Source organism: Lycorma delicatula, chromosome 12 (assembly GCF_047948215.1).
Source record: "Lycorma delicatula isolate Av1 chromosome 12, ASM4794821v1, whole genome shotgun sequence".
NCBI classification, from domain to species: Eukaryota; Metazoa; Arthropoda; class Insecta; order Hemiptera; family Fulgoridae; genus Lycorma; species Lycorma delicatula.
The window spans coordinates 47,876,656-47,933,329 of NC_134466.1; the positions used below are offsets into that span (position 1 = coordinate 47,876,656).

The window sequence follows — 56,674 nt, forward strand, 5'->3', positions numbered from 1 at the left end:
TTAGTAATTTTTAAAACTATATTTAAATGAAACAACAAAAAATGAATAAATAAAAAATATATATATAACAGGAAATAAAACTATTGTAAGAAATATATAAAGATTTATAAATATTATTCGTGGAGAATTTTTATTGTTTTATTAAATAGAATAAATTGAAAAACAATTTTAAAATCCTTGATGATATTTCTGTAAGGCGTAATTTTTTTTTCTTTTCATAAAAATTTCGATAAAATTAATTGTAATCTTTTCGGAAGTAAAACATTGTTACGATGTTTTTCCATCTCTATTATTATTATTTTTTATACAGCAGTTAACATTAGAAGAAAAAAAAAAAAACAATTCCAGTTCTGTTTTTTATATAACCACGATCAATGGTGATTAACACTACATCCTATATACATACACATTCGTATATATATAAAAAACACACACACACATGGGTGGGGGTAAAAATCTTGTTATTTACAGTCTGTTGGTACCTATATATAAATGCATTTCTTACTAGACAACTGAATGAAATACAGTTATAACTTAACTTTACTTGTTCTGCAATTCAAGGGTGATTAGTGCACTAATTTACATATACTTTTTAAAATATATGTATAAATATATATATATATATATATCCATAACAAAGTTGATATACTTTAGTTTTCAATAACAGTGTAAACTTAACATACGAAATTCGTGTATTTATAAATTTATTAATAAAAACTTATTTTTTAAAAAATAATAAACATGTCGTTATTTTGGGAAAGATTACCAGAACCGGTGATTTTATTAACAATTATTTTTATTATTGGAATATGTCAACAAAATGTATCAACAAAGGAATTACGTAAGTAAAAATTTTGTAATTTTTTAAAAAAAAATATAATTATGTACAATTTTTTCGTAATTTTTAAATTTTATCACATTAATTTAAAAAAAAAATGTATCAATCAATCTGTTTATTAATTTTTAAAGAAATTAAGAACCGCTGAACCAATTTAAGTAGAATATTATTATTACAAATTTATTATCAGAAATAAATTATAAAATAATTTTTTTTTAAATATATTTGTGAATGACATCCTTTTTTTACTCACAAAAATGGGGGTGAAATGGATTTTCTTTACGTTTTGATATATGAGAAGTATGAAAAAACCATTCAATTAAAATATATATGTAGGCCTATGTATAAAATATTTTGGCTCAATAATCTCTAAAACTACTACTCGATCAATTTTCTTGAAATTTAGATATAAAATAGTAGTGTATATGAAATTATAAATGTGAAAGTTTGAGGAAGATCGATTCTTGAGTTACGCTTATTTTATGATCGAAAAAATTTGATCGAAGTTAGAGAAGCATGATTCGTTATGATGCTGCAAGTTGGAGCGTTGAGGTTTCTTTAACTGCGGTTTATATTATTAGAAATATTAAACTAAATTAAAATTTTCTTAACCCATCGAGTTGGTGTATTGATAAACTTATCGTCGTAAATCAGCTGTTTCAAAGCCGAGAGTTCTCAAATTAAAATCCTAATAAATGTAGTTGCTTTTATTCGGATTTGAATACTAGATCGTGGATACCGTTATTCTTTTGTTGGTTGGGTTTCAATTAACCACGCGTCTCAGAAATGGTCGGCCTGAGTTTATTCAAGACTACACGTTTACCGGTACAATTATATTAAATTCATAAGTCAGTAATGACTTAAATTTTTAATGCGACTATAAAAAAAAATTTTTAATAAAATTAAATTAACGAAAAGTCTGTCTTCTTGTGCAGAACTGCGCAAGAGTTTTTTCTTATTTCAAAATAAATTATAAAAAAATTTAGTCAAATATAATATCTGAATAAATATACAAAAATTAATTTCATTATTATGTAAAAAAGAGATGTTTGTTCTTGATAACCACAAAAATTACTGAACCAATCATTACGAAATTTTAACTGGACCTTTCTTATAACCCCGTAATCTTTACCACAGTTAAAACTTCACCAATATATAAATATAAATCATTAAAAAATATATATATACCATAAATAAATAACGTTTTTACTAAATTTAATATCGCTGTCTACATAGATTGTCATTGTCTATATCAATATCAACTTCTTCAGATAGTTATGCGGTTTATTAAATTTAATGTCATTATCTATAAAATATTTATTTGTATTATTACGTAAAAAAAAATTAGTTTAATAATAAAATTAAAGGGAATGACGACTATTTACAGATTTAACAACTGAATTAATTCATCGAAATTAATCTATTTTTTTTTGGTAAGTTGTGAACACGTAAAATTCAGAAATCAATAGCCAATACATAATTATTAAAAATCTATTTCCAATTTGTGAATTTCTAAACGCATATAGGGCGGGCGAAGCTGTGACGGAGGATGGTAGTTATATTAGATTATAAACGTATCTTAAAAAATAAAATAAAAGAATTCTTCTGCAGTTCTTTCGCAGATTTTCGCTGTTTTATTTTGTTTGAAGAGGTATTAAGTCATTTTAATCTAAAATTTATAAAAAAAAAGAAATATTTTCTGTTGCGATAACAAAATAAAAATATTATAACCTTAATTTAATGAAATAATTTAAAAAATAATTTTATTTTATTTTATAATATTAAGTCAGTACGAAATTTAACATGATTTATTCAAATATTTAGGATAAAATTTTGTTTTAGAAAATTAACGATCTTGTGCTGCTATCTATTGGTAAATACTTTAAACATTTGTAAAAGGAACGTCAGCATTCAAACTATGCACTAGCGTAACGAACCACGCTTTTAATTTGCACCGCTCAAATTTTTTCGACCTTAAACTGAAACTTAAGAATGACTCGACCAATCTTCATAAAATTTTCACATGCACAACCAATTTCAATGAAACTGGTCTGGTAGTTTTTGGAGATTTTCGAGCCACGTAATTGTACACCTATATATATCAAACAATATAAAAAAATTGTAAATTTTATTGAAATTTCCTTGGTATGCGCTTAAATTTATCATTAATTTTCATTAATTTATCTTCAGTAGTTTTTACTGGGCTTGGATAATGAATGTCACATGTTTTATATACAAACTGTGTCCCACGGAGAGATATAAGTTTTTGATTTAGTATCACTCGCCCTTCCCCCACCGATTCTTCTGAAACTTTACAAACCTATCAACGAAGGTTCTAAAAATGTTTCGTAAAAATTTCAATCTTCTAGGGTTTATAGAAAGAAAATAGCGACTTTCAAACAAAACTAACAATTTAAGATAAACACCACATTTTTATTCTGGTACAGTTATTAAAAACTGATGACGTATTGTTAAACAGCTGTTCAAATTAAATAAAACAATAATAGTCGTAACCATGATTAATTATCTAACTGTTTTAATTAGTCTAATTATAATTATCATTTGTTTTCAATCATTTTTATCGGCTATTTTATAAATAATAAAAAATGTGGTTTACCTGAAATTGATATTTTTATTTGAAAACCGCCATTTTCTCTCAATAAATCATAGAAGATTGAAATATTCACAGAATATTTTTAGAACCTTCATTAAAAGATCTGTAACGTTTCAATAAAATCAGTGGGGAATCGGCGAGTGGTAATATAACAAAAGCGTGGGACATATATATATTTGGGTATATATATATATATATATATATATATCTTCTTTTTTTTCCCCCAGTTTAAGAGAACTGTATTTTCGTACAAACCTCATACCTCAAAACGTAAAGAAAATTCATTTTCACCCACTTCCACCACGCGACTAAAAGTAATACTATACTTTTCTTCGAAAAGCCGGTAAAAATGGAAATCTATTTTTATAATTTTCATCTCTTACATATACGAGGTGCGATAATAAAGTAATGAGACTAATTTTTCTTTGCAAGAAACCCTGCAGCTTGCGTAGGCACACCATCTTTGTATAAGCTACTTTTAGTCCAAGCGGCACATTGATGCAACTGCTCAGTCGTGAGTTGCGCTGTAATAAGTGAACACGTGTTTGTGTCTCTTGTCACAGAAATGAAACCGCAAAATATTGCGCAACGGTATGCCATTTCTTTTTGCGTTAAAAGGGTGAAAACGCGACGACAACTTACGGTAAGCTTCAGAAGGCTTTTGGAGAGGAGGTTATGCCAAGAGCTCAAGTTTTTCGGTGGCATAAAACTTTTAGTGAAGGCAGAACGAATGTTGAAGATGAAGACCGCAGTGGACGACCGTCAACCTCACGGACAGATGTCAACTTGACCAGGGTGCGTGAAATCGTACGATCTGATCGAAGATTATCCGTGAAAATGATCGCAGAAAAACTCAACATCGATCGAGAAACGGTTCGTCTAATATTAACTGAAGATCTTGGTACGAGAAAGATTTGTGCAAAAATGGTCCCCCAAAAATTTCACACAACAGCGAGAAACACGGAAAAATTTGGCAGCCGATCTGTTAGAGTAAACGGAAATCAATCCAAATTTGTTGAGCCGCGTTATAACTGGTGATGAAGGTTGGTTTTTTCAATACGATCCAGAGACAAAACGCCAAAGTTCGCAATGGTGCTCAAAGGAATCATCCAGACCAAAAAAAGCTCGCATGTCAAAGTCAAAAGTGAAACGGGTGCTTGTGTGCTTCTTCGATTCCAAGGGAATTGTTCATAAAAAGCGGGTGCCTCCTGGACAAACAGTTAACCGATATTTCTACAAAGAAATTTTAGAAAGACTTCGTAAACGAGTTCTTCGTGTCCGTGCCAACATTGCTGATAATTGGATTCTGCATCACGATAATGCGCCATCCTATACTGCTCTGTCAGTACAGCAATTTTTAACCTCAAAACAAATTTTAGTACTACCACAGCCACCTTATTCACCAGATATCGCTCCGTGCGACTTTTTTATATTTCAAAAGGTCAAAATGACGGTCAAGGGATACCATTTTCAAACAACACAAGATGTCCAAAAAGCTGTGACGAGGGACACAAACACGTGTTCACTTATTACAGTACAACTCTCACGACTGAGCAGTTGCATCAATGTGCCGCTTGGACTAGAAGTAGCTTATAGACCAAGCTCAAAGATGGTGTGCCTACGCAAGCTGTAGGGTTGCCACATCATGCAAAGAAAAATCAGTCTCATTACTTTATTGTCGCACCTCGTATATAAATAAAATCGATTTTATTTATATTTAAATTTTCCAAGTTATTTTAAGTGAAAAAAAAAGAAAGTACCTGACAATTATTTTTTATAAATAATTATGTTCTGCTGCTATGATTCAATTTACGAAAATATTAATATAAAAATTTTATATAAAACATTTTTTTGAAAATGGTGGTAGTCTACCACTTTTACTACATTTTTTCAATAATTTTATTAAAATATAAAACAAAATCTACTAGAAAAGACGTAGGCTAATACAAATTTAGAAAATTAATTATTTTTCTATACTTAAATATCGGTTTTTCTTAAATCAAATTCAGATAATTGTTTTTATTTTATACTATTTAATACATAAAAGTTTTTATTTTTATTTTTTTGTTTAACCTCCGGGTCCGCAGTTAAGCATTTTTTTCCGCAAATGAGGAGATGAATGCTTTGTTGCTTATGAAAAAAAAAAATGCCTGACCGGGGCTCGAACCCAGGACCCTCGAAGTGAAGGGCCGAAACACTAGCACTCGCGCTACGGAGACGCCAACATGAATAAGGATATACTAACTAAACTTAAACGACTAATTTAGGGTATCTTTCATATCCAGATTGTTTCATATTTTGAAAAATTATTTTCCAGTAAATTTTAAATGTCTCTTTCCAGTCATAAATCGTTAATCGTTAATACTTTTTAATTAATTTTCCTTCCGTAGCTCTTTGCTGCTGCAGTAGCATAATTATAAAGGGAAAAGATACAATTTTGAGTATCAGTGTTTTGGAAATGTTGACTTACGAAAACCTTTTATAGTCTAAAAAACACAAAAAGAAATTATAAAAATTTCATATGATGTATGTATACATACATACGTGTGTGTGTGTGTGTGTGTGTGTGTTGGACTGTATTTTGATTAATATTCCGCATATGACTCAAAATGAATTCTTTGAAAATATTTTTAAAACTTTATATATACCGTGAATATTTATGATATTAAATTTTGTACAAAATTAAAAAAACAGGGAATGATAATAGTAGTTTTCATCATTTGGAATCTTTGGTTTTTACTTTGTAGTACAAGGAAGTATTATAATCGGAATACAATTGGGTTTTCAGATTTTAACGGAAATATTCATTTTGACCATCCCTGAATACATTTTGGCTAGTTTCAGCGTGACATTTGTACGTACGTACGTATGTACCTTGCGTAACTCAAAAACGATTAGCCGTAGAATCTTAAAATTTTGAATTTAGGACTGTTGTAACATCTAGTTGTGCACCTCTCCTTTTTACTGAAATCGACTGGACCAAAAAAGCTCAAAATCCAAAACATTTGGATTTTGAACTTTTTCTTAACTGCAGTAATAAGCCCTCATTAAGAGCTTTTCAACTATATATAATAAGTGGTTTATATTTTCATGGGTTCCAGAGTTATAGCCAAATAAAAGTTTAATTAATGAAATATTTGAATCTTAAAACGGGAAGGCGCATCGATTCGAATCAGACTCCATTTCCTTTTTTGTAAATTAAATGTATTGATTTATTAATAATTCTTAATCTTTGTTTGTAAAAAAATTTTTACAATAAATAATAATTCATTAATAACAATAAAAATTAAAAAAATATCAGAATTTATTAATGAAATAGAATTTTATGTACTTTTCATTTAAAAAAATGTATATATTTAATGTAATAGGAGTACAAGGAATTTCCACATCAGATTTTTTTTCAGTGAACGTAGAAAATTAAGTTTTAACACGTTCACACCATACGTTCACCTGTAATGGTTGATGGAAATTTGATTCGATTACAGCATATGGGTTTTCTTCAGACCACTGATGTGAATTCCATGTGTTGTTTATGCGATTACAAGTAAAAATAGCTACCGGGTTGGTCTAGTGGTGAACGCGTCTTTCCAAAACAGCTGATTTGGAAGTCGAGAGTGCCAGCATTATAGTCCTACTAAAGTCAGTTATTTTTACGCGGATATGAATATTAGATCGTGGATACCGGTGTTCTTTGGTGGTTGGGTTTTAATTAACCACACATCTCAGAAATGGTCGAACTGAGATTGTACAAGACTACACTTCATTTACACTCATACATATCATCCTCTGAAGTATTATCTAAAAGGTAATTACCGGAGGCAAAAAAGAAAAGGTAAAATTAGGTACGTCCGAAAGTAGTACGAATGGGATTAATTGGTAATTATATCTACAATACTATGATATCCACAATTTTACGTGTAGTATTCGAATTAATTTCGAAGCATAGAATTAATGTTTCAATCTAATTTTTCTTCAAATTTACTGTGCTAAAAATATCTATCTTAATTTTTAAACATTCGTAACATTTTTGTATTATATTTTTATAATCAAATTAATTTTTTTCTCTGTTTCGTAAACTTTATTACATCAATTTTCTCAGAATTAAATTCTCTACAAGTTTTGATAATAAATTTTAAGCATTTATTAGTTATTTAACAAAATATTTCAAACCTAAAAAAAAATGTTTTTCATCGCCGAATATTTCTGTTTTACGTTAAATATCACGAAAACTACGGAAGATACAATTCTGAAATATGTTTTATTCGATTTTTCAGGTCAAAAAACATAACTAAACATTAAGTTTACTCCATATATTACGCTTTAAAAATTTTAACATGACCTCATTTCACCGGGGGAACTAAAATTCGAGCGAAATTTTTCGCTACCCGTAACTTGGTAACAAAGAATTTTCGAATATATGCCTTTCTTCCAGATTTCATGCTCTAGAATCAGTTTCCAAATTATTTCCCTTTCCTCTTGAATCGTTCTTTATAAATCCTACGTTTTAAGTTATCGGATTTAAGAATAGGAGTTCTTTTCAACATTATTTCTTAACAGTTTTTGCTTGTATAACTTAAAGGTCAGTTAACAAAAAATAAAAATTTGACGTGGACACCAAATGACTTCCTTGTTACGCTTCTTAAATTACATATATATATATTTTTTTCTTTTATTACATTTTTCATATTATTTTTTTGTTATTATTGAATTATTATTTATTGTAAATTTTTTTTTTACAATCGGAGGTTAATAATTATTAATAAATCAATACATTTAAATTTAAAAAAAAGAAAAATAGTTAAAAAAAATATAATTTAAAGGATGAATGAAGCCTGAGTCTTAACAAGTTGTAAGAAACACGGTACGCACAAGTGAAAATAAATTTTCAACACTCACTTTAAATTGAATACAATTCAAAAATATAAAGTTAGTACCAAGATAACATTATATTTTATTATTAAATAATTAAATAAAATAACTTTTTGAAAAATAAATATACAATTTTAGACTTTTAAATATACATTTTTTTTTGTTAAGAAGATTAAAAAGTAATACGATTCTAAATAAAAATGTTCAATTAATATTAAATAATCAGATGTTTCACCAGACCTAATGTGGACACTACCTGACTTCCTTGTACGCTTATTAAATTACATATACACATTTTTTTTTTTTAAATAAAAAGTACATAAAATTTTATTTCATTAATAAATTCTGATATTTTTCATATTTTTTTTTTTATTGTTTTTATTGAATTATTATTTATTGTAATTTTTTTATAATTAGAGGTTAATAATAATTAATAAATCAATATATTTAAATTAAAAAATATATATACATATATATGAAGTCGCATTCGAACCGATGTGCCTTTCCCTTGTAAGATCCAAATATTTCATTAATTAAAATTTCATTTAGCTATAACTGGAACCGATGAAAATAAGTATCACTTATGATACACCGTTGAAAAGTTCTAAATGAGGATATTACTGCAGTTAAGAAAAAGTCCAATTTTGATTTTGAGCTTTTTTGGACAGTTTTGGTCCAGTCAATTAAAATCAAAACTAGTTATGACAGCAGTTCTAAATTAAAAATTTCAACATTCTACGGCTAATCGTTTTTGAGTTAGATAAGATACATAGAGACGTCACGCCGAAACTAATCAAAATGGAAATTTCCGTTGAAATCTGAAAACCGAGATTTTTTACGATCTCAATAATTCCTTTACTTTGTGAAAGAAAGTAAAAAAGGGGGTGCCATAGGATCCGATCAAAGAATTTTAAAAAATTGTTATAATTTCTGTAACTATGTTTTTTCAAGTCGTAGCTGTTATTGAAAAATATCATTTTATAAGAACAAAGTATGTCGTTTGCAATATGCTTTCAGCGCATCTTCGGCTTTTTCAATCATATTGTCCGTAGGTCCGGCAAAAATCTTTAGAAGCTAATCGTACCGGAAAAATTCGAGGGCAAAAGATCACGCGGAAAACCGCCGAAAAGATGGCTGGAACAAATTGAAGAGGAGACTTGAAAAACGCTAGATACGTTAATTCGAATTTCAGAGGACCGTGAGCTGTGACGGGAAACTGTCAGCGGTTTATGAATCGGGTCATCCGTTCTCAGATGTAAGAGGAAGGTTCACGATGAAAATAATAAAATAAAACAGTATTTGAAGAGGGGAATAATGGAACCAAAAACTTAACATTTTAATATTTTTTGCAATTGTACCTTAAATATTCCAGTATTGTAATAGGTTTTTCCAGCATATGCGGTTTTCACCGGGGATCTTGACGTTTTGACACCTAAGGAACCCAAAAAACCGGATGGAAATTTTCCGGATGTTATCGTTCCCATGTATGTGCGCCACGCGTCCGGTGTTGCTTATAAATCACCTTATAACTCCAGAACTACTGAACCGATTTTCAGCAAACTTGATCAGATTACTTCTATATGTGAGGCATTGATACTATTAAAATTTCAACTTAAAAGTGAAGGTGGTGAGGCTGTAGAGCAAGGTCACCCACTGTATCTCAAGATTTCGCCTAATTAAGGTCATATTTTCCTTAGGCACATTTATTAACGATTTAAAAAAAAAAAAAATTTTGTAAAAATGTTGTAAAAAAATTTTGTAAAAAAATTTTTTGAAATTTTGTAAAATCGCAAACGCATCCCAAAAAATGCTGTTGTCCTCCGCTATGTTGTGACGTCATAGCGGTAGAATTAAATAAATGAATAATATTTAAAGTGTAAAAAAATAAATCGGTTCGGCCGGGTCTTGAACTCGATCACCCGGCTGACTCGGTGTACCTGGCGTATTAGGCCTCACGGCTACACCTCTGCCGAACGTACAAACGAAATAAATACGCACGAATTAAATACGGTATGCGTACGCGCTTTAATTAGAATCATTGAATTAAATAAACGAAAAAAAATTACATTTAAATAAAATTATAATTATTTTAAATTAATTTGGATGTGTACGTGTGTGTAAGCCGTGCATCAGAAAAAACTCACAGTTGTTAGCTTTTTTTGCTATTTATAAAGAAATTTTTTTTTAATTACTACTCAACAGAAATATGAGAAACATTATACTGATTTTGTTTTAATTTAATGTTAAAAAATGTAATTACTGACGTGAGTGTTTGCATTTTGATGTTTCATCCTGACGTCCCGGGTTCAAATCCCGGTCAAGCATGAGATTTTCCATACGCTACTAATTTTTTTTTTTATTCCCACGTATTCTGTAATAAATTATTCATCATTCAAAAAAATTAAAATTAATTAAAATACGTATTTTTTTTATAATTACATAAATTTTTAAAGTTAATATCAGTAAAATCCTTTTTAATATTTATTTTTTCTTACATGCGCAATATTTATTAGTAATTAAAATTAATTATTAAACTGAATCGTAAGAAAATTTTGTCATTTTACGTTAGATAAATTTAAATGTATTAATTTTCATCGTTTTTTTTCGGAAAATTAATCAATAATACTTTTCTCTTTGACCGTTCTAAACCGATCTCTACAATTATTGTCATACATTTTTACTGCTTAGTTGAATCGTACAGAATTGCCAGTGGCGTAAATAATAAAAATAAACAACATATTTATAAGTTAGGCTGAAATTTATTTAAATTGAGAAAAAAGGTTATTTTAATATTTTAGAAAGGAACTTATTATGTCTTCATTACCACTTTTAAGAGATTACTGAACCATTTTAAAAAATCTTTCAATCTATTTATTTGAAACACTTACGGTTAGCGAGCGCGGGTAAAGTTTGGTTATATTACGTTTATAATTTCATTTATTTATTTCAATATAACGTTTCAGTGGCGCTATCTAAGAACTTACTAACTAACTACAGCAGTTCTCTTTCTCCGGAAACACCGTTAGGTATTACTTCAGATGATGATAGGTATGAAAGTAAATGAAGTGCAGTCTTGTACATTTTCAGGTCGACCATTCCTGATACATGTGGTTAATTTAAACCCAACCACCAAAGAACAACCGGTATCCACGATCTAGTATTCAAATTCGTATATAGCGGTAGATAGCGTACTAGCACTAATATTAATTGAAAAATAAACCCTTAATTTTCCGTTTTTAATTAACATGTATGTAAATATGGCCTCAAATAATTTCCATTAACATTTATTGAACTGTAATTTATTTTGTAGTAATTTTTTATATTTGATATATTCATGTATTTACACTCATAAAGAAACTTGAAAATGAAATCTCACAAAGAAGTGTAAATACGAAAATGGAAATTTTAACTTATGAAAAATGTCATGCCTGTCCGGTGTTCAAACCCAGAACCTCCATATGAAAGTTCGAAATGCTACCACTCCACCACAGATATTTCAATCATATTTATTTTTTACTTTATAATTAATTATAATTGTGCTATTTTCAGTGTTTTACCATGGTCTCCCTTAATCCATCCATGCAAATGCTAAGGCAGTTCTTATTTTTCATTCATCAAATAGTTTATTTACCCATTTCTGATGTAATTTACATAATGTACTCGTATTATAATGTACAGATCAAAATAAAGGATTTATTTGTTAATTATTAAATTCATAATGTTTTTTCAAAATTACTGAAATAATATGGTCAGTTCTTCACCACAGCTCCACTGGATGTAACCTTTAGAGAAAATAAGCAAAACTATGGATAATTGTAGATCATGATGGCGGAGACAAATTAACCAAAAAATAAGTGCTAAGAAACAAAAACTACTTCAAAATTCCCTTTAAGTAATGGCCAGTATTCTTGTTGAATCTACTAAGGAAATCATCTGGTACTAAGGTATCAAAAATCAGATATTTTGTGGTGTTGAAAATACCACATTAAAAAAAAAATCATATATTTTTAACAGTTCATATATAGGACAATAGGATTTTTACATATTTGAATAATAATCTGAAAAATATTTATGTTACCTTAAGGAACCCACCAGGTTGGTCTAGTGGTGAACGCGTCTTCCTAAATCAGCTGATTTGAAAGTTGAGAGTTCCAGCGTTCAAGTCCTAGTAAAGTCAGTTATTTTTACACAGATTTGAATACTCGATCATGGATACCGGTGTTCTTTGGTGGTTGGGTTTCAATTAACCACACATCGAATGGTCAAACTGAGACTGTACAAGACTACACTTTATTTACACTCATATATATCATCCTCTGAAGTATTATCTGAAAGGTAATTACTGGAGGCTAAACAGGAAAAAGAAAGAAGTTTACCTTAAGAAAAACACTCATTCATCCCTGGAATTGTGTGACATGTGGAAATTAATTAAAAATAAATCATTCAGCCAAACACTTACTGGAGCATATTTTACATTATTAAATAAAAAATTCATTGAAAATGAATTTTCAATGTGTTTTTTATTTTTTTTTTTTAGTTAATCAACTGTTAATGTCAGATTATGTACAACTAATATGGTGATGATTCTTAATATTTTCAAATTTTAATTTTGTTTTTTTCTTGGTTCATTTGTTACAGCTACTTATGTACCGATATGCAAAAGAACAGATCGTAATTTAAATGAATGCTTCAAAAAAGCTACTATGATAATCAGACCGTACATAACTAAAGGTAAATATGTTTATTTATTAATTTAACTCTCTTCTCAGCTTTTCCTATGAAATAGAAGTTAAAATTAAGCAATTTTATCAAATGTATTAATATAAGGTTGGGGAAAAATTTTCTTCAAATTCTCCCAGTAAATATTTTTAGGATTGCATAATTCTGGTAATATTAATTAAATCTGTCAATATTTTTTTACTTTTGAAAGGTTACATATCACAGAGTATTTTTAGAAAACGATTATGATTATTGAATTAGTTTAGTTATTTAAAACTTATTGCATCCTAAAAATTAATGAAAATATATAAGAAATTTGATATATTTTTAAATTTCATTACAAAAATGGGAAAAATGTAACTCAGACTGTTAAAAATTTTTGTGATGTTTATGGACATGATGCGGTATCAATACATATGGCACAGACCTGGTTAAAGCATTTTCAGACTGGAAATTTAAATGGCAATGATGCACATTGTTCTGATTGATCAATGACTGAAAAATGTGATGAAATCATAGAAAAAATTAAACAAGATCAGCAGATTAGCAGTCAATATGTCAATAATGAAAAAAATTATTAATTTTACCATTAGGCTAAACACAAAAAACTTAATGTTTGGGTGCCATATAATTTAACAATGAAAAAGATAACGAATCTCCATTTATGAATCATTTCTAAAATGGAATGAAATCGAAACATTTTTGAAATGTTCATTACGTGTGATGAAAAATGGATTAGCCTACGACAATAATGTATGGAAAAGATCAAGGTCGATATGCAAGGTAAACTTAAACAAACAGTAGCAAAGCCAAGGTTGACGAAGAAAAGTGATGCTGTGTTTATGATAGGAACAAAAAGGAATTGTTCATTAACAGCTGAAATTGTCTGGTCAAATGATTGATTCTAACCTCTACCAATAACTGGAAAGATAACACCAAGCAATTGAGATAAGGCAACCAGATTTGATCAATAGAAAATGTGTTATCTTCCATCATGACAATGACAGATCCTACGCATTTTTGATGATCCATTGAAAAATAAAATTACTTGGCTGACAAGTTTTATACAACCATTGCATAGTTCTGATCTTGCATCATCAGCGTACCATTTGTTTCATTCTCTACAGAACTTTCTCAACAATACAAAACTGGTTTTTAAACAGCCCTGTGAAAATCACTCCTTGTAGATTTTTGTTTAGAAAACACAGTTCTGCAGTGTTGGGATGAAGATTTTATAAAAATACCTTGTTCCATTTTTAAATTAAAATTCAAAAAAACTTTTCAACCCTTTATTTTATTTTTGAAAGAAAAAATCAAATTACTGTATGTCTATATATATATTTATTTATTTATATAAACTCACTGCTGTTTGAATGAACTTACATTTTTAAACATTGAAAATAAAGTTTAATTATATTAAACTTACAATATATTGAAATAAATTTAATTAAGTTACAACTAAATACAATCAACTCCTCAATTTGTGGTAAATTAAGAAGCTTGATAAAATAACAGTAAACTGATAAAATATACGTAAACTGATCATTTTTTGTAAAATTTTGAAAGATCTCCATCTTTTAGAGGAAAAAATAATTATTTCAGTTACTCTTTACATTAGAAAAAGAACATATCTTCTTACTAATCAGATGTAATATGAGCTTTTTCCATAGATTCTTTGAATTATGTAATTGGTAACTGTAGTGTAAGTTGTTTAATGGATATATATATATATATACAAAACTACGTACATGTTAGGTTTTTAAAACTCTTTAAATATAAAAATTCAAAATAAATAGATATCCTGTCACTAAATTATTTGGTTGGTCTTAAGAATTTTTAAAATTCTATATTTAAAATATAGAAGAAGAATAAAAATATAGAACATAATATTTGTAAGGAACTCACTTGAGCCTAAACTATCATAGTTTTCAGTGAATCAAATGAAGATATTTAAATAAATAGATTGAAGGCATGTCCAGGAAAGAAGGATGATTACCAATAAAATTTATAAACAACATTATTTGGATGAGCAGAAATTAATGTTAAAAAAACTTGTTAACATCTTACTAGTCTCCAGAAAGCACTGACCAACTGATGTTCGAAACAAGATACAGTCATATTACAGAAATGCTTTAAAAAAAGAATAACGTGTACTCTAAAAGTGATATAAAGTATTCAGGGTTATTTATTTACAAGAGCTCTCAAATTCATGAAAATGGAACAAGAAGGTTTGTCAAATTCGAAATATAATTTTTTTTATACAGCAATAGGCTGATGCCCAATAGTTACAGATGAATGATCATGGTTTTGTAGCAAGTAAAAAATGCCATGCCTCACAGGATTTGAATCCAGAACATCTAGGCAGTTAATGAATTTCAGATGCCCTTACCGATTCACTGCCCTTCAAAATGATGAGCGTGGTGCTCCATTTTACTGTAAAATGACAGTTAATTCCATATCGATCAATCAAAGCTGAGGAATAAAATCATTATAACTTTTCTTTCAAAAATAAAATATGGTCCTGTGCATTTCAGATGATGCTGTCCACACCATTATATACAACGGTTGGTCTGTGATTTCCTCATAAAAATGGAGGGTTTTCTTTACACCAAAAATATGTGTTCTGAGATCTATTACTCAGGTACACTTGTTGGAGAAGAAAGCTGTTTTACATAATTGAACATTGGGAAATGATGACATACAGTGTTACCAACCTGTATGTTTTATCATACCAACTTGTATGTTATATCATGAAAACAGACTTTGTGACCAATCTGCAGGTAATGAAAACAGGTTGAAATTGGCTCAATAATTGCATAATATATGTTTTTTTGTTAATAAATCAACCCGTTAATGAATTGCGATATTATTTCTGATTGGTATTTTGTACACTAGAGGAAAAAAGATTTTTATACAGTTGAATTAATGTCAAAGAATTTCATTTTTGTACAAACATTCATTTATATCATGAATATATCCATGTAAAAAAAATCATGTAAAAGCATAAAAGTACCAAAGAAAAATAACATAAAAACAAAAGTGTTTAATGTAAATAGTGATAATTGTTTTATTATTTATAGGTATTCCTGAATTACAAATACCAGCAATTGATCCACTTATGATACCAATGGTTATGTTGGAACAAGGAACACAAGCTGTCAATTACAAAGCTAAATTACGTAATTTAAAAGTTTACGGATTAAGAAACTATCAGTTTAATGATGTCAAGTAAGTAAAATTTTAATATTTCCTATTATTAAAATAATGAAATATGTTTATGTTATAAAATTTCAATATTGTTTGCTTTATTGTTTCAATATTGTATATATATTGTCTGCTTTATTTCAGTCCATTAATGAGGCTTTTTTTAATGTAATTTAAGTTTAACACTGACTTGCTACTAACCTAATCACATAAATCCTAACTAAAAGAGCCAGGTTATCTTTAATTAGAATATTTTTCCTTTAGCCTATAAAGAAAACAATTTGAGACTGGCAAACAGTAGCTCCCAGTTTTTATTTGCCTTACATATTTCATTTCTCTAATACCCATAATATCACAAATTATAACACTGAAAAAATATCTGTAAAAATCTTCATTTCGGTCTAAAATTAGATGAAGAAATCGATAATAAAAATAAAAAAATCAACAACTATCAAAATAATATCCATGAAACAATTAAAACTTTATAGAAGTAAGCATCATGAATAACTCTATTAAATCTGTGTACAGAGCAACACTGCTGTTGTGTAAGAATTAAATACAGATTACAAATAAAAATTAGGAAGAGAAACTAAGACCTTAATATGCTTGAGCTATGAAAGGAAGTGTGGGATTAGATATTTTTAGAAATGGAGAATTAATTTATAATGAACAGAAAATCTGTAATTATAAAAGAAATTCTTGCTTTGTATGACAACAATCAATTGGATCACTTAAAGAGAATGGACTTAAAGTGACTCCAAAAAAATAAAAATAAAATTAAATCTTAATTAAAATAAAACTAAAAAATAATTTTATCAACTGTGTTCAACATATATTTTGTAATATAATGTAGAATAAAATAACTGAAAAATTTTTTTAAAATTATTCTTAAATTGAAATGTTAAAAATATATAAAGTTGAAAATGAATTAAAAATAACTACCAACAAATAATTTACCTTTAATTTAATCCCTTTTAAAAATACTAACATTAAAGAATTGAAAAAGTATTCATTTTTATTTTATTTTACATCGCTTTTAATTTTATTTTCATAAGTGCTACCCTTTTCTTTTTTTTTAAACCATTGGAATAAATTTGAACTCAAGAAATGTCTGTCTTAATAAAAATAAAAAAAATTCATTGAAATAATGCAATAAGATTACTACTGATAAAAACTGCTCTTTTTGTGAAACATACAACTTAACATAACCTATAAACAAACATTTTTATACTCTAGTCGGTGGATTGTCCAAATGAAAAACCCATCCCTCCAATAAGGGGGATGAGTTCAATTACCATCATAATTGATAAAACCATCATTCTATATTAATGATAATTTACTTCCATATTATGAATATTACAATATTATCTTCTAAATTAACTGATTTGTATACTTTTCTATATTTGTTAACATTAGTGTGATTGAGATTGTTTCCCTTGTTTACATAAGTCTGAAATGTAACACAAAGAGAATTTATGAATTCATAATATCAACGTATAAAAAAGATTTCCCTTAGCAGTTTATTACATTGTGCTCCAAATCTCAAACAAGTGGTTTTATGTAAGAACATTTACATGCAATCTACCAGATTGTAAATACTAAATTTTTTTTAAATTAATATTTTTATTTCTTTTTACAGACTGGATTTAAATAAGTTGACAATCCAAGGTAAAATTACAGTACCAATGATATCCTTAGAATCTGATTATGAAATTAAAGGTAGAGCACTTGTTGTACCGATTCAAGGAATGGGAATTTTCAAAGCTAATTTAAGTAAGTTTAAATTAAATAACACTATTTTATTTAATTATTAATAAACTTATTAATTTTTTCTAAGTAAAAAGTAAAATTTTATTTAGAAAAGTTAAAATAAATTTTCTTAATGTATAAAGTGAATCAATTATATTGATGATAATTGTAATGCTATGGATATTTGATGCAACTTTACTTAGTTGAAAAAAGAAGACAGTTGTATTCCTTTGTTTGTGATAAAATCCAACATCAAATAGTTGCTCAATAACATAATTAAGGAATCAACATTATTCAAATTTAATTGATACAACTATACCTTAATATGTAATTAGTAATAATTTATATTAAAAGGCAAGAACTTAATCATTTTGCTATCCAATTGATCTCTTTCTGTAAAGATAAATATTTTTTATATACTTCAACCAGTTTTTCCAGATTACTGCCAGATCTGGTTGTGTGTATCAAATGCAATTACTGCTACTGGCTTGCAGTAATTACTGGCTTACTGTAATTACTGGCAGTAGGTACTGGTTTACACAGCAAATGCAATTACTGCTGTTGGCTTGCCAGGCCTGTAGCTTTGTTTAAGTTTAAATGTACTGGTAAACATGTAGTCCTGAACAGACTAAGGTCAGCCATTCCTGAGACGTGTGGTTAATTGAAACCCACATATGCAGTAATCCACATTATTCTATAAATTTAAATAAATAATTAATTATTAATGGATAAAAAATACAAACGAGAAGACAACACTACCATTTTAAGAATTTTGTAGAAATTCTGTAAATATCAATTAGTGTTGGAATGATTGTTGTCTAAAAAATTTGGGGAGATTACTTTTTTTAAGTTAACTGTAATTATATTTAAATTTCTAAATATTTAAATAAATATAAAATCAACTTTAGATAAAGAAGTTAAACAGTATCATGTAATACAGTCTGTGCTGAAGTGAGAAGTCAACTTAAAAACTAATTTTCTAGTTTGGATTAGTAATTGTATCTGACACCTGCCTCTTCAATAAGGAATTGGATAAGATTTTAACTAAAGAATGGCAGAATTAATAAATTACCATTTAACCATACAGCAATACAGTATTTATTTTGTTAAAAAATAATAATAATATATTAAATGATCTTATGGTTTGACAAAAGCTTTTATCACAAATAGATTAAAAAAAAAAGTATATATTGGTCTTCTATCATTATACAGCAATACATTTTTGATATTACTATTAATAAAGTAAGTTTCCCAACTATCCAATTCCTGTTTTCGATAAAGATTAAAAAAAAAAAAATTAATTTCTAGTGAATTTAATGATAAGATTCTTGGCAAAGTTACACCACAGCTGATTTTCTCAAATCTTTATATTTGTAATAAGCTGTATGCTCCATTACTCTTGTTTCATTTGTAACTTTCACAAGAAAAATGTCACATTCTAAATAGCTGTTAATACATTTTTTTTCAAATTAATTTATAAATGCTTGTTCTTTCAGAGGTTTAATTTTATCTTTATTGCTTCTACAGATAGAGTCCATTTTCCACTTTTGTAATACTCGTATAAGAGATATTGTAAAGTTTTGTCGTATCTTATCTTATCATGCTTTATCTTATCTAACCAAACCATACATAAGGACCCTGTCTGTATCAGGGGGTAACTGCCATGTAACTTTATTAAAAATATATCAAATAAAATTTATGTTAAAATCCAAACAAATTTAAAAAGATAAAAATATTTACTACATTGTACATTTTAACCAAGTCAATGATTCACTGTGTTGGTCTAGCGGTAAAATCATTGTACAAATCAGCTGTTTAACAGCTGATCTTTAAAGTCAAATGTTCTAAGGTTCAAATCCTAATAAAGGTAAATTACTTTTGTACAGATTTGATTATTAGACAATAGATACTGGTATACTCTCAAGAATGATAAGAATGATTTCTTGGGTCTATACAAGACTATACCTCAAATACTTATCGTACATATCCTCTTTTCATTGGGCTATAAGGTTGCTTATTGTTCGTGAGTTGAACAGACTGCTACGTATATTAGAAATAGAAAATAAAAATTAAGAATTATTAAACAGCACTTAGAATTTAATGAACAATACCTTAAAATTTTTTGTACTTAATAATTAATACTTTGATAAAAACTATTATACTTAATAATTTTTCTAATATTTTACAGCTGATGTTAAATCAGATATTATGATAGAGGTTAAAGTTGTTAAGAAACGAGGAGATGAATATTTGGAACCAAAGAAGATTAATACAAAATTTACTATTGGTAATGCAATGGCTAACTTTGATAACCTTTTCAATGGCGATGAAAAATTAAGTAAGTAAATATGCAGTTATAAAATAAACTATTAAACCTATTTTATATTTTTTAATTGATATTATAAAAAGCTATATTTAGATTTTCTGCTTTAAATTTTTTAATTTGTAGAATAATTTGATATCTTGATGTGAAATATTAGAAGATATTAGCAAACGTTCTACTACACTTGGTGATATTAGTGTGGAGACGGTTTGATACTTCAATAGTGAGGGATACTAGAAGGTAGAAAAAATTGCAGATCTACATAATTACTATGTTATGGTATGCCAGTTGGGCCGCCATCTTGGATCTGCCACATTGAATCAAACATTTTTGGTGAACATGTAATACGTGATTTTAATTTTTGTAAACTTTTACAAGAAAAATGCTAGTGAAAACCATTTCATAAAAAGTTAATGGCTTTTGCCATCGTTCTCATAAAATTTTACATTAAAATCTTATATCTTCTTCTTAAAAAAAAAAACATTAATTCAAATGTCAGATACAAGATGGAGGAGAAAAATAATTTCTAACAGACCATAAAGTAGTAATTTTGAAATTATATAGGTCCTCAATTGTTTCTCCTTCCTTGTATCCTCCAGTTTTGAAATATGAGGGCATTTCCATACTTTAATAATATTTGTATACATATTATAATATTTGTAACAAATATATTATAATTATATAGCAAATATTATAATATTTGTATTATTGTTATATTATTTGATATAATTTGAAATATTACATAGTATATTGTTTCAATTGAAAAAGGAAGTATTCATTAATTTGTTGATTTTCTATATTTATCATAGTTTTTCCAATAGTTATAATACATTTAAAGCAACTGAATTTCATGAATTGCCCAGTTAAAAAATGCTTTTTTGTAGTTAAGATTTTCATAATATTTACATGGTGAAGAATTACATTTTTAAGTGATATATCAGGCAAGGCATTTTCACACGCTACTTCTCATTTAACTCATCCTCTGAAGCAATACCTGATTGTGGTCCCAGAGGTTAAAAAAAAAAGAAAAAGTGATTTATCACTTCTAAAGCTTAATTATTACCTAAATATCAACAAGGTTTAGTTTGTTATAAAAGTGTATTTAACGAGATGAAGAAGAAAAGAGGAGAGCATTTACTGCTCACCTTCCTGTGAAAAACCTGATATTCAATTGTTATGTTTTAGGTTATCTATAACCATTTAATTACTATTTCATTAAAACCATAAGGTTCCAAAATACTTATAGTGGTTAAATATTGAAAACCAATCTGTTAAATCCGTCAACGGTAAAAAATCCAATCTGCGATTGAAATATTTAAATATGAGCGTGATCAAAAACCGTTCACAAAAAAGTAACAGTATCATTCTTTGAATACGATTCTTGAATTAACTTTGTTATCAGCTAGTGCGTGACACTTTTTCGTGTGCTCGATTTTTTCAGTTAATTCTCTATACCAAAGCCTGTGTTAAGAAGAGTCGCTTCAAAAGTGGTTAAAATAAACAAAATCTTATCCTCTGAAATAGTTTATCCTCGATTTTATTTTTATTTTTTAGATTTAATAAATGCAGTTCAGATTCCACCAAATGAAATATTTATTTTTATACAGTAATATCACAGCATGGAACAGTTGGAACTAATAAAAGTGGTCACTGTAGACAGATGGTATTTTATAAATTATAACACGGAAAAATACATCATTATTAATGAAAGATTATATTTTATATCGACTATTAATTACTTGTTTTCATGATTTGTACTTCAAATTATGATTCATTGATACTAAAAATAAAGAAATGTATTAAAAAAACTGGCATTAAATCTACTAATAATAATTGTAAAAATGGAATTCTGTATCTTTCAGCCAATATTAAAATGGGTAGCTAGTTTATATAGATGATCATATTATACAATAGTCAAATTAACAAGTTTTTCTGTATTTAATCTGGACTTATAGATCTATAAGTGATGATTATAATTTTTTTCAATGACTATAGGCTCTAGCCAAAAGCAAATTACACAGTTTTAAAAAAGAATGTCTTAAGGGATTAATATTTTTTTTTTAAATAATTTAGATTGGAGGAAATTTTTAAGGTTTAATTTAATGTTATGAAAAAATAAAAACTGATGCCTTATGCAGGAGGATTGCTTAACTTACAGTATTGATGCCCTCTTATACTTTTCTTCTTTCACAATAAAATGAGTCTGTAAATGGTGATATTCAGCTCACAATATGGTCACCAGAGAGCTTAATGCATATTGAAGCTGACAGATGTTCTAATTGTCTCTCAGACCAGACCTGTATCAGCCATACAGTTTTGTTTTTATGATTTTCAATCTCTGTAAAAGTATTTTACAATGTTTTGTATTTAAAAAATGTATTTATCAGTACTATATTTTCTTTTATTATTTTTAACATAATAATAAAAATATATTAAAAGTTCCTGGTTATAAAAAGCTAGCTGACCTAATTCTTCAGCTTATTCAATTCTTGTCTAATATAAAGAGGCAGAAGGAATTAAAATTCGTATTTATCAAACGTGATCTATTTTATTACTTAATATAAATTATATTACTACTATCTATTACTTCTTAATATAAATTATACAGTTTAAATTTTGATACAGAAATATTTTCTTTTTTTCTACAGGTAAAGCCACAAATTCATTTTTAAATGGTAACTCAAAAGATATTGTAGATGAAATAAAACCAGCAATTGAAACTTTAATCGCTATGTTAGCTGAAGATATCGGATCAAAAGTATTTGACTCAACACCATACAGTAAATTATTTCCAAAATAAACTGGAACATTATAAAAGAATAAGAAATATTTTTTTTTTATTTGTTCATTAATTTATTTATTAATCATCTTTATTTATTTATTCATTTTATCATTCATTAATTTATTATTGCATATATACATTTTTATAAATTACTTCTTATCTCTGACTGTGATGTAGTTATAATAAAATTACGTGTGTCTATATTTTGTTTTTAATTTTTTTTTTAAATTACCTAATGTACATGATTACAGTTGATTAATTCATTTACTTGATGAATTTTAAGCATAGGAAGATCTACTGAATAAATTTGTTAACATAACTGAAAAATTTAGTGGGTAATTTGTTTTTGAAAACAAATTGGAAATAGAAGAAAGTAGAGTGAAGTGAAAATATTAGAGAAGGTTTTTAACATGAATCTTATGTCGATATGAGTGGTATAGACCATGAAGATGTTGAATAAGTCAAAGGGTTGGACGTCCTAACACATCACAACCTATTGTGAATGAAAACTTTTTAAGAAATAAAAATACAAATTGTTTTATTTATAAAACTCATATAATTTTCTTACTCTTCTTCATTGATATTGTCCCCTTCAAAGTAGTCTCCCAGAGATGTGACACACTTATGCCAGCATTTCTTCCAATCCTCAAAGTATCTGCGGAAAGAATTTTGGGAAGTTCATTTAGTAATTTTTTTCTTTATTTCATATATCATATCATATTGCTGCCATTTTTAGCGTTCTTCTAATCATTCAGAACTATAAAAATTTGCAAGAAGCCATGGCTGTAGAATACAGAGTTTGCAGCACTTGTATGATGTTGTTTTTGGTTAAAAACTCACAGTGAAGTGTGAACTGAAACATTATTTTGATCCAAAATCCAAGATTGCCCACATTTAAAGTAGTCTTCTTTGGATTGCTTTACATAAACAGCCTAATACTGCTAAGTATACTGTTTACTGACCGTATAACTTTATAGTATCAGCATGCTTAACCTTAGATATCAGCATGCTTTTTTTGATCTTGGTTTTTCAGGAAGCTTTCATCAGGATGATCGAACTTACATTTAAATATCATAACCGTACACATCTGTGTTTTATCACCTGTTATGATGCATTTGAGTAATTTTGAGTCATCAGCAATGTCAGTTAAAAATTGTTCTGCAATGTTTCTTTTGCTAAAAACACAACAGTTTTGTAACAAACTTTGTTGCTACCAATTTCACATACAAAATGTTACTCAAAACTGTTTCACACAAGCCATAAGAGAAACCCAGATCTTTAGCAACGTATCTAATAGTGAATCAATGATTATTGATCATAATGTCTTTTATTTTGTTGATATTTTAATTGGTTGTTGATGTGTTAGGACGTCCAACCCTTTTTTCTTCTTCAACATCTTCATGATCTATACCACTCATAGATGCTTGATATCGACATAAGATCCGTGTTAAAAGCCTTCTCTAATATTTTCACTTCAGTCTACTTTCTTCCATTTCTAACACAAAACGTAACAATATATATATATATATATATATATAAATTATATATGGTCCATCCAGCATATAAATTTGATGATTTGTAGTAATTGTTATGTTGGCACCACTGTCAATGAGAAGGCGGGAGTGTTGTATGTACATCGATAGGTCTATTCATGCTATTTTAGTAGCCAGTATGTCGTGATCGGGTGAACAACGAGCGTTTGTGATTGAAGGCTATTTTAAAAATAACGACTCGGTTATTGTAACACAGCGTTTATTATGCAGACATTTCAAATTAAATCGACACACGTCTGTTCCTAGTAGGAATACGATATTGTTGCGGGTGAAGAATTTTAGGAACACATCGTCTGCTTTTAAAATGAAACCGACAGGACGAAAACGGACTGTGAGAACGCCTGAAAACATTAACGCTGTAAGGTTAGCTGTTACACGGTCTCCACGACGTTCAGCAGCGAGACATGCTGCTGCGCTAGCCATTTCTGATCGAATTGCACGACGAATTCTTCATGCCGACTTGAAATTCCATCCGTATGAGATGATGTTAGTGCAGCGACTTAATGCAAATGATCGGGCGTCTCGCAAAGCAGCTTGCGAGGCCATCCTCGAAAATGCCCACCAGGATGCCGTTATTCTTTTAAGTGACGAGGCGCATTTTCATCTGTCAGGATTTATGAATAAACAAAATTACCGTTATTGGGCTTCGCATAATTCACGGAAAATTCTTGAAAAACCACGTCACAGTCGATATGTTACAGTGTGGTGTGCGGTTTCAAAGTTCGGCATAATTGGCCTGTATTTTTTTGAGTTACATCGCAGAGTAACAGTAACATCTCATCGGTACGTAAACATGTTGAATGAATTTCTGCGACCAAAACCGAATGACTTTCAAGGACATGAAATTTGCTTTCAACAGGATGGTGCCGCCGCCCATACGGCGAGAATCGCAATGGATGTTCTGCGAGAAACCTTTCCTGGACGTTTGATTTCCCGATTTGGCGACATTCCTTGGCCAGCGCGTTCACCTGATCTGGCTGTTTGTGATTTTTTTCTGTGGGGGTATCTCAAACGTAAAGTCTTCAGCAGTCGACCACAGTCAATTGCAGAACTCAAGGAGGCCATTCAACGAGAAATTGAAGCGGTTCCACAAGTGATGATGAGCGAGCAATGTCAAATTTTAGATGAAGTTAAGTGAGTGTGTGAGGAGTAATGTAAAACATTTGGACGGCATAATATTCAAATAAAAAAAAAATCTATGAAAGTAATTCACTATAAATTGCAAAAATTGATCTTTAATTTGATATATTAAATGTTTTAATAGTATGAAACACAGTTTAATTATTATCCCTCAAAAATTGTCAGGTTTATATGCCTGTATGCATATATATATATATATATATATATATATATATATGCTGTAATTACTACTGCGCTACTGCTGTTTTTTTTTAAATTACTACTGCATTTATTACTGCTCGTAATAAAATAAATCCTAATTACTCGGCTCTCAAATTTGAACTATGTGTCTAATATAACTGAAAAAACTGATATACATTATAGCTAATGCTGTTATTGTATAGAAAAAACACAAACTTTGTCGAATAGCCATAGTTTGCATAGTTTAAAAAATTAAAATAGTTTAAAAAAGAACCTCATAAACAAGGTCCTTTTTTTATCTTTAGAAAAATTTTATTGTTTAAAATAGGTCAATTCATGTAACTGAATATATCAGTTATAAAGCTCAACATTTTCTGCATTTTGGTAGGCTTAATGATCCACAGTATAAGTTTAATAAAGAGAAAACTGGATTATCCTTCAAAATGTATATATTTTTATACTGATGTTAATTATAAAAACTTAACAACCAATGATCTGACTAAAGATTTTTTACCAGATGTATTTATTTAAATCTAAGAATGCTTTACGCAAAATATTTATTCAGTTATCTTCATTATTGGGTGAATTAGAAAAAAACTTAAATAAAGAGTATATCGTATTTTATAAATGTATTCTTTGTGAAGTAATATTGTGCTTATGATATCCAAAATGGTTCCTCTAGTGTTAACAATTACTTTGTGACCTACATACACATTTAATTGCTTTAAATTTTATAATAAATACAATTTACACAAGGAAACATGTTTTTAAATATGTTGAAAAATGATCTTTGTAGTTACCATAAATTTTAACGGATGAAACAAAGTAAAAGATACGAAAACAAAAAAGAATGTTATATTTATTGTTAATTGCAATAAGGTCAAAGTTTTTTTTTTAATTAACTTTAAAAAGAATAATATTACTCTATGAATAATTCACCAAATGATTTCCTGCGACATATATTATTGGTTATGTTTTTAAATATTTCTGTTAAACCAACTTCAGGTATGTATTTATACATCTTAAACATTGATACCCAGTTATCATTGATAAAATTTTCTAAAATTTGCTCTGAAACATAAAGAAAGACAAAAATAACACATATACCAACTACATTAATTAATTGTTTTAATTTTTTTTAATATTTATTTTTTTTATAAAAAATAATGTGTTACATTAAAATAGTGTAATCTAAAGAAATAATAGTACTATCAACTATAAAAAGTAGAAAAAGTTTTTTAAATTAAAATATAATTCTTTCCTATGAACAACCAACACAAAATATTGTAATCATTACTTTTCAAATTATAAAAACTTTTATTATTTTCACAATACTATCAATATAAATATACAGTAAGTAAACATTAAAAAGAAAGTGAACCCTCATAATTCATATTATTTTGATGATGCAAATATCTAATAAATATCACGCACAAACTTAAATTAGTAAATAAATATCACAGAAATTGGATTTATCAAATTTTCATAAAGCACATATGCTTTATGCTGTTCACTCTCATATTAATTAATGACAAATATATAACCGACTTTAGAAGACATTATTTCAACTATTCGATAAGTATATTTACTTTAATATTCCATGAAGCAATAGTTTAAAGAAGATGAAAAATATTTATTGAAATTTTTTTTGAAATGTTTGAAGATAGAAATCAAGTAATAAAATTATTAAATTGTTTTAAGAAATAAAAAGAAAAAAATAATAATCCCGAATAGCAATCAACGGTCAGAAGAAAGATTGCCTACAATGAGCCAAAGAATAAAAGAATATTGAGCAGATAAAAAACAAAAACGCAGAAAAAGTTGTTAATCTTGTTCTTAGATGGCCAAAAAAAAGAAAAGTAAATCAGACATCTCATTTAAACATACTTTTAGATTAATTCTTGAATATTTTTCATTATTATTTCAAAATTTATTTTGTACTGATTTTGTTTAATGTTTAATTCACATATTTGCATCACTATTATTTCATATTTAATTTAAAATCTTATCCAAAATAATATACCGCACCAAAAAATCAGTCTTTCTTTCATTTAATCATTCATTTTCTCTTCTCAATCCTTTCTTTATCTTTTGTTAGCCGGTCAGGGTTCACTTCACCTGCCCTTCCTGTCTAGACAGGGGACCCACCTGGGCCCCCACTGCCTTCTTTATCCTCATTCTTGTAAAAATAATAATAATAAATAACAATTAAAGCTTGTTCAATTTATAAAAAAACTATCAGTGTATTTAGTTTCTTCAGAGCAACAGTTTGGTTAGTACGAGACTCGGAAAGTGATCTAATGTATAGGTTTTAGAATAGACAGCATCCATCTTAAAGATAGTAGTTATAGTTGATTACACATCCTTCGTACAAGTAAAAAAGTAAGAACCATGCAAAATTTTTATGGCTTCGTATTACCCGACCACAAGGAGATAACCGTAGTTTGTTTCTCTTCTTTTTTTTTAAACTTATGTTTTTTAGTCAACTAACTCTAGGTACGTGCGCCAGTCATAGCACAACGCATTACACACACAGTAACAGTGGTATTGGCTGTGTTGGTTGAGCTGTCCCACACCATACACGATTGCACCTTTAAATCTACTTTCCTTGATAACCAAAAAAAAACCTTTTTTGTAGAAAATTTAATTTCAAATACTGCAAGTCATCTCCGAATTCAATTTGATTAACGGTTTGGCTGTAGTCAACTTGAAAATCAGCAGGGAACATAAATCTGGTTGTTATTTCAAGCCATTAAAACAGTCAACATCTTGAAATGGAAAAATATTTTGTAGCAGCAGTATTCCTATGTTCTTACCAGGTATAAAAACTACGTTCATGTAAAATATCAGCTCAATTGGATAAATAGTTTTTGTGTGAAAGAGAAAAGCTCACAGAAACCTTATAATTTCTATGATCAGACAGATTTCTTCTTTCCCCTGGAAGAATTGAAGAAGATGTGTTTATTGAATAGAAGATGTGGGGATTGGATCAGAACCAACCTGGTTCAATTTGTGTTATCATGTCAGGCACCTTGCGATATACAACAGGATAGTTGCTTCTGTGTTGAAATTCAGGTGGTGTGGTGGTGACTCATTTTTTATACCTTTGTAAATTTCTGAGGACCTTTTCCTTTCTAGTAACTGCTTAAAATACCAGACAGCTAAATGTCTACAGTTGCAGTCTATCTATTTCTCATAAAGATTATCTTGTATTAATATTTATTCTAAAAATGTATCTTTTTTTGTTTTATAAACAGGAATAATTCTATAATAATATTTCCCATGGTTCCCTTGATCTTTCCATGTGACTCCTTCCATTATATTTGGAGAAGTACCCCCACCTGTTTTTGAAACTATTTACATAATATATTATTACAAATCTATCTGAATAAAAGATTTTCAGTAAAATTTTCTTAATCCTAATTTCAACAAACTGAGCACATCTGGAATTTAAAATTCAGTAATCTGTTACTTTCACGTATATTAGATGTAATCCATTTATTGCACATTAGTATAATATCAAGTATTATTTTACAGATTTATAATTTATAAAAAAAGTCTTGTCCTTGCACCTTATTTTAGTATAAGCTTGCCTACTAATTCTAAAAGTTGAAAAAATTGAAAAACTTATCTTCTAACTGTTGTGTTAAATTACAATATTAATAAAGGCATAAACTCATTAATATAGCCTGGGATCTTGGTATAACTGTAGTTACTGCAGAACAAATTAGTTTTATTTTTATTATTTTCCAATAACCTGAGACTTCTAATTTATAATTTTAGTGATTATACAGTCTACATTAGCATGGAAAAACTCTTTTCATTTTACTTATTAATCCTTGATAGCAGTCAAATCCATTAATTTTTATATGCTACGTAAATAAATTATAATTATTTATTTTTACTAACCTTGTTTTTCATCTCCGTTAAAAATATTAGAGAATTTTAAATAAGCTTTACTCGGTATTTGAATCGTATTATTTAACTTATTCACTGTTAAGTATGTTTTCATATCACTTCTCTTGAGTAAATCTGCTTCAATATTTACTATAAACGGTATGTTCCCTGTGAAACAAAAACAAATTTTGGAACTATTAAATGATGCTTGTGGTATTAAAACTTATAGTCAAATCTAAACACATTTATTTTATTACAATTTTTTTTAAGTAAATGAGTTTATTTAGCTTTGTATATAATTATAGATTATGTAAGAGCATTATAAAAAAAAAGCCAGCTATTTATTTTTAGACTCTACATACAAAATGAACAAAAGGTTGTCTATGAAAAATAGCAACTTTCTCTTCATTTTCTGTCTGCCATTTAAATAAAAAATATTATATATAAAAATAGTACGAAGAACCATAATATTTGGTACAAATGTTTCTCCTTTTTCTAATAAATGAAAAATTATGGTGTAAAAAATTCAGTAATTTCAAAATGATGGTCATATTAAATTTTATTCTTTTATGATAATTGTTAGTTTTATCAAAATAGGTTTTTTTTAATGCTTTTATTTACGGTTGCCTTAACAATTGTACTCATTAGCGACTAAAGTAACATTATAATGTAGTATTATATAAAACAACAAAAATAAACAATAAAAAACAGGAATAATAAAGAATAAACATAGACGAGTAACAACAATAAACACAAAATCAAATACATAAATCAGACAAAAATCACTAAATCGTATTCTTCATTCCACTGTAGGAGAGGAACCGCAACACACATTTTATAGCTTCTTTCTGGTTTAATAGAAATTTCATACCTGAACCCAAGTCTAAGTTTTGTTGGATGGTTCCAAAGATTGGGCAATCAAACAGCAGATGGTGCACAGACCATTTGGCCTTGGAAATGATCACAATGAAATGTTTAACATTTTAGCAAACAGCTTTTATTTGCTAAAATGCTTAAGCATTTCATTATAAACAAAGTGACACCCTTATTTTTGAAAATTTATCGGTGAACACCCTAGTTGTTGCAAAGTATCAATGGTAATTGAACCAGTAGTTTGAAGAAGGGAACAATTCTATGCAGTCTTACTTTTGGAAAACAACAAAAAACATTGTATTATTGAGTCAATTTTTTTGTAGCACAAACTATATATGCTTATTTTGACCATTATAACTATAATAAGTATACTAACAAATATCTTTAAAAAAAAAACAATTATTATTTTATATAATAAATTTGTTGGAGTTATTCCCTTCTCCCAACTTAAAATATTTTGAGTTGCTTTACCCATAAAATTACTTAATAATCATTCAATTTATTTAGTTATTTTATTATAAAAATAAAAAAAAAGGTGCTGAAAAGAAAAACAGATTTGGAGTGAATTTTTGTATGTTATTAGTTTAAAAATTTTGTTCAGGCCTTAAAAATGTTTAATAAGTTCACTTTTTATGTAAGATTATATTAAAGGAGTATGGCTGTCTGGATAATACAATTTAAAATAACAAGTTTATTACTAAAAGGCCTATAACGTTTGTGTCTTCATCAAAATAAACTTAGTTATCTTCATCTTCAGCCACATCATGAGAAATTGTTATATATTGAGCTATTTTCATAAGGTAAATCTTTTGCTTCTTTAATAGGCACTTTACTTGTATAGGCCAGTTCATTTGGTAAGTTTAAGTTTTCGATTTTAAGTTTAGGCTTCACATATTAGAAGATATTAAATGCTTTAAAAGACTGCCAATAGTATATTGCAAAATAACTATATAACCAGGTTCCTTAATGGCCATTTAAAATTGTTTGTAATTCAAAATAGAAAATTTTTTAGGGTCTGTTGGTTGGCAGTCAGAGCTGCCAACGTGATTCGTTAAGATGAAGGAAATAACTCCTTATTTGTTTCTTCCTTCCAATTCATAATTATTTGTTATGAGTTTTACTGTCATACCAGAGCTTGACACTAGTTTCCTTTTTTAATCGAAACATATGTGTATGTAAATAGAATACAAATTCAACTTAAACCTTGAAGGTGAAACAAAATGGCTTTTGTTCCTTTCTTCCAACTACCGGTTCAATTTTCTGTTAGCAAAATTAATTAAAATTAGTTTTTTTTTCATACTTTCATCCATAAATATCGGTTAATTAAGCTTAATGAGAAGAAATTAACTTTAAAACATTATTTACAGTGCAGAATGTAGTTTTTTGTTATTTACTTAAAATTATTGTATTATTAATTATTAATAACACAGAGTTTTCTACTACTTTACACAATCCACTCTAAATAATAATTGAGAAAATATTATTTATCATTATAGGAAAATGAAAGGATTTAGAAAATTCTACATTAGCAGAAATATTTTTTTTGACTTCAGTCATTTAATTGGTTTGATGCAGCTCTCCAAGATTCCCTATCTAGTGCTAGTTATTTCATTAAACTATACCCCCTACATCCTACATCCCTAACAATTTGTTTTACATATTCCAAACGTTGGCTGTCTCTACAATTTTTCCCATCTACCTGTCCGTCCAATATCAAAGCCACTATTCCAGGATGCCTTAAGGTGTGGCCTATAAGTCTGTCTTCTTTTAGGTATTATATTTTTCCAAATGCTTCTTTCTTCATCGATTTGCTGCAATACCTCTTCTTTTGTCACTTTATCCACCCACCTCATCTTTAACATTCTCCTAATTACCACATTTCATCCTTTCTTCTATAAAAGAAGAATTTATCGCAATGAACAGAAAATTTATTTAAATTTGAATGGAATTTAAACAATATAAATATTAAATGGACACAATTACATACCATTTTTACTTTCAATTTCTCTAAAAAGTGTTTGAAAAGTGACCTCTACTGGTAGCAATAGTCTGAAGTAGCTGATAATTAAACAGTCTCACTCTTTAAAAAAATACTGGTAATATCCTTTGATACGTAAAAAATCTTCTTTAATTCACTGCTGAAGATCTTAAATATTCCTCGTATATGATATGAATTCAGCTGTTGTGTTTGCATTATTCTCCAAAAAGTTAATGCAACACAACAGTTCTTGTACTCTCTTCTCAATTTTCTTCAATATATAACAATATCTGCTCTTTTAACTCCAGCGTTCTTGTGGTTCATAGTTTTCTTCAGTAATGGGCTGCAAGAGAAAAATTTCTAGTTTCTCTTTATCTTTCATGCAGAATTAAATTGGTGATCCAAAATGCCTCCACTGGGATGGTTGAGCCTTAGTTTCGGCATCATATCCGTAAACCCATGTTTCATCACCTGTTATGTCACATTTCAATAGTTCTGCATCGTTATTGAGATCATTTAACGACTCCTCAGTAACTTCCATTCGCCGCTGTTATTGTTCGAAATTCAACAATTTTGGAACAAATTTTGCTGTCACACGTTTCATACCCAAAACATCCGAAAAAATTTCATTGCACGAGCCAGTTGTATCCCAACATTATCAACGACTTCTCTGATTGTAATTCGGAGATCATTTATAATCATTTCCTTCACCTTTTCCACGTTTTTGTGCTGGGATGTCCGGGGCGTTCGTCATCTTCAACTTTTTCACGACCTTCTTGGATACGCTTATACTACTCGTAAACCCTTGCTTTACGCGGAGCAGACTAACCAAAAGCAATATTTAACATTTTTAAAAACTGCTATACTTTATTTCATTCCTGTAGAAAAATTTAATACAAATTCTCTGACCCATTATTTATACTAATAAAAAAATCGCCGATCGTACCAAAACACGTGTTATCCTTTTGAAGCTCACAACATACTAAACATCCAATATGACTAAAAATGTACGGATACTTTTCAGACATGTTTACCAAAACAACAACGAAAAAATCCCGAGAATCGGATTAATACAACTTGCGAAATTTCAAAATTCTTGTTACTTTTTGAATACACCTTGTATGTCTACTATTTTAGAATGAGAATAAACTTTCATTAAAAGACAGGTGAAGACAAATTGGTTTCAAAACAGTATGACTAGAAATCAATTTTCAAAAATGTAAAAAAATAATAAAACAATTAGTAGAATAATTGATGGATTACTTGAAAAAATTCATCATAACTAAAATAAAATGAAAATAAAATAGGTATTTTGATTTTCATAAAATTTATTTAAAAAAGGACAGTTGTTTAAGTACACCGTACTGAAAAAATAGCGCTAGTCTAGCACTAGTGCTCCTTCTAGTGACAGAGGGTACTATTGACGCAGTTAACCCACTTAGCCACTAGTTTAGGGCATTTTTTGGAGTGAGTGTGTGATTTTGCAAGTATTATTATTTTTTAATTTTTAACAAATGTGCCTAAGAAAACGTAAGACCTTCTTAATTAGGTGAAATCTCGATATACTGAGGGTGACCTTGCTCTACAGGCTTTACCCCATTGAACTTCTAAGTTGAAAATTTAATGGTATTAATGCCCCCTTATATAGAAGTAATCTCACAAGTTTGGTCAAAATCGATTCAGTAGTTCTGGAGATATAAGGTGATTTAGAGTATGACACTGAACACACACATGCGCACGCTACAAACATCTGGAAAATTTCCATTCTTTTTTTTTTGGTTCCTTAGGTGTCAAAACATCAAGATCCAGTGAAAACCATGTATGCCCAAATTGAACTAATTACAATACTTTCCCTTCTACAGCTACAGCTCTGCTATAATGCTAAATGGGAAAGTAGTAACTGTTTCTAATAACTATTACAATAACCGATCAGGTTGGTCTAGTGCTGAACGCGTCTTTCCAAATCAGTTGATTTGGAAGTTGAGAATTCCAGCGTTCAAATCCTAGGAGTCAGTTATTTTTATACGGATTTGAATACTAGATTTTGGATACCGGTGTTCTTTGGTGGTTGGGTTTCAATTAACCACACATCTCAGGAATGGTCTACCTGAGATTGTACAAGATACACTTCATTTACACTCATACGTATCATCCTCTGAAGTATTATCTGAATGGTAGTTACCGGAGGCTAAACAGGAAAAAGAAATAAGAAAAAAACTATTACAATACCAGACTCAGTATGACTGTAACACAAATTAATAATAATTTTGTAGATATATAACAGAACTGTGTTACTGTTATTGCTAAATTTAATTAATTTTTATTAATTAATAATTTATTATTAATTAGATTTACAAATAAATTGTTCATTAAGATTCATTATAAACGGTTTGTTTTGTTTTTTTTTCCCATATAAAAATGCTTACATTTAATTTTACAGATACTATAGCGGTACTTAACAATAACAATAAGGTTATTGTTTTTTCTTTTCAATTTTTATATCTATTTGCCTTGTTAAAGATCCAGCCATTAATGAATGTTTTCAGAATTCCAGCTGACCATTATTAAAGAAAACAAATCAAAGTAAATTTTATTTACTTATGTAGCTTACATGATAAAAACTAATAACATATATGTTTAAAATTGTAAACAATATTTAAATTATACAGTACATATTTGGGAAATTATTTTATTTCATGTATATGTATATTAAAAAAAGGTACATTTTATATAAAAAAAGGAGGAATTAAAGTGACTGAAATCAAACTATTAATAAATTATCAAACTACTTAAAAAATTTCCTCACCAATTTATCAAAAATACAATTAAATTAAATTTTTAAACAAAAGCAATATTACTCTGTAAATCAATTTTTAAACAATACTAACTAAAAAAATCCCTGAATTTTCTGATTAATTGAACCCTTTAATCTCAATTAATGTGTATATAAACATAGAATAAATAATTTCCATTACGCTTTTTGTAATGTGATTTATTTTGTAGTTGCATTTACGCTCACACATATTTACATTAATACTATTTCATGTGTTTATACTCTAAATATTTAATGCAAATCTATGTTATACGTATTTTTTATTTTATAACTAATTGTGTTTGTGATGCTGCTCTAATCAAGGTTTTACCACAGTTCCCCTAAATACATTTAGACAAATGCTGGTGTACAGTAGTTCCTTCCTTTTATCTTTAGAATAGTTATTCCTGTTACGATCTACATAATGTATAATTAAGTAATAATCTGGATTAAATTTTATTTAATAAATGTCCTGATTTTGAGGAAGATAATTAATAAATAAAAAAAAAAAACAAAAGATAAAGGATACTTCCATTGGCACTCTCATCCAAGAACTCGAATTTAAGACATATTTTATGTCGTAATTTTAATCACAACGAAATTTTAATTATCTTTTTATATAGGCATTAATAAAAATAAAACAAACATGCTGTTATAAAATATGAAAATTATTTAAAACTTAGTTAATACTAGTTAGTTAAATCAAAGATAAATGTTATGCAATTTTTCAATAAATTTCTATTTCGTAATGATAAATTCAATTGTTCTAAAGAAAAAATTCTTAATTTATTATTAAAACTCGACTAAGATTCTTTTTTCTTAGAGATTCAATCTTTTTTCTTGATTCAACCTTGTCCATCCCACAAGATTGTAAATAAATAAAAAAGATTAACAATATGCAAAATACATTTTTTTTTTATCGATAATATATTTTGATTAAGATGTACCCTACCTAAATTTGTAGTATTCACAAGCATTTAGAACTCTTTACGAATCATCTATGAAAAAAGTCTAATTTCACTGCATAAATCAATTTTTATACTATTATAATAACAATTATACATGAAGTATACTGTTTATTAAATTTCTATTAAAGTTATTCAAAGAACAATAATTAATTACGTAATTTATAAATTATAAAGAAATTTATAAATTAATGTTACGAATTAAACAGAAATTCTAACGTGTATGAAGCAAATTAAAATACTAGTATGCCTTGATATTTATGTAATGACATTGTAAATTATTCAAATATTTATGTATAAACTTATAACTTAATGTATGATGTCATATAAAAAAATAATACAGCGTAAACCTGTTTTTATTAAAATAATTTCTGCAAAATTTATCAGGAAATAACCTTCATTTGAATAAAGGAAATGCATTTACCAAAGAAGGTAACATGATAAAAACATTTATATTCAGTATATTTAATCGCTTGTTAAGAGGCAAAATGACACAATAATTTATTACAGTAAAATAAAAATCTAGATTAAAGAAAAATCTGCTTTAAATCTTTTTCATACATAGAAGTCTTAATATAACGTAGAAGTCCTTCCTCGTATTTTACATTCAATAGTTTATAAATAACAATATAAAATAGTTACAAGGAGAGAATTGTTCAGAATTACATACGTAATTTAATAAATATTATGTAATTAATTATAAAATCACAATACAACTTGATTTAAAATTTTTACTTTACCAGTTATAGCTCAATTGTTCCTGTAAAAATAGTTATAAAACTATAAAACACAATGTGGCTATGAAAGGAAAGTATACTCATTATACAAAATTTTGGGTATCAGAGTTTTTGCAATGTCACTAAATCGCATTTCTAAAGGGATCTTGAAACGTCAACAGGGGTCTCTTTAATTTCTATTTTATTCTAAGAACAGAGACCTACCTAAGTGATATAATTCAGCTTTAAAGTTAGATCGAAATAAGACACTGAAATACTAAAGCGAGGAGGGAAAATCCAAAATGATTACACATTTATTAATGATATAATATTAATGTAAATAAACCCTATTGATATTACACCTTTGAGAATATCATAAATGAAGATGCATCCCAACCCAGCAGGGAAAGACACCTGCCTTGTGACACTTCCAGTCGCCACACCAATCCCCCTGTTCCTAGCCCTGATGGGCTTTAACGGGAGAAGATGCAAGAAAGATCAATCCAATCCCAATATTTAGTTAATTTTAACATTTTAAAATTTGTTTATTACTCAATTTATCTGTGCACCCAATTAGCCAAATCCTTTTTTAGTTTAATTGAATAAAGGACAATTCAATTTCCTAATTCATTCAATCTACACTGTTAACTACAGAGCCAAGACACAATACAGCTACTTTTCTTCCTTCTTTTTATTTTACAAACGAAAAATGAATTTTCATGGTGTGTGAAAAAGGCCAAGCCTGACCAGAATTCACACTCAGAATCTTCTGCATGAAAGGCTCAAAGCTATGATTATTCAAAATTTGCAAAAAAAAAGAAATTCGATGAATGACAATTTTTCAACTAAAAAAAAAAAAAAAAACAAACCAATAATATACATCTTGAAATTTTTCAATGCTAAAGTTGTGTTTTTTGGTTAGAGGAGGGGTCATGAACGTTAAGCAAAATTTGACCCAATCACCATGTTTTCCTTTATATAATATACTATTCAGTTATGCAGTACAACTACATTAATTAAAGACTGAAAAATAGTTCATAAATGTGAACATTGTGTCCTTTGTACAACAACAAAAAATAATAATTACAGAAAAAATACAATGCTCACAATGAATGAACAACTTAAAATCAAACTGAACTGGCTTTAACTGCAGTTATTTGGGTGTTACCTTTAACACTACTAGCATTATTATTATTATTATTGGCTGTTAAGTTACTACTTTATTGTACTACTCTATCTATCTACTTGTTACTACTCAATTTATTGTTGTCAGTTGTAAACTATTTTGTAAACTATTTATGCTTCAGTACAGTATAGTTCTATTCTTTGCCACTGTGATTTTAAAAGCCTTATTTGATAGAGGAAAGAGTAATTTACACACTTTCTGATATCTTTCAAGAAATGTGTCAAATATTTGCAGAAAAATTGTTACATTCCAGTAAAGAGTAAAATGCATGACTCGATTAAAAAAATGGCGTACAATGGGGTCAGTTTCACGTGAAAAGTGAAATAAGAAACCTTCCATTAAGGTTCTAAATAATAGCCATTGCACAAAACCAATTATTTCAGATGACTGAAAATTCTTACTGGATCTTTGAGCGTACACTTCACAATGAGAAAATTTGACTGTATGAACAGACAAGATTCAAATCGACCGTACTTTTTGATCACATTTTCTAAATAAATATCTGCCCAAAAAAAAGAAAACCCCTGGCGATAATATCAAGTGATATTAAAATGAGAACAGCAGCACCAAACACTGAAAATAGCTACAAGAATAATTAAAAACATTTTTAAGTGAATTTAATGAAATCATTGTTTAAAAACAATTTATTTGTTAAATCTGGTTAGACTGTCATGTAAAAAGTTAACAATTTAAAATAATTCACAATGTATAACTGAGATTGTTGGATGAACAAAACCATGTGTGTGTGTCTGTGTTCTGTGTCATCTCTGTCTCCCTCTCTCTCTCTCTCTCTGTGTGTGTGTGATTGGTTCAGTAATTTTCGCAATAATCAGGAAAAAATGAAAGAGAAGTTTCTTTATATACTAGTGAGATGTACATCAATGATTTTTTTTATTTTTCTTTATAGTCTTGTACAAACTCAGGCCGACCATTCCTTTAAGGCAGTTACTTTTATACGGATTTGAATTCTAGATCGTGGTTTTCTTTGGTGGTTTCTCTCTTCTTTTCTGTTTAAACTCTGAAACCACCATAAGGGATTACTCAAGAGGATGATGTAAATGAAGTGTAGTCTTGTACAGTCTCAGGTCGATCATTCCTGAGGTGTGTGGTTAATTGAAACTCAACTACCACAGAACACCGATCAAGTATTCAAATCCGTATAAAAGTAACTGCCTTTACTAGGATTTGAACCTAAGAATTCCATATGGAAGTTGCGAAGAGGCAGGAAGGCCGAGGTATGTGGGATGCGATTTCGAGCCCGGCCTGTACCGAAGCGGAACGGTGATCTCAATGCATCGGTTCTAAATTTCGAACAGTTGTCCATCTCCCGCCTGCGGAGGAGCCTTTACAACCTTCCCTTGTATAGATTTATACAGGATCTGGGGGGAATGGTATGCCTCTCCTTCGTTTTTAAGGGCAACGGGATCCGGGTGCTCTCCAACCGTATAAATTTAAACCAATATTTGTTTCGCTTCCGCCCGGCAGCTGATGAGCTGTGCGTCTGCGGGAAGGTCCAGTCGAACGAACTTATGATGTTCAACCGCTCGGCTCTTGGGAGAGTCAGAACTCAGACCACCCTGAAACTTAGAGGTCAAGAGGAAAATTGGCCGCTCACAAGCGGCGAGTCAATGTGGCGAGAGCCGCATTGTCGGACCGTGTGGGAGTTCCTTGATACGGTCTCTTTGTTCAACCGACAACAGTAGTTTACCTAAGGGAAAAGAATCCTACTTCGCTGCCGTATGAAGCTAACCGAGAGATATGGATGGCTACCAGCCAGATTAAGGCTCCAAGCACTTTAATGTGGTGGACAGGTACTTGCTGGCACTCAGCGGCTTAGGCGTGGCGGCGAATTGCTGTCTTTGACGAGATAAATTTAATTATTGATAGTCGTCTATGTTTTAGTAGTTGACGGGGTGCGCCTACCCGTTTTAGTGATATATGACAAGCAAACAGTGGGACACTCAAGCGAGTGGTGTATGGTATCACGCTTTTAGGTTAGCTCTAGGACACTAGTTAGGACACTGTTCGGAAAAATTTTTCGAGGCTCAGTAGCCGTATGTGACACAAACATTCGGTCTTACGCTTTTTGGGCTACCGTAGGGGGTGGTGGCGGGAGAAACGCCAAGCAAACCATTCACCTCATTACTCTATCGTTACACGCAGTCCCCCACGGGAAGCTCATTATTATTTAATCGAGATTTTTGAATTTAATTAATATTAGTTTATTTTATTTAACCAAAATTTAATTCTATTAATCTTTGTAATATTATTCATTGGATTTATGCAAATCATTCAGTTCAAACTCAGCTCACACAGTGATAGAAACTCACAGTTCATTAAATCAATTCATTAAAGTTTGTGCTTCAACTGGCAAATCTCCACACCTACATATATATTTATATAAATAAATGTATATATATATATATATATATACATTTAAAAATCGTGTAAAAGACATGTGTGTACGTATGTCGCACTGTTTTTGGCTTTATAACTTTGGATTAACCGAACCGATTTTCTTTCAATTTGGCTCAAATATTTCAATGTACGTATATACTTTTGATATCTAATTCAGCTCACGGGGATGTCACTGTTATTTATTAAAACGCATTGTAATCGTTGATACAAATAAAACTGGAGACGGTAGACTTCAGTAATGGTACAAATTTTGAGTACCTCTGATTCAGTGATCGATAGAATCCCTTTTCCCATTAATTTATAAAAAAAGAATATAAAACCAGATATCTTAGAAAGTATGAAATAATTAAAAAAATTAGAATGAAACTTTTTCTGCTTCTGTATATATATTTAAATATTCGTAACGGTGTAATCCAACGTACTATATCTCGTGTCGAAAAGTGTAGTCTCTACATGCTAGTATCGAAAACCAGTTTATTTTACTTCCTTGTACGAAGTAAAGGAATAAAGGAAGTATTGCGATCACGAAAACTTTCGGTTTTCAGATTTCAACGGAAATATCCATTTTGACTAGTTTCGGCGTGACGTATGTATCTCGCGTAACTCAAATCGATTAAACGTAGAACGTTGAAATTTTGGATTTAGGACTATTGTATTAGATGTTACAACAGTCCTAAAAGAAAATGTCCAAAACAGTCCTTTTGAACAAAAAATGTTCAAAAAAGTCCAAAATCCGAATATTTTTGATTTTGGACTTTTTCTTAACTGCAATAATAAGGTCTCATCGAGAGATTTTCAACGATATATCATAAGTGGTATTTAGTTTCATCAGTTCCAGAGTTACAGCCAAATAAAATTTCAATTAATAAAATATTTGCATCTTTCAAGGGGAAAGCACATCGGTTCGATTCCGACTTCATATCCTTTTTTTCACTTTTTATTTTAATTTATATTCATTTGTTAACAGTTAGTTATTAACCTCCAATTGTAAAAAAAAGTTTTACAATAAATAATAATCCAAAAAATAATAATCAGAAGTTATTAGTGAAATAGAATTTTTTAAGTACTTTTTATTTAAAAAAAAAAGTATATATGTAAAATTTAATAGGCTTACAAGCAATGTAGTGCCCGCATCAGATTTTTATTTTAAGAAAGAAAAATGAAACATAAAAAATACCTAAAATAACGTTTTTAGTATTTTATAAGGCAAATCTATAAACAGCGATTTTTTTTTTTTAAACGGAAATACCATTCTATTTGTAGCATCATAAAAAGATCAGTAACATCCTCATATAAAATTTAACTCGCGACCAACAGACCGTACCAACAAAAGACTCCTGTTATTTTTAAAATCATATTTATATAGATCGAGTCAAGGGTGAGTTACGAGTATAATCTGTCGTTTTTATTTATTCGTAAAATTCTTTCAAGTATTTTATAAAGGTATAAATTACCAAACTTTTATGTTTGTATTATTTACTATTCTAATTAACGATATTGCTAATTTTCATATCCTTTTGCGTTGAACATTTAGATTTAATCGCGCTTCTATTAAAATAAAAACCGTTTTAAAAAAATAGTTGTCAAAAAAATTACGTAGTTTGATTACTCGTATTTTTAGAAGCGGAATGTTTTTTGCAGAATTTTTATAATTTTTTAGTTTTAATGGAGAGTGATATTTTTTAAAATTAACGTATTGTAAATTTACACTACGGAATTCACTGTAAAACACACGTAAGTAAAATTTTCACACTAGAGTAATCCCTCGATCGATCGTGTGTGATATTTTTAACAATTTTTTAGAATATACTCGTTCGTAATTAAATGCGAATAGCTTCTAAAAAAAGTGTTTTCATATGTTTATTAAATAAAAATTTTTACTTACGGTTTAGAAAAGTTTGCATGATCAAAGTGAGAAAGAGCGTAGTAAATAATCAAAACAGGCTGTAATTCTAACCGTTATTTAGACATTGATAAGTAAATTTGCCAGCACGATTTGTTTTACTTTTTTAATAAAAATACGAACCTATTTACTATTAAAAAAATTAATTTATAAATTCTGAACAATTTTTCACGAAAAAAGTTTTGTTTTTTTAATTTTTTTTTTTTTGTTAACGTTTACATAGAAAAGAGTGAGGAACGTTCGTAAAATTGTTAATATATGTTTGAAATTGTATCGACTAGTTCGGAAATAGAAAATACAGTATTTATTATCGGTTTAATAAACGAAGAAAATAATATTAGAATAATATAAGGTTACGTAAACTAAATTACGGTAAAGCTATATAAAAGTAAAATATATTCTATCCGATCTTCTGCAACGGAGCGGTATATTTTTTTCAACCGAAATTTTCCGGGGGTTCAAAGCCCTCTTTGAGTTACGCAAAAATTATTTTTTATCTGTTTTATGCCGAATAAATTTAAAATCAAACATTACTAATAACTGATTTCTTCGGAAAACAACTCTCATCGAAATGCTTTATAACAGAATTATTTTTCATTCGCTTTATAGACCGGTTTCTGTTTTCATCGAGAAAAATTATCTAGCTACTCGAACAATTCAAATGAATTTTTTTTTTTTTAATTAACTTGTTTCCTTTTAATTTTTATATTAACGGATTTAAAAAGAAAAGAGGAGGCTCCCAAATCCACCAGTATTTATGTTATAGCGCGTTTACCCTTTTTGGCGATAAAAATTAAGGTAAAATCCCAGATTAGCGTGAAAGAAATTCATATATCTTCCCGGTGTCGAATCTTTTTGCATGAAAAGTCCCATGGAAACACCGTATCTTTGATGTGTCGGATTTTATTATAAATATCAACCGACGGGTCAGTATTGTTCAGATTCATGTTTTCTTCATACTCTCGATAAATATAAACATATCCTGTCATTTTCTTATTTGTTAATAATGAACCGGATGTAAGTTTAAGTATTATTAAGCGATTAATAACTTATCAGTTTCTTTTAAAATGTGAAATATACATTACTAATTTTATATCTGTTGTAGCTAGACAGTATGTTTAACGTATATTTAAAAATGCGTATTTAACTAAAGTACGAAACTATTGTGATTTAATGTAACGATTAATTAATTCAGTGTAAATTTAAAAATAAATAAAGGAAGTGTAAATTATCCACGGTTTATTTATCCGGCAATTATTTAGTGTATGCTATTACCACATCCAACGTATTACACCGCGACTGGAATGGCTGTACAAGTATATCTTGTTACGTTATTGTAAATAAAGTCGACTTCCCAGAGTGAATTCTTATAAATTACGTTGACTGATAACTACAAACATCGTGGACAATAATCGGTCGATGCAGGACATATCTTTATTTTCTACTGCAGATGTCATTTTCAATGTTTCTAATGTATTTCGGGAGTCGGTACAGCCAGCGTGTTTATGGTATTCACTTCTGCTTAAAACAGTACACCGCTTACAACTACCCTTAAGACGTTTGCAGGGAGATAACCTCTAACAGGCATTGTCTGATCGCTCAACAGATAGATATTGGGACCTGGTACCGTTCCTATAGCACCACCTTAACCGTTTTTGATTGCTTACAGAACCCACAAATCTCCGGCACCTGTGATATCAAAACAGCTCTCTCATCGTACTGGCTTTACATCATTGACATCAAAGCCGCTTCGGTACCCGGTGCTGCAACCAATTTGTTACAACTGCCAATGTGGTGGGGGTAATGACGCCATGGCGCTGTGCTACTAAGCCGGTGCCATTACAATACCTTAATGCTATAACTGGTCTATATTATCTACTAAGAAGAAAATCGGGTGGGGCTGTGTCGGGGCGCACGGCCGTTGATTTAACCTGAAACGTTACAGACCTTAAATGAAGTTCCTCCGAGCTACAGACCGACCAAGAGTTAAATGAGAGAGCCACCATCGCGTTTTTTGAACAAAACTGAAAGTCTGTAGTGGAAAATTTTAGTTCCTTCGTTTGGACGACTGTACAGATAAATCCAACCTCCCATTTCCAACGATACGCGTAATTTATATCTCCGGCTGGCTTCTGCGCGGACTGAGGCTGACATATTGAATTTTTATACTTTTTATACACGTTTACTTAATTTTTTTACACGTAAATATTGTCCAAATACACATATTATTACTTAAATCGATCCTCTCGACAAACTCTAAATACAAACACACGAATCACCGCGCTATCACGTCTAAGTCGTGTGTTACACTGATTGGAAATGAGCGAGAGCGCCAGTTTTGGCCGATCTGTGTTGTACCCCCTCCTCGCCAACCCGCTCACCAGTGATTCAAACCCAAAGTCGTATCGGCGAGCTGACCTTGTAAGTTATAAAATGACACCGCATTTACGTCTCTGAAACTAATAGTTAAGGAGTTATTATGGTGGGACGATATAGACCTTTTCATTACGCTACAAATTTCTGTTCTGGTACTTGTCTGTTTCGGTGTGATTTTAAAAATGTTTCACGTGAAACACAGTTATACTAAACATCTTTGATTTCTCGGTAAAATCATTTTTCTTGATGAAAATAGCCCTACTAAACAGCGATTTCACCTGCTCTTAATTATTACAAATTCTTGTTGAATTAAAATAGTATAACTAATAACCACGCTAAATTAAATATTTTATACTAAAACTGTAAAATTAAAATTTAATTTTGTTTTCTTTTATAAAAAAGATTCATTCTTCCCAGAAATTTTGTTAAAAACCTTTTATTTTATTTTTATGAGAAAAATTCAGTTTTATTTTTATTTTAGTTACATTATAGCACAATGTAAGGCATTTTTTTATTATTTGAAAGTTCTTACCTATATTTGATATTCCTCGGACAATACTGTTACGTTATCCTAAGAACTAAAAAATATGAAAAACAAGGGTCTTCCAAGCCTTTTCTTTTTCTTGTGTAGCCTCCGGTAACTACCGTTTAGATAGTTCTTCAGAGGATGAATGAGAATGATATGTATGAGTGTAAATGAAATGTTAGTCTTGTACATTCTCAGTTCGACCGTTCCTGAGATGTGTGGTTAATTGAAACCCAACCACCAAAGAACACCGGTATCCACGATCTAGTATTCAAATCCGTGTAAAAATGACTGGCTTTACTAGGACTTGAACGCTGTAACTCTCGACTTCAAAATCAGCTGATTTGGGAAGACGCGTTAACCACTAGACCAACCCGGTGGGTTGGGTCTTCCAAGCCTAATTAAACGAAACTGTACACATTCGATTGGGCGTGAAAATCACCTCAAAAATTTAAAATTCGCTTCAGATTTTTACTTAATTGTGTATTTACAAATAATTTACAAAAAAAACTTAATTCTCTGTAAACAACTTTGTAGACTAACATATTTTACAAGATTAAATTTAAATTAACTAAAATGTTTATTCTTTATTATATGTTTAATTTTGTCTGCCTATGTAACAAAATTGTTTTTACTATTATGAAAAAACTGAAATTGTGTTATTTTGTAAATTTAACTAAAAGATTAACTAACTATTAGATTAGATATGTTGCCGAAATATTTTTTTGATTACAAAAGATGAACAATTAAAGATTTTATAACTTTGAAACATGTAAGAAATTAATAATAAATTACCTCCAAGTAAATAATAATATACGTGTACAATATGCCAGTTTAACTGTGTGTCTTTTTTTTGTAAAGTAAGTAACATAAAATTGTAGAGTAGAGGTTTAATGTTTGTGTGGTTACAACTGCAGCGGGAAAAAGACCACAACCAGCTCATGTATCAGAATCACCACTTTTCTACTCTCAAGACTTGGGAGCCGCTAGAGAAAAATAAAAAAAAATAAATAAAAAAATAGCATCACACTTGTAAATATTGTATGAACAATAAATTCTTCTCTAAATGGACTGGTCATCTAATAAACGTTTATATTTAATAAAAAAAACTAATACCTTACTTTTTAATAAAACCCTGAAGTGTTGAAATTATTAACATGTGTGGCAGTAACAATTTATTTGGATTATCTACTGCACAACTTTTCGTTTTCCTGTTTAGCCTCCGGTAATTACCTTTCAGGTAATACTTCAAAGGATGATATGTATGAGTGTAAATGAAGTGTAGTCTTGTACAGTCTCTGTTCGACCATTCTAGATGTGTGGTTAACTGAAACCCAACCACCGAAGAACACCGGTATCCACGATCTAGTATTCAAATCCGTGTAAAAATAGCTGGCTTTACTAGGACTTGAACGCTGGAACTCTTGACTTTCAAATCAGCTGATTTGGGAAGACGCGTTCACCACCAGACCAACCCGGTGGGTCCTACTGCACAACGTGGGTCCACGAACTGTACTGTACTGGAAGTACGGTACGTAAATTTAGTCTAATTCAGTAATTTAAAAAAATTAAAAAAAAAAAAAAATTCTTGGAATGTTATTTACAGGTAGGAAAACAGAAAAAATTTAAAAGTACCGATTTTTTTTTTTTTATTTAAAAATATAATTTTAAATATAACTTCATCATAAATTACGCCCACTCTATAAAAAAAAATCTTAGGTAACTTTTTTAATCATTATTTTTCCGCTATTATTAGATAACCAACGCCAGGGAAGTATGCCATTTTTTTGTAAGAGTTTTTTTACAGTAAGTATATCCAAAATACGGTATAATTTTGATTATAAAATGTAATTCCATGGAGGGATCTATTAGGAATCAACTTTTTTTTCTAAGAATTTTGATTTTTCCCCCCTTAATTATACTTTTTAATACTGGATAATTTTTACGGTAAGTATGTCATATTTGACGAAGGATCCAAATATTTTTATATTTCTGCAATTGTATTCTAAATATTGCATAATTAAGTCATTAATTTTAAAAATATTATAATATTTGAAAAAAAAAATATTTAGAACTCCGGATTAGTAATGTAACTCTTTCTCAGGGTTTTTATTTTATTTTTACGTATTTTGTATAAATTTAAAAATAATATATTAAATTAAAATCTTCTTTTTTTTATTGTTAAAAATAATATTTTTGTAAGTAAGGTCGATTAAATGTTTGTTTCAATTTTTGATTTATCGCATAAATCTTTATAAATGTAGAAAGATAATCAAGAAAGCTTTCAAGTATATTTGTATATATACTTATTAACTATATATATATAAAATATAATTATACTTTTGTACAACAATGATTTACTTTGAAGTAAGGAAGAAACCTAATTGGTCAGAAGCAGCTAATGATGAAGATGACATCGATGTTAAGGATCCCACAGAAAAACTTATTAGTATTTACTAAAATAAATACTAAAATAAAACAAGAAAAACATAGTAGAAGGACAGCTGAGGATAATCTCAAATGAAGAAGTATATAAAATAATAACTCCACTAACAAATTTCTTCAGGAAAAAAGAATTTCATTGATGGGGCACCTATTTAGAGAAGAAAACACCAAACTTGCAAACCAAATAATTAACTTACACTGGGAAAGAACAACAAAACCGAAATGTAAAAAGGAAGTTAGAAAAGATATGGAAGAGTTGAGAATCTCCAAAGAAGATGTAATCACAAAATCTGGAAAATACGACAAACTAATTAAAACTAATATGATAACATTTGAACCTAAAATCAAAAAGAAATCCAACAGGGTGTATTCAGACGAGGACAGACGCCAAAGATCAGAACGCCTCAAAAAGATTTAGGCAAAAAGAAAAGAAGCAATAGTAAAACAACTCACACGATTCGGAAATAAGAAAACCGGTTACAAAATTATTTACAGAATTAAAGTGATCCTATGAGGTCGTAAAAGCAACAAAAAAACAAACAAATAAAACCGGTTTTAAAAACTAAACATTTTTAATTATTTAAAAAAATTAAATTTAAGTAACCGGTTTGAAATTAAAAGTAGCTCGTCAAATTTTAGAAAGCAAAAACGTATGGTGAGATATCTGAAATAGTTTTGGGACTACTATTAATACAGTGTAGGGGATAGTGTAGTTTGACAAAATAGTCGCCGATGCAGTAATTCATTGAATACCATCTTAAAAAAAAGGTGACAACAAAATTGTAATACTTTCCTGGCATTGGTTGTTTATTCTTATATTGTGGAAAAATAAGGATACATGAAAAGTTAAAAAAAGTCAAAAAAATTAATATTTTTTACTTTTTTCTACTCCACCATTCCCAAAATCACTCCTAAAATTTTTTTTTTAATTTTCTACGTTACCATGTTAAAGGAATTGAAAAATTCCACTGAAAAATGTAAATACATAAAATGTTTCCTACGAATTTTTTTGGGGGTCGGGGAGAATTACGATGAAATTTTATTGTAATATTATTATTAAAAGTTTAAATAAACTAAAAAAGTTTGAAAAAATTAATGTTTTTAAACTGTGATCGGCTCTCCTATCCCCAATACTGCACACAAACTATTACCGTGCCTTGAAAGGCATAAAAAATATGCAATAAATAAAAAGATAAATATTTTCGATTATCGGGGAAAGTGAGAGAATTTGTGGGCAAAATGTTTTTTTTTTTAAATGTTAAGATACGCATGTACTGACCTTAATGTAAAGTGGGGTTATGTTTGCAAATTTTTAAGAAAATTTACCCCGAAGTTTTACCGACAAATTGCTCCATATACACGAGTTTCTGTACTAGATTTCATCAAAGTCGGTGTAGCCAGTCAAAAGTTATTAAGCTTCAAATATGCACGTACGTACGAGCATTACTCCCATCTAGATCATAAAGGGTCGAGGAATGCAAAAAAACCCATTCCAATTTTTTGATTGTTTATCATACTTTCCTTCTTGTAGCGTTAGTATGATGCCAGGAAATAAAAAAATAAAATTTTAAAAAAAGAATTGAAAAGATCTCAATCTATTTTTCATTACCGCGTTAGTTTTACTTTATAGTATTTAAATTATAGTATCGGATCAAATTTTGTACGGTGTGGTTTTTTTTCAGTCCTTGATGTTTCATACCACCTCTACCCAAAAAAAAATATCACAATTTTAGCAATGAAAATTTTTGAAAGGATATATATTAGCCTGCTTGATATCTCCAGATTGGTTGAACCGATTTTGATATTTTACGCGATGATTTTTGAATCCATGACGTTTAATTCTGGTAACGATCAGGGAAATAAAAACCGTATCTCAAAATTGTACTCAAAGGTAAATTATTTCACCCAATTTAATGGCCTTTAGGCAGCTAGATACTTTCCAGAGCGTTTTGGTCTTATTCAAACAATCCCCCTTCCTGTAAAAGGGTTGAGCAAAAGGACCTTTTTTCAGTAACGTTATTATAATTGCTGATTCGCATCAATAAAACGCCCTTCACGTACGTAGTAACATATGTCAAATCAATGACAAATTTAGTACGTATATTATAAACTTAAATTTTAAGTTCCTACATTAAGTTGTTGAAATAAAAATTAATTTCATTCTGCCATTGAAAAAAAATTGTATTGTATTACCATTTTAACGATACACACATACATTTAACAAATTTACTTACAAAATGTAAGACTTGCTATCCCTGTGGCATTTAATTTTACTCTAAATATAGTTCCTCTAATTTGATATTCCCCTTCAAAGTTTAATAATGGTGCTTTAAATTTAACTTCTACCATTAAGTTATCAATGTCTGCCCTGGAACAGAAAAAATTAGCAAAATTAAATTAATATATAACTGAAAAAAGGATCTACTACTGCATATTACATAAGGCTGTTTTTCTCTACTGAGTATATTGCTATATATTGTGTCAAGGATTAGAGAATGCTTTGATTTACACATGTTGAATGTTTGGTTTACGCGTTTAATTCTTTGTATTTATATGTTACGGCAAAAGCCCCGAATACCGGTAAATCTTAAGTTTTACAGGTAAATTCTAACATTTACCAAGTCGCTTGGTAAAAGTCCGAAAAAATCTTGAAAACACATTTATTTCGGACTTTTACCAAATAGTTTTGGTCATTATTGACATTTACCATAGACTGTTGGTAAAAGTTGACATTTCTGTAATGAAATCACTCAAAAGTATGAATTTAAAAATGCTCTTCCCAATTTCGGAATTTCAGTGCACTGCGGGTGAAAAATGAAACAGGTTTTTTCAAAAGATTGCAACAAAAGATTCAAAACATTAGTTGTAATCAAAAGATTATAAAATCAACGTATAAAGTGAAGAATAAATATGAAATAATGATTTTGAAAGAGTAAATCCTTTTCAAAGGTACAATTACCATTAAGAATAATCGATTAACTTTTTTGTGTAAAAATTATTCTTAATAATATTAAATAAAATTCAATCGCAGTTTCTTCGTAGCATGTTTTTTTAATCATGGTGCTTTGTAGAAGGAAAGACAAATTTTACGATAAAACTGTAATTTTACGATAAATGTTTTTCAGAAAACTGGAAGCTATATTTTAAAAAACAGAATTTATAGTTATATTTTTTAGGTTTTTTATATGTTTCCTTACGTTTTAGAACGGTTTGAACGAACAAAATGACTGTATTTAATGAAAAACGTTCAGTTGGGATTCAAAACTTTTTTCCCGCAGCAAAAATTGAAAATAAATTGGGTAAAAAAACAATCTGGGTGTTAGACCCAGACTGTGTATTTAAGAGTTAACTATTATTATTCTTACATTTGAAAATGATTAATTTTAATGTAATTTTTGAACTGAAATTCCGAATTTGAGAAGAGCATTTTTAAATTCATGCTCTTTCCTATTTAGAAGTGATTTCGTTACAGAATTGTCAACTATTACCAACAGAATATGGTAATTGTCAACAATGACCAAAACGATTTGGTAAAAGTCCGAATTAAATGTGTTTTCAAGATTTTTTTGAACTTTTACCAAGTGACTTGGTAAATGTTAGAATTTACAGGTAAAACTTAAGATTTACCAGTATTCGGGGTTTTATCGAAACATATATATATATATATATATATATATATATATATATGTGTACTGAGAATTAAGAAATGTATGACAACCCTTAAATAACTTTCCAACAGGTAAACATAGAAAAATGAAATTTAGCAAGCTCTTATCTTGAAACAATTTATTTTTCAGTATGAATCCACCACACTGCAAACTTCCAGAAGGCCCCCATCAGGGAAGAACACAAAATATTTGAATGGAAATGGTAAGGTTATGACACATTTAATGAACATCGAGAAAAAATTTCAGGGTAAATAAACCAAAATGGCAACCACGCAATATTTCTTCGAGCAAGTTTCAAAGTTGTGGTGTTCCCATGTAGCGGTGTCTCACCAAAAATTGGACACAAAGAAATTCTTAAAACCAAAATAGATATTAAAACTATCTCTGAAAATAAAATTATATAGAATACACCTATAAAAATGATAAAGAATGACAGAAATATAGATGGAGAAAGTGTAAAGCTTCTTAGATCATACACAAATAAAAGAATTTAAAAAAAAGTGAAAAGTATTACAAATAAATTAAAAATTAATCTGATTTCAAAAATTTGAAAAATTTACCAATTTTAGCCATATTATTATCAAAAACATGTTCAGAATGGGGATTTTTTTATTTAAAACTAAATTATAACGTACATAATCGAATAGAATGTTACACAAAGTCCACAGTTTTTTATCTGAAAAAAAATTTTGGAGTAGAATCAGACAACAATATATCTACGTATTATTGTAGAATGCCCCAAACACAGACAATAGAGAGGACTTCTTGATAGGCTACTGCTCCACATTGACAACTTTCAAGGCATTCAAGAATGATTACCTGATCTTGAAAAATGAAATAGAATGAAATTACATTAAGTCTTCTGATATCATCTTCAGAAAACCTACAGCTACCTGTTGTAAAATATGAGTTAGAGGTATGAGTATAAACTATTATTTCATATAAAATTATATAGTTAAACTTTCTCTTTACATCTGAAAAAATTATCTGAATAAATTTATGCCTAAAATTACTGTCAATGTTCAGTAAAATCAGTGGTACTAAAAGGTAAAATTCAGATTGACTACGAACTTATTGAGTTTAAACAAATATCAGTATATATTAAAAAAAAAAATACAAAAATGTATTAATCATTTTACATACATATATAATTTATTACATATAATTTACCTTAAATCTTCAATAATAAAATCGCTCAGGCCTTTCACTTTTACATTAAAAAATTTAAACAAAAAATCTTTTTCATTTTCTGTAAGATTAATTTCATTTATTGACAAAGGATCTAAAGGTGGAATATCCATATCTGGTACACCTAAAAAATTAAAAAAAAAAGATTAAAAAAATTACAATCTGTGTGTGTGTGTGTGTGTGTGTGTGTGTGTGTGTGTGTGTGTGTCGAATGAGTGAGTAATAATCGAATAAAGAAACTATATAAAACTTACCTAATTCCGATAGGTTGTGCAAAAGGCTCCCTTCTCGGATAATAAAATTAAAGACGTAGAACCAAAAAAATAAAAATTGAAAGTAAAGGAAAAAAATTATCAAAAACTCTTCTACAAATATATATTATAACATTAAATTTTTTGCAGTAACCTAATACTACGCAAAACAGAAACAACTGGTACAAAATTTTGTTATTATTGTACAAGATACCATGGATGTTTCTGGGTAGATTAAATTTATGACGCAATGTCGCATAACATATGCAGTCTATGAAAATGTGGTCCACAGTCATGCTGCAGTTGCATCGTGTGCATGGGGTGCATGTCCTCCTGACATTAGGTACTCGTATGTGATCCTCATATGTCCTATCCGTAATCGGCAGAGGACTACTTCCTCATGATGAGTTATTCTGCAAGAGGACCACTCTGCCATGGACAATGAGGAAAACATTAGAATATTCAATAAGTTAAAACAAATGGTAGATGTTATCTGCTAATTAGATGAATCTTAATATATCTAAAATGTGATAAAACAAAAGAACTGAAGATAAATGTGATGGCTGAAATTATAAACATTGAACAATAATCTAATGAATGTATGACTGATGTATTGAACTTTACGAAACAATTTCAACAGAGTGTGAGAGTATGAATGTGACAATGTAAGCGAGTCGGTGTAAGACATGTTCATTCTCTTTTGATCATTTCAAAAGACAATGATCATGTCATGAAAATTATACAGACTGTTCAATTATATCCACGAATATTACTAATCCAAAAAGACATTATTGACATAAATTACCAAAGTGATGCTGATTAACTAACATGAATAATTTTGTATACTGAAGTGGCAGTAGTAGTTAAGTGTACTAATTTATAATAGTATGTGTTGAGCAACAAATAAAGGTCAAGCCCACTGATATTAACTTTATGAATCACTGGATAGCCATTGCAGCTACTTCTGATAAAATGCAAAAACAAATATGAGATGTACGTAATACCTTTCTTAGCTTCATTCTTTTATTATTATGTTATGATAGCGAAAAAAGGTAAACAGTATTCAACATAGAAATCATAGTGTTCTTAGCAGAAAATATAATAATAATTATTATTTTAATAACAAAAATGTACAGAATAGTTAAATTATATTAAAGAGAGAACTTTAAATGAATACAAAAAAAAAATTATAAAAGTTTACCAGTTTCCATTTGATTACGTATGTTCTCCAAAACAATTTTTAAACAATCAGATATATGCGGATCACTTCTGTTACAAACAAGGTATTCTGAAATAAATAAAAAATAAAATTAAAATTAATTTCTATTACTTCATTTGAGAAATATAATTTTCCGATCAATTGTAAACAATGTTTCTTTATAGAAAATAATATTTATACATATAAAATTAATATAATACATATATAATTATAATAATATATAATTAATCATAACTAAGTTCTCTTTTGTGAGATGATAGGCATCAACTGCTTTGGTCACTTTGCTCTGTGAGAATAGAAATTGATAGTTTATGAAAAATGCCTCTCTTGACCGGGATTTGAACCCAGGACTTCCAGATGAAAGGCTGAGACACTACCACTCTGCCATGGAGGTCGGCTATTATCTTTACTTATAAATATGTATGTTTTTATTATCATTAAAGTATTATCTTTAATTTTAAATTAATAGTATATTATATGACGCTAAGTGTACAATCTTTGGTAAAAAGAATAACAAATTTAAAAAAAAAAAAAAAAAAATATTGACCTACATCAAACCACCAGTCAACAGAACTATTTTCATATAACTCAACACAATACTTTGCTTATAAGGAAAAGTGTTATTATACTTCCATTACCATCTTTAATAAATGATCAAAACATTTTAAAAAATTTCCTGCCAATTTATTTAAAATAGTCTTAAAAGGTTTTAAATATAAAATAATATTACTTTGATGATGAGTCTTTACTAATTAAAAAATTTATTAAACCTTTGAATTTTTTGTATACTATTAAACTTACATAAATATATCGTTATTTGAAAAATCTTTCACATTCGTTACTTTAGCATGGTGGTGAAAATATGTTCAAATAATTTTTATTAAAGCCTTGTGAATTGTTATTTATTTCATAACTTTTAAAAGATAATTCAATATCTTTAAGTATCATCTTAAAATTATTTCACATATCTATATTTTAATTAATTAATATGGATTACATCTATTTTATTTTTTTATATTTAATTGTATATTTTTTAATGCTTTTCTGACAAGATTTTTACTATAATTTCCCTCGATTCATCTTGTTAAATACTTGTGGAGTAACTGTTAAATCCCAGTTAAATCCCTGGAGTAACTTATCTATCCGTTCCTGATGTGATTATGAAGTAAATTAAGTACTGATAAGAATAAAAGATTTATTTATCAAAATTTTCATATAATTTCCTTTAATTTATCCAAATTTGATGTATCATACCCACCCACCCTGACATAATCTAAAATAATGTATCAATTAAAATAAAATCTTTATTTTATGAGCTACTTTCATAATGTACATGCATATTTTAATATTATATTTATATATTAATAGATATTTGTAAATGATAAGATCAAAAAATTGTTACTGATTTATAACTTTAAGTTATGTTTTCATAATAGAAAAGGAATTAAAAATATTTCTGAAAAATAAATTATTTTCACATTTTGAATAAAAAAAGAAGATTAATTAAAAGTATTATTTAATATAACTTAATTTTTTTTCAAAATTGTGGTCAGTCAAAATTTTAATAAACCGATAAATAAATTAAATAAAAATATAAGAAAAATAAAAAGTTATACCATAACCTTGAAGCATAACATCACCATTATTACACTCAATCCACATCCAATACAATTTCATTTGTATTAATAAAATAAATAAAATATTTTTAATAAAATACATTGACATTACTTATTTAATATTACATAAAAAAAAAAGGTAAAAAACTAATGTTTTTAATTAAATAAATTAAATAATAAATATACACAATAACTATTTTTTTACGATGAACTTAAACATAGCAATATTAAAAATGACATCAGATGAGAATAAGGTTCTAAATAACAATAGAATAAATCTTACATTACATCGTACAAGATTCTATGGTACTATCGTGTATAAAAATATTAGAAGTATTTGTACTTATAATATCAAAAACATTGACACCACTTAACGTTAAACAATGTTACGTGAACTAAATAAATATGCTTATTTGCATTATTTACTAAAAAATTTTAACAGTCTCAATGACATGAAATAAACATATAATTTCAGCTACTTAAATAGCACTTGTACAGTAATAATATCAAGTTGGCTAACTCTTCAAAGAGTTATATATAATGTAATGTTAAAAAGATAAAATCCTGATGCAATTTTTTTATTTCTTTAATACTTTCTAACTTTTTTAATATAATTATAATCCAACATTTATTTATCCAAGTAAGTATAAACTTCCTCTGATTTTT

The 56,674-nt window shown here is 28.6% G+C and overlaps 2 protein-coding genes across 3 annotated transcripts; one reads left to right on the plus strand and one right to left on the minus strand.

Annotated features, from left to right (window-relative positions):
- Positions 1 to 684: 684 nt before the first annotated feature.
- LOC142332876 (protein takeout-like) lies at positions 685 to 23,290 on the plus strand. Its single transcript, XM_075379564.1, has 6 exons — positions 685 to 841; positions 12,960 to 13,052; positions 16,121 to 16,268; positions 17,884 to 18,017; positions 20,182 to 20,331; positions 22,965 to 23,290. The coding sequence occupies exons 1-6, from the start codon at positions 742 to 744 to the stop codon at positions 23,114 to 23,116; spliced, it is 777 nt and encodes a 258-aa protein (XP_075235679.1). The 5' UTR covers positions 685 to 741; the 3' UTR covers positions 23,117 to 23,290.
- Positions 23,291 to 24,813: 1,523 nt separating this feature from the next.
- On the minus strand, positions 24,814 to 56,257 carry LOC142332875 (protein takeout-like). 2 transcript variants are annotated; one of them, XM_075379563.1, is made up of 6 exons: positions 56,015 to 56,257; positions 54,375 to 54,461; positions 52,905 to 53,046; positions 50,301 to 50,434; positions 29,881 to 30,036; positions 24,814 to 27,042 (listed from the first exon to the last, which is right to left on the minus strand). In XM_075379563.1, exons 1-6 carry the CDS (start codon positions 56,115 to 56,117, stop codon positions 26,891 to 26,893), a joined length of 774 nt encoding a protein of 257 aa, XP_075235678.1. In that variant the 5' UTR covers positions 56,118 to 56,257; the 3' UTR covers positions 24,814 to 26,890. The 2 variants fall into 2 exon arrangements, with proteins under 2 accessions (XP_075235678.1, XP_075235677.1); XM_075379562.1 differs by having other exon boundaries at positions 56,009 to 56,257.
- Between the last annotated feature and the right edge of the window lie 417 nt (positions 56,258 to 56,674).

Excerpts from the sequence above, each read along its gene's own strand:
- LOC142332876 (XM_075379564.1), top strand. The coding sequence starts at position 742 with ATGTCGTTATTTTGGGAAAGATTACCAGAACCGGTGATTTTATTAACA. Across the intron at positions 16,269-17,883 it reads TATCAGTTTAATGATGTCAA|ACTGGATTTAAATAAGTTGA; the intron begins GTAAGTAAAATT and ends TTCTTTTTACAG. Across the intron at positions 20,332-22,964 it reads CAATGGCGATGAAAAATTAA|GTAAAGCCACAAATTCATTT; the intron begins GTAAGTAAATAT and ends TTTTTTCTACAG.
- LOC142332875 (XM_075379562.1), bottom strand. The coding sequence starts at position 56,117 with ATGTCAATGTATTTTATTAAAAATATTTTATTTATTTTATTAATACAA. Across the intron at positions 50,435-52,904 it reads TTTATTATTGAAGATTTAAG|GGCAGACATTGATAACTTAA; the intron begins GTAAATTATATG and ends TTTCTGTTCCAG. Across the intron at positions 30,037-50,300 it reads GATAGCAAGTCTTACATTTT|GGAACATACCGTTTATAGTA; the intron begins GTAAGTAAATTT and ends TTTGTTTCACAG.